Genomic DNA, 72,089 nt, shown 5'->3' on the forward strand with positions numbered 1-72,089 from the left:
CCCATTGGCAGTGGTCATTTTCAGGAACTCTGGTGTGGCAAGCTTTCCTCCCACTGGGGCAGGCTTTGGCAATTATATATATATATATATATATATATATATATATATATATATATATATATTTTTTTTTTCTGCATATAATGTTACTTGTGCTTTTTTGAAATGTTGTACTTATTTAAATTCTTCTTGTATTTTTGTACAGTCTTACGCATTTCCTGACTGATTCGTATATATATGCCCTGATGAAGCTATTAGGCGAAACATGTCGGGCCAATATACGAATATGAAATCTCTGCCTAAACTGATTATTCGCTTTATGACCACCTTCATTATGAAATGTTCAATATCCTTGAACAAGCCAGCCCTGTTGTATTTTTTTAACGTAGTCTCATTTAAATTATATATTTTTAATATATGGTTTCCATTACTATCTGTAAGCACCATGATAATCCCCTTCTTCTTTCCCATTTTACATAGGAGCAACAGGTATTTTATGCGCTTACTGAAAATGTTCTAAGCTTAAAAAAGAAAACGAATGCAACCACCACATACAAGGACTGGTAAGCTGCAATATATTTATTTTTGCGTTTCAATATTCTTTATTGATTGTAACTACTCTAATAACACTTGCAGCAGCTGAAAACGACTATGAAAAAAGTGTGTGATTGTAGCTAATGTTCTGTGTCTTGTTAAGTAACACACAATCGATGATAAGCAGCAGACCTAACTCTGTGACATCCTGTTTCACACTTCACCACATGTTAGATGACTGCCTCAAAATAGGCATGGATATACTAATATGAAGGCAAATCCCAGTGCTCCCCCAATCTTTCTTACCCTTAGTCATGTCACTAGTAACTGATATAATTTTCCCTAATGCCCTAAATAAAACCACAAATCTGTCACAGATGGAAGCTTTCTGTGAACTCTTTAAGAAAATAACCAAGAAACGACTCTTACAAGAACCAGGGATATACAATCAGCATTTCATATGGAGACTGTTACGCTTTTCCTCTAAGGACCCCTGTTTCCTGTTACGTGTTGATTTTTTTTTTTTTTACCCCACGTTTTAAATTAAGTTCATTGAGAAAACTGTGGGAAAGTTTTGTTTAATAAGTTATCTGGCATGCCCAATAAAAATCTTTATAAAAAGGAAATTACACTGACAGAGCCATACATTAAGCTTCTCTAGAATGCAGTGACATATAATTGTATTGGGCTTTCATTAATGATTATGTTGTTTTTCTTTTCAAGCAGTAATACTAATTGTCTACCTGTTTACAAATAGCTTATGTTTTTGATTATTAGTATCTCCAGAAGAAAAAAATCTTGCTAAAGTAGTCATTTTGAAATTCAAATTAACTTACAATGTCCACTTCTACTTTTTACTATAGAAAAACATTTTATAATTGCCATATGTTGTTTTAATCTTGCTTCTAAGACTAGGTTCACACTTGACCTTGGGCTTTTTCAAGAGTTTTTGATGTGTTTTTATGCCTGCTTGTACACATGTTTTTCAGACTTGAACATTTTTGAATTAGCAAGCCAAGCAAAAGAAATCAGAAAGAAAATAGTCAGCTTAACAATGAACTTTTCTTATCTGAGCCTGTTTAAAGGACAGCTAAAAGTGTTTTGTTATATCTGCTTAAAAGCCAAAGAAAAACCTATTAATTCGACTAGAAATTCAATCCTGCCCTGTGCACTCTGCAGTGTTTTCTCAAGAATTATTAATCCTACTCAGGTTACCTATGAGAACTGCAGAAAACCTCCTACGTTTGTTATAGAGATAAAGCAAGGGGTTCTTCACAGATATAGTACAGGGAGTCAGTGTTGTCACCCTAGGACATGTGTATTAATTGTAGGATGACCAGGCAAATAAAACGGATAATAAAAGCCTTGGAAAAAATAAAACAAATGCAGATATCGAATATCAAGTCTAAGGACTGGTAAGCTGCAATAATAGGATTTTTGACTTACCATAAAATCTGTTTCTTGTAGTACATTACTGGACACAGGAGAAGGTAGATTGGGTTATGCTACTGTATTAAGGTGATTGGACACTGGCACACTGTAATGAAAGCCAATGCCTCACCCACTCCCATTAGGGTTGCCACCTGTCCAGGATTCACCAGGACAGTTCGGGTTTGGAATAATGCGTCCGGGTTTCAGACTGCCTAAAACCTGGACACATTATATAGATTGGACTATGGCTTCCCAACAGCGTTGCTGGCTGAAGTTGTCTAAGCTGATAGTGTTTGTTACACTCTTTCACACTGCCCAAAGCCAGCACTAACAACCCCCCCAAACACACACACATGGGAGAGGAGAGAGGGCTCAATCTACACCTCTTCCCCCCACCCTACCCCTCTGTGTCTGCCCACAGTCCAATCTCCGGTGCTGTGCCTCAGAAAAGGAAAGAGGGGGGGAAGAAAATTTTAGTCTAGAAGCCTCAGATAGATCTGGATGAGATGTGCTGACTGCCAAGGGGTGAGTGAGCTCACCATCCATCCCTGTCTGTGACTGAAGTCTCCCCCTTCTCTCTCTCCTGCCTCTGAGTGAGTACACTAAGGCAAATTAGGGTTCTCAGAGCACCCTTTACATCAGAGTTCCCCTTTACACCAGAGGCCACAGTGTTTCCCCTTACATCAGAGTCTTCTTCGTACATCAGAGTTCTCAGTGTTCCCCCTTCGATCAGGGTTTCCAGTGCATCCCTTATGTTAGAGGCCCCAGAGTTCTCCCTTACATCAGAGTCTGCAGAGTCCCCCCTTACATTGGGACGCGGGACGCGTCTTTTTTAGGCCAATCAGGAAATGGGTCTTATACTCACTAGGAACCTTGATTGCTCTTCTTGAGAGCTGTAGTAGGATTTAGTAGGATTTCATATTAACTCATGTTCGCCAAAAGAAGGCTCATTCTGGATATTCGATTAATAGTATCAACAGCCTCTGTTGAATTATTAATCCAATATCGAACATCAACACAAAAGAACAAGGGCATGTTGTTGGACACGACATCTAGGCTCTGGCAGATAGACATGGTGGCAACCATAACAGGGCCTTAGGCCCCTTCAACAATGCCCTACTGCACTTTGACAGTGCAAGTGAAGCACAGTTTTTCATGCGGGTTACCTATGATTTCCATAGGCATCTATCAGATCGAAAATTTTTGATATGTTTTCTGAAAGCGCACCAAAAGTCCTACATGCTACATCTTTGTACATGTACAGCGCTTCAAGGCAGTTTCTTACACTGCTGCTCCAAAAAGCCTCTATCTGTATGCAAAAAGATATTTAGAAGAAAAGAAGGCTGGGCGGCAGCACTCCTGTGCAATTTCTTTATCCAAGCTCCTGAGTAAGCCCCCGACCTTGGTGTGAAACATGTAAGCTGATACCTTTGTATCCGGCACTTGAATAAAGAAATTGCACAGGAGTGCAGACATCCAGACTTATTTTCTTCTATGCTGCATCTTTGGTGTGCTTAAGCAAAGTGACTTTGTCTAAGATGAGATAATGTAATCATTCTACTGCAGACTGTAGGAAACACTTCCTCAGTCTCTAAAGTTGACCCCCCTCTTTACTTCATCATTGTAATTTTGTAGCAGTTAACAAGATGAGAGGCTGTCGTAGGGAGGTGATTTATCGCAGACATTTGTGAACACATCCAAGAATAGTCCAGGCACCAGGATTGACAGGAATATGTCATCACTGAGCCAGCATCTCGATTCAGGAAGTCAATGATGACTCTGGTTAATGGCTAAATAAAGATGGCATTATCCTTAAGTGTAGAAGACAAAAATATTTTTTACAGAGAGTACGGTGATCTCTTATAATAACAATATATTTAATGTTAGGTCTGTTTTACCTACATTATTCTTATGACATGGTAATTACGCTGTAAAGGGTTTAATACAACTTTAGCATAGAGCACATGCAACATCATTTTTGTCCTGCTGATGTGTGGTCTTGTGCTGACATGCAATCCACACTGTAGTTACCTCCTTCAAATACATGACCAGAAGTGTGCTTAATCAGAGTAGTTCATTGGGCAGAAGAATCTCAGATCTTCACTTGTGTAGGGAAACAGCTATTCAATACGTAAAGTGTAGTGATACAGTGTAAAATGCAGCAACCGACTTTCAGCTCAGCATGTGTAGGGAGCTGCTTCCCTCTACTGTCGGTATTTGTAAATAGGTGTAGCTTGTTAATTACCACAGAGTTCATTGGTTATAGACAGATACTTCCTGTCCCTGCTAGCTGGGTCAGAAACCCGATTGGAGGACTGTGACCTCATATAAAAGTAAGTTACCAGGAACTAGAGATAGAATTGGACCACATGACATGCATGCAGGGGCTATTACTGCTGCTGTATTTTATGCAGACCAGAACCAGAGAGCAACGTTTCCATGGTCTAATAGTTTAACTGTAGATGCCCATAAATTCCTGTACATGTATCTGTATCCTTGTGACATAAGTACTTCTGTCCTTGTGTTATTATTTCCTATGCACTGCACTACTGTATGTGTGTAGTGACTACCTTGCATCCTATTAGGTGAACCTCTTTATTAAAATTGGGATTATATTCAGCTAAATTGCATTAGTTAACTTTCTGTGAGAAATCAGCGGTAAGGATGGCCAGATCTGCATGGCTACACTTAGAAACTGAGATCAGGCTATACATAGTAAACTAAATTTGTTAATACTAACAGGAAGCCTAACTACAAACTACAATATACAATATGTACAATATATACAAGATGAAGAACACAGGTCACAGGGAATACTAGAGATGCAAGGACGGGGGGAACCAGGAACAAGGAGAGCAGATATATGGCAACAGGTGCCGGGTACACGATGCAGGAGAAAAGCAAGTTAAATGGCAGCAACATCTGACTTAGAATAACAAAGCAAAACACGGACACGTGTATAAGCAGAAGAGGGACTTAAAGTGGAGTTCCACCCAGGAATTTTTTTTTAGCCCAAAAAAAAGAAAAAAATAGAAAAAAAAAAAGAAAAAAAAATTTATACTCACCCGAAATACCTGTTGCTATGCGGAAGTCCATTATCTGCCTCTTCCGTAGCCGCGGTCCGTCTTCTTCATCTTCTCCTAGTGAATGGGGAGCGCTGCTTTCTGGGAACTGTGTTTGGTCCCAGAGAGCAGCCGCCCATTCATAAGTCAGCGCGAGACTCGCACATGCGCAGTAAGAAAAGCCTGTTTCCTTTAGTGTGAATGGCGGCGCGGGAACTGCACCGATCGAGGGATCGGCATCGAGGGGGCCATCAGCGCGGGCAAGTAGGACAGGTAAGTGTCCTTATTAAAAGTCAGCAGCTACACTGTTAGTAGCTGCTGACTTTAAAAAAATATAAAAAATTGCGGGCGGAATCCCGCTTTAAGTGCCCTCTTAGAAACCAGCATCAGGAGGGCATTGACTACTAGAAACTGCTGACTGCTGGTAGACACCATCTGTGGAAACTGGTATTACAACCATCAAGGAACCACAGTGCCACCAGCAGATAAACCAGGTCCTCACACTGCTGGCCCTTTTGGTCTGGGATTCACTAGCTCACAGGTGTAAAACACAAGGCCCGTGGGCCAAATCCGGCCCTTCAGCCGATGTGGCCCTCACACCTTTCCTGCAGCTGCAGGAGAGCTTCAGCCCTCTTCTAGTCCTCCTCCAGACCCTTACTTTCTGCTTTCAATCAATGCATCCAGCTTCTTCCCAGCAGCAACATAAGGTAAGGGGGTGCACTGTGATGTAAGGGAGAGTGAGGGGACTCAATTTCTGATGGTGGGGTGACTCTTGACATCTAATGTCAGGGGGAGGGGATGCGCTGGACATCTAATCTTACAGATACACCTGGCCCTTTTGAGGGCAATCATAATGCTGATGTGGCCCACGATGAAATTAAGTTTGACACCCCCATGGAGAGTCGATTTCCATGGGGCGCTGTGCGGGCGGGCTCCCGGGTCCTGCTGCTGCATCCATGAACACAGACAGCAGGACTCGGTCCCAGCTCCCGTGTCACTGGATTTGATTGCTGGTATCAATCTATCCTATGAGGACCTGAGACATCGGCTGGGGCTGCTGGGCTTGTCCTTGGCGCTGGAACGATCAGGTTCAGGTAAGAAAAAGGGGGGCTCTGGGGGGCAGCTGCAGCACAGAAGGTTTTTCACCTTAATGCATATAATGCATTAGGGTGAAAAACCCTGAGACTTTACAACTCCTTTAAGTAGAATAGGAGAAACCCCTGGGTGGTACTGTGGGTACCAATTGATAGTAGACATACACCAGGTGCCGTGTCCTAATTACCAAAAAACTGAAATTTGGGTTTTGGACTGCAGTCCATGGACTTTATGGGCACACAACATTCATAAAAATAAAAAAATATCACGTTTATTAATGCACGTTAAAATGCATGGTGTATAGTAAATTAGCAATTATTAGGGACTGAGAAACAAAGTAGATAAACTGACACTGAGTTCCAGTGTCAAACCACTGATTTTGTCAGTAAAAAAATGATTCTCAGGCTGATCAAGTGAAAATTGAAGGATCCCCTTAACACTATTGATCAAGTATTCTGCTCTTCGGAAACAGGACAGATGCCATACCTACAATGTTCCCCAGGGACCTCTGCAACTGGACCTCGTTGGCACTTTAATTTGGAGCTATCTTTGCTAAATAACTGTATACCCGGGTATGTGTGCATAATCCCACCAGTATGCCTGTTGGGCTCATTTGCCGACGTTATATGATTAAATAATGGATGCACTTCAAGTGCTATTACTAATATTTTATCATATAAAGTTTGCATTATCTCTCTACAGGTGTGTACAGTATCTATACATGTATGATTATTGTTATATGATGAGTGCAGTAGTTCCTCTTCTCCCAATTGCTTTGATTAGAATACTGATTACTTTCCTGTGAAGATAATCCCCTCTGTTCACAGAGGCCTTGTCCACGATGAAGACAATGTCAAGTTTATTATCAAACCCATTCTTCCACTTGGAGGAAGGTTCTGGTTCTCCAAATTTTTAATGCATGTATAGTGTCACAACCTGTTTGAGGAGGGCCATTTCCCATAACCTCTCCCAAAAGAATGCTACACATATATGTATAGTAACAGGCACTATGAATGGGTCGCTACAAGTTGCACATTACCACTGCACATAGTGGGATTTATGGCATAAACCTGACATTGCTGGGTATTGCACTATACAAATTAAAATACCATTGTTCAATCATTCTTTCTGTCACAAACCAGACTTCTGAGCTTGAAAAAAATAAACATTTTCAGTCACTGGAAAACTGGGACATGTGGGAACCTTAGCAGTGATAGATCATGCAACATACAACACAAATACTCTGGAAAGCTAAGAAAATAAATCATTTTTTTTTCATAAACACACTAAATCAGTTCATAGGCTTAAAAAAGCTCAGCAGACTGAATAGAAGTGGCGGTATCAGCAATATAGCTGCTAGAATATTATGTAAGCCATAATTTTTAACCTTTCTTGTATTGTTCCTTATAGGTCAAGCCATGGCTTAATCAAGTATACCTAATTCATCAACATTATTACTCTGGTTGGGATATGTTACTATTCTTGGTATTTCCCAGTTCATCAGTATAAGAAGAAAATCATACTGGTAGGGTGAAGGCAGCTGAAGTAGGTAAGCTACTGAGGTAATACTGAGGAAGGGTGTAGCTTAACTCTTCTTCCCTATCTGCACCAATGGAACTGTAAATATGTGTTTATATGTTTGTAGGCACTTTTCTGTTAAATTTTTGTAAGCCAGTAATAGATATGGGAAGTCCTGTTATTGGTCAGGATACTTTGTTGGCGCTCACCTACATAAGGGCCACTGGCTTGCCTCAGATTCCTTTCCCAGATTAGTACAACAGCAGCCATGCACACAGCAACAATCACTCTTCTAGCTCAATGAAAAGTCTAGGGGTTGCCTTTTTTAAATGTATTTATAAATAACTGGGATAGGGTGTAGGGAGCCATGGGATACTCCATAAACCCTGAACAGTATCAGAGGACAAATTCCACTCTGTCACTACTTTTTAGGATAATCCCTCCAGCAACAGACCATTAAAGTGAACAGCAATGGGACGCCATCAGAAATATCCCAGGCAAGCACTAGTTTTGATGCGCAAGGGATAGCAGCAGTATCCTACAGTCAAGTCTGCACTCACAATGTCCCTGGATATTTGGATGCCTCCTTCCAATATCAGGCAGACATGTCTCCATTGAACTCTCCAGACCAGAACCTCAGTGAAATCCCTTGATTTGTTTGAGAGAGTTTCAGCAAACAGAACTCCCAGCTAAAGGATATCTGGGACCTTGATGAGCACAGGGAGAAGATTGGCTGTCTAGAAGGGCAGCAGCCCTTCAGGCTGGGAACTTCTATTCCTAGTCAAGAACCTGGCTGCTCCAGACCATATACTCTTTATGCACTCCCCGGCCACCTACTGTGCGTCCTCCACCAAGGATTGGCTGAAATATTTAAGCTTCTGATTTGCCCCCTCCCAACCCATTTGATTCTGGAATCCTCCAGAAGACAGGACAACGCAGTCACACCTGCAGCTAGTGAAGTCTAGAACAGCCCAAAACAATCACAAACTTCTCCACTGCTTACAGAGGGGACAAAAAGAACTACATTTACCTAGCTTTATTAGCAAACTGTCTAGAAGGGTGCTACATCTGTATTGAGTCTAGAAGAATTTAAATAATCTTGACACATACTGTAAAGTTTAATCTCTACTTCTAAACATTAGACTGAATAGCATATAATTTAGCTCAAGTCTGGAAGTGCTGTGTATTAAAGTTTATCTGAAACCAAAGCAAAATGTGATACTGCAGCATACCGGTCCTTAGATGTGGTATTTGCATCCATTTTCTTTTTGCAGCCTTGTTCTCCTTTATTTTCACCTGGTGATCCTGCCAGTAACACAATCTGTGAGGTGACAAGGCTCTGTACTGTTTATCTGGATGTTGTCACCCCATGACAGGAAGTGTGTTAGGACTACAGTACACTGAAGTAATGTTTAGCTAGATTTACAAGCTATATTACATTTATATTAAGAAAAAATTATTTCAGGGTTCTGATTATATGATCAGCAGTGGCAGCCAGTCCATAAGGGGCGCAGGGGGAACCGCCCCCCTAATTCAATTTTTTTTTGGAAGCACACAATTAAAATCTAAATGGCTTCAAATAGGGTGGGTTAGGGGTGCACTTTGTCACCCACTTGTGTGACAATAGCAAATTAATATTTGCTATTGTCTTCCAGCTTCTCCTCCTGGCCAATCAGAAAGCAGGTCTTAAGATCTGATTGCCTGTAAGGAGAAGCAACTGTCTGGTCTCTTCCAGAACATCCTCTGCTCCGGTGACTGGTCAGCTCGGTATTCCCCCATCACCTGGCCCGAACCGGCTTCTTCTATCTGGGCACCGGGTCCAATGCTTCTCCTGGGAGCCCAGGGACCGGCCTGATACGGGCACCGCAAATACTTCCCTACCCATCGCTTGCTCCGGAGAACCGAGCCCAGCAATGTCCCCATTCCCAAGCAACGGAACCTACCGGATGGAAAACGAACACTGCACATCACACTAAACACACCATCCCCACCGTGAAACATTTTGTGGGGATGCTTTTCTTCAGCAGGGACAGGGAAGCCAGTCAGAGTTGATGGGAAGATGAATGGAGCCAAATACAGGGCAATCTTAGAAGAAAACCTAAGTCTGCAAAAGACTTAAGAATTGGTTGAAGGTCCATCTTCCAGCGGAACATCGACCCTAAACATACAGCCAGAGCTACAATGTAACGGTTTAGATCAAAGCATATTCATGTTTTAGAATGGCTCAGTCAAAGTCCAGACCTAAATCCAATTGAGAATCTGTGGCAAGACTTGAAAATTGCTGTTCACAGATGCTCTCCATCCAATCTAACAGAGCTTGAGCTGTTTTGCAAAGAAGAATGGGCAAAAATGTCACTCTCTAGATGTGCAAATCTGGTAAAGACATACCCAAAAAGACTTGCAGTTGTAATTGCAATAAAAGGTGATTCTACAACGTCAGGGGGGCTGAAAAAAAAATCCATGCCACACTTTTCAGATATTTATTTGTTAAAAATGTTGAAAACCAATTATCATTTTCCTCCCATTTCACAATTATGTGCCACTTTGTGTTAGTCTAGCACAAAAAAATCACAATAAAATACATTTACGTTTTTGGTTCTAATATGACAAAATGTGGGAAATTTCAAGGGGTATGAATACTTTCAAGGCACTGTACTACAGGTACAAACAACAACTAACATACACATATGTGGTATTGCTGCGATCATCAGGAGAAGAAGAATTTAATTTGAATTGTTCTTTGGTGGAAGGTTATGGTAATAGCAAGAAATATACAGCTAAATGTAAAAAAATATGTTTTTATTTTTATTTTTACTATTTTTGACTAGTTTTCCTATAATAAAAAAACTGGAGCTATCCACTACTATTTATCACCAAATGAAAGCCAAATTTGTCCTGAAAAAACATGGCATAAGCCACCTGGATGCACAAAGTAGTAGTGATGATATGTACAGTTTTACTAACACATGTCTGTGACGCGATCCTTTCTCGCCCAGGTCTTGCTCTCCCGACACTCCTCTACTACCAGTGAGTCAGCTTGCAGATTGCAATGTCTGATGGTCCAGTCATCCAAGGTTCCGGGATCCGAATTACAGCTATGTGCCATTCGGACCCATTAAGAACAAACACCAGGCAGGCTGTATGTAAGTTCCAACAGGACTCTTTATTTTCAAGTACACAGCACACTTTAATACAGAATTTGGTACATCCCACCCCCAACAACCGCTTTCCCATTGGTCAATTGTAAAGTATGCAGTCTTCACTCAAGTCCTCCTTGACCATGCAAATGAGGACTTGAAATTGTCAACAGGGATTGGTCCAATAGCTTGGATAGAAAGACTTGTGTATTGAGACAGAAGCCCCAGGGGGTAATCAATGTACACAGTAACCCGGTCTACTTAATTACTACCTCTGAGAGGTTACATTGCTTTAGACAATAGAATGCTAATTCAATACAGCTGACAGGCTTCTGACCTTTAGAACAATACAAAGTCCCTTAGCGTAAACACATACATCTTCAAACATACATAATAGATTCAATTAACCTTCAATCCCAATTCTAGCCAGACGGACTGGCTCCGACACCCGCTCTTAACCTGCAGAACACAATAAAAGGTATTTCAAAAGCCTTGCATTGAATGTCCCTCTCCTGTGTAACAGATGTCAAGTAGAAACACTTTAATATCTCAAGGTCCATGACAATGTCAAAGTTGCAGAATTGTGCTTAGGCATTTAGATTTATTTTACCCTTAGGCGCAAAGGGGTTAATGTTGTCCCTGAGTTTTGTTACTCTAACACAGGGGTCTCCAAACTTTCTAAACAAAGGGCCAGTTTACGGTCCTTCAGACTTTAGGGGGGCCAGACTAGGGCCATTGGGAGTAAAAAATGTCCAGGTGTCCAGTGGGAGTAAATAACACCATATCTTTGGTGACAGTGGGAGGACTAGTGCCCCATCATTGGTGTTGATGGAAAGAATTGATGGTGTCAGTTGGAAGAATAGTGCCCCATTGGTGTCAGCAACAAGAATTATTCCCAATTTAAATTGGATGGATTAATGCCCCTAAGGGCCCCATAAGGCAAGAAAAGGGCCACATCCGACCCCAGGGCCGCAGTTTGGAGACCCCTGCTCTAACAAACACCCCTGTACCTGAATACAGGTTTTATTTAAAGTAAAGTCTGCCTGTCAGATTATTTGATAAAACAATTGGTTAAACAGTTCGAAAAATGTGTAAACAAGCTGTATTTACGTGGCATTTTAAAGACTGTTATGTTAGCTGTCAACTTTTCATTTGTTTCCAGACCAGCATTATCCAAACATCTTTTCTCCATAGTCTTGGAGTGAAATTAAAGCCTGTATCATTTCTTATTTGCTTATATAACAATAAGATTGATTTATTGAGGGCATTAGTATATTTTCTTACAAATGGCAGTTACCTTACTGTAAAGAAACGTATAATTAATCTGCTACTACGGCACCACTCCGTACATTTATTGTATATACAAGCTGGTGGACATACATTCCCTGGAATTCATAAAGATAATTGTAGACACTCATTAGAAATCTGTCTCCTGTCTGTGTGAAAAATGCCATTTGCAATAGATCCATGTACATGTCTGTACGGTGTATGAATCTGTCTTAGAATTGGGTAAGAAAAAAATTGTCACAGAATTGTCTCAAAGATGCAACCCAATACTTAAAACGGGGCTCCACCCAAAAGGGAAAGCTCCGCTTGTCTGCCTCCTCCTCCCTCCACTGCCACATTTGGCACCTTTTGGGGAAGCAGGTACCTGGTTTTGACAGGTACCCGCTCCCATTTCCAGATCAAATCTCATGCCGAAGTGAGCCAGAAATTTGGCCTCTTCCCCTTCTCCCCACAGCTGGCCCATTCAGATAGCAGAGCACGATTCACACATGCGCACTTTCAGTCACCTTTTGTGATGTTTTTGTCCACTCGCATGCCATTTAAAAAAAAAAATGTATGTATAATTTAATCCCACAACATTTTTCATAATACTAGGGTTAGTCACCTGGCTGCAAAAAATCTACAACCACAAAAAGTTTTTGATACAGAATGAGATTCTAGAGCTAACGATGACAATGACAAAGCATACATGGAACGAAGGCTTCTTGGATCCCTCAGAATTATAAAGCATGATCAGCAGCTGGTGAAATCTGAGAATTACTCACTGATATTTGGATTCAGCTCTCTAGATCAATTAACATTAATTTATGAAGTGTGTGTCACCGATGGGAGTGGGTTTGTTGCAAAAGTAATGCTGGGAAGAGTTCATTACTAAAAAGAGATTTCCAAAGACAAAAATCCCCTATTTGACTGGGGATTGGAATCCTACCTTCCAGAGCCCCTAATTTACCAGTATATAGACTTGCTTCCGTGAAATCCCCTTTTAGCAACACACACATGAAAAACAGCAGCGCATGACCCAAATGTAATTGATTTTTAACTACTAGAAGTGTGCCAATCTGTGCAAAGAAATGTGAGAAAAAGGTCATTATAAAACCCACAAGTTAAAGCAGAACTCAACTGTCAGACTAAATAAAAAAAAATGGGCCCCCAGAAGGTTTTTGCCATACTGTGTATGTTTTTTTCCATACTGTGTATGTGTATGTACAGTATGTTGTTTCGCAGGTTATGGCAGACTAGCCCAGCAAGTGGATCAGCACTGAAATGTCAGTGCTCCCCTCCATTGCTGCTGCTTCCACCCTCTCCCAGTCTTCTTCTTGGCTCATATTCTTCAGCCTTTAAGTTGGCTAAGCCCAGATAATGTAACTCCTGATCATGCACACGGGAGTTACTATGTCCCAACATAAACCAAATCTTGACTTTACCAGGGATGGACTGGCCATCAGGACTACCGGGAGTTTACCGGTGGGCCGATGGCTCAGTGGGCCGGCTTCAGTGACAGCAGACCGCCGCCTCCCTCTGCTCCTCTGTCTCTTCCTCCCCTGCAGAGTTCACCTCCTCTCCCTCCCCGCAGCGATCACCTCTTTTCCCTCCCCTCAGCGCTCACCTCCTCTCAAATTTAGTGTGACTGAATACAGACATGCTCTTCGAGAGTCACACTGAGAAGCTCATCATATGATCGGGAAGGACGGCGGCCACACACAGCTGTGCCATAAGTTTCCTCGGCACTCGTTCCCCTGGTCTTTCCTTCTCCCGCTCTCCAACCTGTCCGCTGCTGCGGAGAATCTATATGTAGAGTGTGGGAAGGAAAGACCAGGAGAATGACAGCCGAGGAAGCTTATGTCACAGCTGTGTGTAGCCACCGTCCTTCCGGATCGTATGATGAGCTTCTCAGTGCGACTCCCGAGGAGCATGTCTGTATTCAGTCATGCTGAAGTTAACTAGCCAGGGAGAGGAGGTGAGCGCTGCAGGGGACCAGAGCATCATGGAGGGGATAGAGGCGCATGGGGGACCAGAGCATCATGGGGGGGATAGAGGTGCATGGGGGACCAGAGCATCATGGGCGGGATAGAGATGCATGGGGGACCATAGCAGCACATGAGGGACCAGCGCAGCACATCGGGGACCAGCACAGCATGGGGGGAAAATAGAGGAGCAAGGGGAACCAGAGCAGCATGGGGGGGATAGAGGAGCATGGGGGGGCAGCAAAGCATGGGGGGACCAGAGAAGCACGGGGGCCAGAGGAGCATGAGGGTACAGATGAGCAGGGGGGGCCAGATGAGCAGGGGGGAACAGAAGATCAGGCGAGGAATGCAGAAGCATGTGGGGGGCCAGAGAAGCAGATGGGCTACCAGTGAGGGACCAGAGAAGCACGAGGGTACAGAGGAGCAGGAGAGGAACAAAGAAGCACGTGGGAGAACAGAGAAGCATGTGGGGGAACAGAGAAGCATGTGGGGGAGCAAAAAAGCTGAGGGGGTACCAGTGGAGCACAGGATGAGGACCAGAGAAGCAAGAGGGTACAGAGGAGCATGGGGGGAAAGAGGAGCAGGAGAGGAACAGAGAAGCATGTGGAGGGACAGAGAAGAATGTGGGGGACCAGAGAAGCATGTGGGGGACCAGAGAAGCATGTGGGGGACCAGTGGAACACAGGGGGGGCAGAGAAGCACAAGGGTACAGAGGAGCAGGGGGGGCAACAGAGGAGCATGGGGGGGACCAGAAGGAGCATGTGGGCAGGGCCATCTTAATAGCCTCATGGGCCCCTGGGCAAAGTAATGCTATGGGTCCCTACAAGGTTGCCCCAATTTACGCACCAACTATCAAGAATGGAAGTACAATATTTCTACTTTACAGTGTGTCACTTGCCACCGTCCCCTGTCACCAGATTCAGCGTGTCACTTGCCACCAAATTCAGCGTGTCACTTGCCACAAAATTCAGCGTGTCACTTGCCACCAAATTCAGTGTGTCACTTGCCACCAAATTCAGCGTGTCACTTGCCACTGTCACCTGCCACAAAATTCAGCGTGTCACTGTCACCTGCCACAAAATTCAGCGTGTCACTTGCCACTGCCACCTGCCACACAATTCAGTGTGTCAATTGCCACTGTCACCAGATTCAGCGTGTCTGGAAGGGGGGGAGAAGGAAGGGAGAGAAGGATGGAGGGGAGGGTGAAGGGAAGCAGGAAAAAAAAGAGCGAGGAGTAGGGAGGAGAGAGAGGAGGTGGGGGGAGAGAAGGACGAGGGGGGGAAGTGGGGGAGAGAAGGAAGGCGAGAGAGAAGGAAGGGGAGAGAAAGAAGGGGAGGGGGAGAGAAGCAAAGGCGGGGGAAAAAAAGAGGAGCGAGGAGAAGGGAGGAGAGAGAGGAGGAGGAGTGGAAGAGAGAAGGAGGGGGGAGAGAAGGAGGGGGAGAGAGAAGGAGGGCGAGGGAGAAGGAAGAGGGAGGTGGGGAGAAGGAGGGCGAGGGAGAAGGAAGAGGGAGGTGGGGAGAAGGAGGGCAAGGAAGAAGGAAGAGGGAGGTGGGGAGAAGGAGGGGGGAGAAAAGGAAGGGGGGAGAAAAGGAAGGGGGTAGAGAGAGAGAGAGAGAGAGAGAGAGAGAAGGAAGGGGGGGAGAGAGAGAGAGAGAGAGAGAAGGAAGGGGGAGAGAAGAAGGGGGGAGAGAAAAGGAAGGGGGAGAGAGAAGGAAGGGGGAGAGAGAAGGGGGTCTGGTCACAGTGCTCACTTACTTGAATGGTTCCCGGGGGCTCTTAGTGACTTCTCTCATTCTTGTGGTCTTTGACTTTTTATTCTTCCCGCCCACTCATCCCCTTCACAGACGTAGCTAGCAGCACACATGCAGAGAGAGAGGGGCGGGAGAAGGGATGTGGAAGGGTACAGGACGGAGCAGCGTGTCACTGCACATTGAGCAGTGAGGGTGGACCAGCTCAGCAGCCATCAAGGGAGGGGGATGAGAGGAGAAGCTACGGGTTTCCTGGCCATTCCTGGGTGTTCCACGGGCGACGGAAGGTGTTTCTGAACTTTCTGGTGCTGTGGAGAGTCTTAGCTGGTATCTTCGGCGGTGATGTGGAGCTGTACACCGCCGAAGATACCAGCTAACTAAGGCTCTCCACAGCACCAGAAACACCTTCCTCCGCTCGCGGAACATCCGCAGCACACACAGGAATGGCCAGGAAGAAATGCACCCTACCAAGCTCCCTCCCTCACTTCTTTCCTCCTATAGAGCGCCGCCGCCGACTACTCATTCAGCGCACCTCGAGCACACACACCAACTGACACTCCTCCGGGGCCCCGGCTAGTTGTCCAGCTCTAAAGGGGAGCTTTTTGTTCAGCTCTGATGGGGCCCCAGGTGAACATGGGGCCCCCGGGCTGTGCCCAGGGGTGCCCGCTCAGTAAGAAGGCCCTGCACGGGGGAGGGGACAGACATCTGATTCAACAGCTATGACCTAGGAGTTTCTCACTTCTGCCTGATCTTGTCCCATTAGGGGGGGGGCACCAAACTGATTCTTTGCCCCGGATGAAATGATGTCTAGCTTCCCCACTGGTACTGCCTATAAGAGTACCAGTACCAGCTGTTATACTCTAATAAAGTAGAATGGCTAATGGCTAGTGAAGGGGGAGGGGTGGCAGCTATTTCCAGCCGCCATGGGAGAGACCTGTCAAAGTGGGCCAGTCTGGATGAAGTCCAGGGCCAAATTTTTGTCCCAGTCCAGCCCTGGACTTTACACTAAGCTGTACATATGCATCAGAGTAAAGAAACCGAATAGGCAGGGAAAACTTTTATGACAGAAGAGATAAACACAGTCACTTCTGTCATACAAAAATGCTTCCTATCAGCACTTTTTACAAAAGCAACTTTAGTTCCACTTTAAACTTCTAATAGAATCCACAGAACACAGAATATTCATCCACTAAAACATAAAGAAGACATGCAGATATTGTGCTACTCATTTATGACTCCTAGATGTTTATAATTGAGTTATTTCATGTTATTATATAATGCAGTATCCTTTAAAATGTAGCTTGCCTTAATGAGTATGTGATTATTGTTATTATTATTATTATTATATACATACATTTTATTTATGTAGCACCCTCTAGTGTGCTAGAAGGTTGGTGCTAGTTTTGTGAGAGTAGGTACATTTGGCTGGCAGCCAAGCCTGGGTGTGTTTTGATCTGGGTTGGGAGTGACTCAGAGTAGAGCTAGGTGACTCAGAGGCAGCATCACCAAGACCTCCCACTTCTTTTCAGACTGTTCTAGTGTTTTCTGGAAGGGAAGGAGGAGAGGGGAGGTCGTGCTGTCTGGGGTGTTCAAAGGATCCCTGACCAATCCCCAATCTGGATTGGCAAGGGGCAGGCCTCCTTAAATACCCAGGGTCAGCCCAGCTTGAGAGGAGTTGTTCGGGTGGAAGCTGGAGATTGAGTGCTAGGCTGTCAAGGCCTTTGAGGAAGCTCCCCAGCCTGGGGTTTGAGTGAGGACAGGACCCTTCTCACGACACACAAGGGTGTCCTGGACAGGTGGCATGGGAGCAAGAGAAGACAGTCGGAGATCACAGCCAGGCAAAGTCTCCAGGTTAGGAACAACAGGTCACAGTCAAGAGGGCAGGTGAGTGACACACAGTTGGGAGAGGACTGGGGAGTCACGCCTGAGAGGACTGGGAGATTGCAGTCTGGGATGGGTGTTAGAGCCAGTAGGATGGACTGTGGTGTTATGGGCAGTGGAGAGAGAGGCAGCTGCAGCCAGGAGGGCTGGTAGGGCCTGAAGGTGTGGTACTGAGCTCAGTAACCATATGGACAGCTAGCACTAAGGACTACCAATTTTTTTGCTACACTAAAGGGGCCCGCGGTCCCTGCCTGCAAAGGGTTTTACCCTAGTCCTAGCTGAGCCAGTAACAGGCCTACAAATCAGTGCTAGCTGGTCTGGGAAGTTCAAGCAAGTGTTGTGCTGGAGGTGTTGAGGAGAGATAGTCTACAAACAAGTGCTGGAGTTTAACATTTGAGGTGTATATAGTTGGTACAGGGCCTGTTTTAACCACTTAAGGACCGGACCAATATGCTGCTAAATGACCCAAGGGGTTTTTACAATTCGGCACTGCGTCGCTTTAACAGACAATTGCACGGTTGTGCGACGTGGCTCCCAAACAAAATTGGCGTCCTTTTTTCCCCACAAATAGAGCTTTCTTTTGGTGGTATTTGATGACCTCTGCGGTTTTTATTTTTTGCGCTATAAACAAAAATAGAGCGACAATTTTGAAAAAAATTCAATATTTTTTACTTTTTGCTATAATAAATATCCCCCAAAAACATATATAACATTTTTTTTCCTCAGTTTAGGCCGATGCGTTTTTTTTTTACCAAAAATAGGTAGAAGAATACGTAATAAGCGTTTATCGATTGGTTTGCGCAAAATTATAGCGTTTACAAAATAGGGGATAGTTTTTATTGCATTTTTATTAATTTTATTTTTTTTACTACTAATGGCGGCGATCAGCGTTTTTTTTCGTAACTGCGACATTAGGGCGGACACTTCGGACAATTTTTACACATTTTTGGGACTATTGTCATTTTCACAGCAAAAAATGCATTTAAATGGCATTGTTTATTGTGAAAATGACAGTTGCAGTTTGGGAGTTAACCACAGGGGGCACTGTAGGAGTTAGGGTTCACCTAGTGTGTGTTTACAACTGTAGGGGGGTGTGGCTGTAGGACTGACGTCATCGATCGAGTCTCCCTATAAAAGGGATCACTCGATCGATGTGCCGCCACAGTGAAGCACGGGGAAGCCGTGTTTACATACGGCTCTCCCCGTTCTTCAGCTCCGGGGAGCGATCGCGACGGAGCGGCTATAAACGAATAGCCGCGCCGTCGTCCCGGATCGCTCCCCGCGGGAATCCGAACGCCGCATGTAGCGGGGGGGTCCCGATCGGACCCACGTCTAGGCAGGGACGTACAGGTACGCCAATGTGCCTGTACGTGCCATTCTGCCGACGTATATGTACATGCGGCGGTCTGGAAGCGGTTAATGCATACTGTTAGATTGATTTGGTTGTCAGCGGGCTGGCCGGTGAGTAAAGCTGCTTGGATCTTTCCTTGGATTTATCCTTGGTCTCGTTTATATCATATGTTGCCTTCCTATGCTACTTGCTCCAATGGCCAGTTATAGGTGGGGGTAGTGGACACTGTTATATTGGGGGGGATATGTGCTGGAGGGATTTTGGGTGGCCGAAAAAGATACGGACGTCACTCTGCGGGGTTTCGCCCAGGTGAGCCATTATGCCATTATGCCACAGTATATCTGCGCGAACCAGTCGGGAACCGATTAAGAGCATTGGGCAGAAGTGACATTTGACGTTGCTTCCGCCAGTCAATGCTATGGAGCCGAGTGGGGGCCATCTTCCCCTCACTCGGCAGCCAGCCAAGCAGAAGAGAGGACCTGATCGCCTCCCCCGCTCCAGTAAGCGTCAGAGACCACCAGAGCGCGGCAGGGGAGGGGTCCCTCTCCCGCCCCCCCGGTAAAAGTGATCTTGCGGCGAATCCGTCACTGAGACCACTTTCATCTGAAAGCAGACCGCCGGCTAAAAAAGAGAATACCGGGATTATGTCAGCTATCTGCTGTCATAACAACTGTATTCCTCTTCAAACAACCAACGTATATCGTTGTGAGCAAAATTGAGTTTGCAAAACCGCTGCTCAAATACTGTGTGGCATAAAAAATTGCAGCAATCGCCATTTTATTCCCTAGGGTCTCTGCTACAAAATGTATAATGCGTAGGGGTTATACATAATTTTCTAGCAAAAAATATTGATTTAAACAGAAAGTGTCCGAAAATTTCAGCAATAAATTGAACCAGTTTCTTTGCCATGCATATACGCCACAGAGGTTCACTTTAAGATACTTACTAAATTTAGCAAATAAAAAATGCCACCTTAAAAAGAAATGCAAAGGTTTGCTTTGGTAAAAGTAAAACCACAAATGACATGGATGTGATTATCTATTATGGGTAGTTTTGCATTGTAAATGAACTGTAAGTCCAACCTAAAATGTTATTGGTAACTTAGGTACTTTTGGTGTTACTTTTCACTTCTCCTTTTGAGAGCTCAACAAAGGAGCTGTTCTTATTTAATGAAACATTTGGCATATTATTTTTTATCAAGTTGTGTAATGGGTGAATGAGTAAAGTTCTGCTTTAAGTATAACTAAAGGCAAAACTTTTTTATTTTTAGGTTTTGATAGAGTGGAGAGGGAATTAAAATACCTGTCAAATTTGTATAGCTGTCTGTGTCCCTATTAGGAAGATTCACCCCCTCTATTTATCCTGTTTACCATTATTACCTAAAGCGAAAGTAAAAGAAAATCCCACATTTTGGATTGTCCACAGTACAAAAATAGAGGGGATATCTTCCAATAGGGTTCTGTTGACCCTCGTGACAGCCAGGGTCCCTTAACTTTAGAGTGATTTTCTCTCATGTACTGTTTTGATCATAAGACAGAACGTAAAGTGTAATCTCCGTCAATGGGACACAGATGACAAAAATAAACCTTATAGGAGTTATAACCTTCCCTTACTCTACCCAAGCTAAAAAAAGTTTTGCCTTTAGTTTAACTTTGGTAAATAAGGTAAAACAAATTGTACCCAGTTTAGTGAATGAAGGGAAGGTTGTGATTACTTGAATCATCCAATCGTGTGTAAGAAAATGTGCAAGCAAAAATCATGTTTTTTTTTTTTAAAGCGGGAGTTCACCCGAAAAAACTTTTTTTAACAGTAGATTGATGCTCATTTTGTCAAGGGGAATCGGGTATTTTTTTTTAAAATCGAAGCAGTACTTACTGTTTTAGAGAGCGATCTTCTCCGCCGCTTCAGGGTATGGTCTTCGGGACTGGGCTTTCCGATTTGATTGACAGGCTTCCGACAGGCTTCCGACGGTCGCATACATCCACGTCACGAGTAGCCGAAAGAAGCCGAACGTCGGTGCAGCTCTATACGGCGCCTGCGCACCGACGTTCGGCTAATTTCGGAAAATCATGATGCGATGTATGCGACCGTCGGAAGCCTGTCAATCAAGTAGGAATGCCCAGTCCCGCAGCCCATACCCGGAAGCGGCGGAGAAGATGCATCTCTAAAACGGTAAGTACTGCTTCGATTGTAAAAAAAACACCCGATTCCCCTTGACAAAACGAGCCTAAATCTAATGTTAAAAAAAAAAAAGGTTTTTGGGTGAACCTCCACTTTAAGTTTTCCTTGCTTATAATTTATCCTTTGCAAGGTAAATCTATAAATTGTTTTACTCCAGTCACTAAGATAAGTAAAAAATGAATGAGCGTGTTCTGCTTTTTTAGTAAATTAGTGTCAGTGTATTTGAATTGTATGTGGAGTTCATATGAGGAAGTTTGGGCAATTTCCCAGTCAGTTCAAAGAACCGTTACATCAAATGTGACTTGCCATAATAACCTGAATAATTGCATAAACACTGCAATTGGGGATTTACAGAAGTATTCACCCATCTTGGCTTTTTACCTATTTTGTTACATTACAGCTTTTAGTTCAATGTTTTTTTAATCTGAATTATATGTGATGGATCAGAACACAATAGTCTAAGTTGGTGAAGTAAAATTAGAACAATATATACTTAAAACTATTTTTCGGAAATAAAAAACTGGTAATTGGCATGTGCATATGTAGTCACCCCCTTTGTTATGAAGCCCCTAAAAAGCTCTGGCGCAACCAATAACCTTCAGAAGTCACTGAAATAGTGAAATGATGCCCACCTGTGTGCAATCTATGTGTCACATGATCTATCATTACATATACACACCTTTTTGAAAGGCCCCAGAGGCTGCAACATCTAAGCAAGAGTCACCACTAACCAAACACTGCCATGAAGACCAAGGAACTCTCCAAACAAGTAAGGGACAATGTTGTTGAGAAGTACAAGTCAGGGTTAGGTTATAAAAAAATATCCAAATCTTTGATGATCCCTAGGAGCACCATCAAATCTATCATAAACAAATGGAAAGAACATGGCACAAAAGCAAACCTGCCAAGAGACGGCTGCACACCAAAACTTACCGACCGGGCAAGGAGGGCATTAATCAGAGAGGCAGCACAGACAACTAAGGTGACTCTGGAGGAGATGCAGAGTTCCACAGCAGAGAGTGACGTATCTGTACATAGGACAACAATAAGCCGTACGCTCCATAGAGTTGGGCTTTATGGCAGTGGCCAGAAGAAAACCAAACCACCTTCAGCAAAAAACAAAATGGCGCATTTTCAGTTTGCGAAAAGGCATGTGGGAGACTCCCAAAATGGATGGAGGAAGGTGCTCTGGTCTGATGAGACTAAAATTGAACTTTTTGGCCATGAAAGAAAATGCTATGTCTGGCACAAACCCAACACATCACATCACCCAAAGACCACCATCCCCACAGTGAAGCATGGTGGTGGCAGCATCATGCTTTGGGGAAGTTTTTCAGCAGTCAGGACTGGAAAACTGGTCAGAGTTGAGGTAAAAATGGATGGTGCTAAATACAGGGATATTCTTGAGCAAAACCTGTACCACTCTGTGTGTGTGATTTGAGTCTAGGACGGAGGTTCACCTTCCAGTAGGACAATGACCCCAAACACACTGCTAAAGCAACACTTGAGTGGTTTAAGGGGAAACATGTAAATGTGTTGGAATGGCCTAGTCAAAGCCCAGACCTCAATCCAATAGAAAATCTGTGGTCAGACGTAAAGATTGCTGTTCACAAGTGCAAACCATCCAACTTGAAGGAGCTGGAGCAGTTTTGCAAGGAGGAATGGCCAAAAATTCAGAAGTAAGATGTGGGAAGCTCATAGAGACTTATTCAAATAAACTTGGAGCTGTGATAGCCGCAAAAGGTGTCTCTACAAAGTATTGACTTTAGGGGGGTGAATAGCTATGCACATTGACTTTTTCTGTTATTTTGTTGTTTGCTTCACAATAAAAAAAAAACATCTTCAAAGTTGTGGACATGTTCTGTAAATTAAATGATGCAAATCCTCAAACAATCCATGTTAATTCTAGGTTGTGAGGCAACAAAACACGAAAAATGCCAAGGGGGGTGAATACTTTTGCAAGGCGCTGTATAGGCATTTTATTTGCCTAGCATAAATTTCATGCTCCCCGGGCACTGCAGGTGTTGCGTAGAGCCATCCGTACAAGTGGAGGTCTGTGTGCGTCTGTACCATAAATACAAGTGTTTCTTTGTATCAGTGTTTACCCGCATATGTACATCAACATATTTCCTGAATGAGCAAGTGCTATATTTGCCAAACATGCAAAAAACATCAGCATTTACAAGAGCACTCTTTACTTGAACCAACAAAGGTTAATTAGTGTTCATATATTATGGGGCATTTATTCACATTGCATTTTGAGAACTACTTAGCTTAAAGCGGGGGTTCACCCTTAGAGGGCACTTTTCCCCCTTAGATTCCTGCTCGTTATTACTAGGGGAATCGGCTATTTATTTAAAAATAGGTGCAGTACTTACCCGTTTACGAGACGCATCCTCTCCGTCGCTTCCGGGTATGGGCTTCGGGAATGGGCGTTCCTTCTTGATTGACAGGTTTCCGAGAGGCTTCCGACGGTCGCATCCATCGCGTCACGATTTTCCGAAAGAAGCCGAACGTCGGTGCGCAGGCGCAGTATAGAGCCGCACCGACGTTCGGCTTCTTTCGGCTACGAGTGACGCGATGGATGCGACCGTCGGAAGCCTCTCGGAAGAATGTCAATCAAGAAGGAACGCCCGCTCCCGAAGACCATACCCGGAAGCGACGGAAGAAGATGCAGCTCGAAAACGGGTAAGTACTGCACCTATTTTAATACAAATAGCCGATTCCCCTAGACCGAACGAGCAGGAATCTAGGGGAAGAAAAAAAAATTTTTTAGAAATGGGTGAACTCCCGCTTTAAGGGAACATAGCAATATTTTTAATGACATCTATTTAAAGTGTTACTAAACTCACAACAGTAAAATCAGTCTGTATATGCAGTAAAGTATGCTTGTTATACTCATTGTGGAACCTAAGGGGTCAATCCTGTGCACAGTGTAAAAAGGCTGTTTGATTCTGTCTTCTCTGATCCTCCCCTTCTACAGTCCCCAATCAATCTCCTGATAGAACATAGATTTGGGGGAACTCTGCACATGTTCATTTTGGTGTGTATTGCTAAAGAGTGTTTTTTATTCTTGGGATGGTGCATGTGATCAGCACAGGGCCAATTAGAACTGTCCAGACAAAGGGCCAGGGGTCCTGCAGCCTCATAGAACAGTCAGAGTAGAATGAAAACTCCTCTCACAAGTTTTTCCCAGACACTGATAGAAGTCACAAGACTGTTATATACTGCTGATGAGAAAGGGTATTTAGCAGAATATATATATATATATATATATATATATATATATATATATATATATACTCAAATATGTTCTGTGTACTATGGGAGACCAAATATAGTGAATGCAGGGTCCTGGGTTTAGTAGCACTTTAATGTTTCCTAGAAATACATGACAGATGCATTAAGAAAAACATTTATTCCAGTCATGTAATCATAAAACGTCAGTTATTGTATTTGATATACAACTAGGGTAAATACATGTACGAAAGTGTAAAAAAAACATACTGTATATTTTCTAATTGAAAAACTAAAATACACTTTCTTTAAAGTAGACATTTCAGTAACTTTGCAACTTATATTTATAGTGTAATTGTTGTCCCTTCTGATCTGGGATTATCTAGCTAGCTTTACCTCAGGGCTCAGATAGCATTATCGGGTAGAGTAATAGTCCCAATGCTCTTGACAGAGCATTTGGACAAAACACATTTGGACGGAGCTTGGTAATGCATGCTGCAGGTAGAACCACTGCCAGTCCAGAGCGACAGTGGGATCACAGCATAACATTGGGATTGAGGCAAAGGCAAGTCATGGAGAACTAGCAGTCGAGACAATACTTGCTTATTCAGGCTCGTTAACATAGTGCTAATATGCACTATAACCAAACAAGTGTGATTTTTTTTTGAAGAGTTTATTAAATGTATTGAAAATGTATACTATATGAAATTCCTTTACTTCTTCTCATGTGATGGCTATACAGTAAAACCTTGGTTTGAGAGTAACTTGTCTGAGAGCGTTTTGCAAGACAAGCTAATTTTTTTTCATAAATTTTAACTTAATAAACAAGCAACGTCTTGATATACAAGTAGCGTCATGTCACAACTGAGTGTAAAAGAGAAAAGAGGCGCCTCTAAGTGTAGCAATATGGTTACATTTAATGAAGGTACAACATTTAGCAACATATTGCTACACTTAAGCCCTGTACACACGATCGGTTCGTCTGATGAAAACAAACCGATGGACCGTTTTCATCGGACGAACCGATCGTGTGTGGGCCCCATCCGTTTTTTATCCATCAGTGAAAAAAAATAGAACCTGTTTTAAATTTTTCTTATGGATAAAAAAACGATAGAAAAAAACGATCGTCTGTGGGGAAATCCATCGGTCAAAAATCCACGCATGCTCAGAATCAAGTCGACGCATGCTCGGAAGCATTAAACTTAATTTTTCTCAGCACGTTGTAGTGTTTTACATCAGCACGTTGGACACAATCGGATTTTTAACCAATGGTGTGTAGGAAAGACTGATGAAAGTCAGCTTCATCGGATAACCAATGAAAAAATCCATCGGATTAGATTCCATCAGAAATCCGATCGTGTGTACAGGCATACCCCGCTTTAAGTACACTCACTTTACATACACTCGCGAGTAAGGACATACCCGCGAGTGTATGTAAAGTGCCTTACAAGTACTGTACAGACATTTTGCAGCCGTAGCAGAAGGAGCTGAAGCTCTGAGAGCATAACCCGTCCTTTTCCAGTGTGCCCCTGAGACCTCAACTACAGCTCCTGAGACCCCTACTACAGTCCCTGACCCCTCACTACACCCTAGATGTGAAACAAAGTATTGTTTCACTTTAAGTACATTTTCGTTTTACATACATGCTCTGGTCCCATTGTGTACTTAAATGTGGGGTATGCCTGTATAGGGCTTTAGAGGCGCCTCTCTTCTCTTTTATACTCTGTAGCTCCTGCTGGATTTTGTTTCTAATTCCCTTATGGAGGCTGCCATTTGTGGATGGACATTTTATGGTTACACAACCTGGTCACATTGTTATAATCTTTTTATATGGACTATAAACTGAAGGACCTATAACTAAATGGTTGTGGAACGAATCATTTGAGTTTTCATTATTTCTTGTGGGGAAATTTGCTTTGATATACAAGTGCTTTGGATTACAAGCATGTTTCTGGAACGAATTATGCTCGCAATCCAAGGTTTTACTGTATATGTTACTAGAAGATATACTGTACCAATAGTAGTAAATACTATTTGAGTGCACAGAACACCTGAAAACAGTAAGGAGGGGAGAGTGTATGCAACCTGAAAGATCTAGATATAAATGTTATAGCCTTTCTCTAACAGATGAGTGCTGTTTCAAATTGTGGTGGCATAAATAACGTAAATAAAGGAGAAAAAATAAAAGTTGGAACACTTTGCGAGAGGACATTTCTGGTGGTTGAAGAAGATTGGATCACATCCTGTCTAATATGAGACTTTGGGATCAATGCACTAATGCCGCGTACACACGATCAGACATTTTTTCCAACGGAATGTTTGCTCAAACTTGTCTTGCATACACACGGTCACACAAATGTTGTCGGAAATTCCGATCACTAAGAACGCGGTCACGTACAACACTACGACGAGCTGAGAAAAATGAAGTTCAATGATTCCGAGCATACGTCGAATTGATTCCGAGCATGCGTAGGATTTTTGTATGTTGGAATTCCATACAGACGATCGGAATTTCCGACAAGAACTTTTGTTCTCGCAAAAATTGAGAGCCAGCTCTCAAACATTTGTTGTTGTAAATTCCGACAGCAAATGTTCGATGGAGCATATACGCGGTCGGATTTTTTGACAACAATCTCACATCGAACATTTGTTGTTGGAAATTACGACCGTGTGTACGTGGCATAAAAGTTAAATACTGCATTCATTTTTGAGTCAAAAACAAATTTGTCAGGTTCCGGTTCCTTAACAACCAGGTAGTATTAAAATAGCGTGTGGCTAGACCACAACAAATGTTTTGTTTACTTTTGTTTTGTTTTTGTGCATTGACTTTTAGACACATGCAGTATTTATTCTTGCGGTAAATACCACTTAAACCTGAAGTGAATTGACATTTTTCATATCACATGCAATATTTGGGTTGAATGTGCTCCAAATATCTCATGCGATATCCTTTGCTGCATAGTTTATATACTATATAAATAGGCTAGAGTCGGGTTAGGCACCTGAGGGCCCATAGGTAGCTAGAGGTCTGGTTGCATGCAGATGAGAAATTGTTAGAGGCTAAGAAGCAGAGTAGATAGGCTGCCAATGAGTTCCAGTGTCACACCACAGACTTTGTTGGTAAAAAATCCCAGGCTGGTAAAGCACTGATTGGAGGATCTCCACACCACCACTAAAATTCCTGGAGGCACGGGTGCAAGGAGAGAGGACAGCAGGAGCAGGTCAGAATGTCTGGGAGATCTCCTGGAGTCAGCTGGGTGGCCTAGTGAGTGTCAGTCTGAAGAGGTGGAGCTGGGATCAGTAGTCACAGGTGTGATACAAGTTGAACACTGTTTCCTTGCTACACACACACACACAAGGGGCCTCAGTGTGGTGACCACATTTCCAAACTACCATTCAGGGACACCCCCCCTCTTCCCAAAAATCAGCTTGTGCTGTAACAAATCACAGCACGGTGATTGGACACAAGCAGGCGGAGGGGATTGTGCTTTTCCAGGCATTCCCGGCCAGGACAAGTACTGTCAGTGAGTAAAGCGGTGATGTGGCGGCCTTATTTGGGGGCATCAGATTGGACCCGGGGGTGGCTGTGTCAGTTTCATTCCGGGACACTGTATTGTCCTGGCATAAAGGTACCTGGACAGACCTGCAAAATGCGGGACTGTCCCGGGCAATCCGGGACACGTGGTCACCCTAGGCCTCAGATTCTTGCCTGTATTGGGCCAACGCTTAAAATCTGACAGATCTACGCAGTGATCCAGCTGAGTTCTGCAAGCAAGTGAGTGTTGGAGGAAGAAGTGGAGCTGTATATTGAGACTGTATATAGGAAGAGTTGTACAATTTAACGAGGGGGAAAAAACGTGCATGCTCAGAAGCAAGTTATGAGACGGGGAAATTAGCAAAAGCAGCCAAAAGGGTGGCGCCATTCGAGTGGAACTTCCCCTTTATAGTGCCGTTGTACGTGTTGTACGTCACCGCGCTTTGCTTGTGCATTTTTTTTTCACGAACGTGTGTATGCAAGGCAGGCTTGAGAGGAATCACGACAAATCACGTTGAGAAAAACATTGTTTTTCATGACATGAATAACGGTCGTGTTCACGCAGCATAAGATCAGCAAATACTCGAGGGCTCCATGCTATGACAATTGCCAAAATGGAAAATTGTATCAAATACTTACCGTAATTTTCCTTTCCTGACGCCAAACCATGGCAGCATACTAGTGATAGAGCTCCGCCTCTTGACCACTCCCTCAGGACCAGTGAATAGCATAAATTAAGGCATGGTTAGCCACCACCCCATTCTTTGTAACAAGCCACATACCGAACGCACATGGGTGGGCTCATATGCTGCCACGGTTTGGCGTCAGGAAAGGAAAATTACGGTAAGTATTTGATTAAATTTTCCATTTTCCTGACGCCAACATGGCAGAATACTAGTGATAAATAACTAGCTGATAGGGTGGGATCTACTTGTCCAACCAATCCTCTAATTAGGATGAGACAGAGGACTGAATAGTCCTTCCTACAAAAGTTCCCTGATGACAGGACCCCCGGGTCTATTCTGTCAAGTTTGAGTAGGAATGTTGGGAAGACCACGATACCCCTCTACAGATGGGTACCATAGATTCTTTTGAATGTGTTGCCTATGAGGCTTCTAAACTCTGTGAATCAATCTTACATGTATACCAGAGCTAGATTAACTCTGAGTGCTAATATTATACCTGTGTGGCATAAAAGAGCATACAAAAGAAAATTCTTATGTAATAGGTGATTATAAGTGTGAATAAACACAAAAACAAATAAAATAAAAGTTCTGAAAAGTGGGAAGGGGGGGGGGGCACTTCCAGAGCTTCCCCAGAGCTGACTGTTCGTCACTTCAGTTGGAAAACACCTCTTCCACATCAATGGAGAATCCTTTCCCTCAGAAAATGCACATCTTCAATTCCTTGGCATATAAAAGTTAAGGTACTCTTACCAGCTTTAGTTGACCCACAGCTCACCGTATGGTGGGTAGGTCCTCAAGGCTTATATATGCTGGCCGTCCTTCAGTTGCACCAATGGGTAGATGGATATCCCGATTCCGATATTCCGGATGGATCCCAGAAGGAAAGTTGGTAACACCAGCCACAGGAACGTCACGTGAGATGATAAGGAGGGGAAACTCAAGAAGAGGGAACTAGATCAGTGGTCTCTAAACTGCAGTCCAGGGGCAAGATGCGGCCCTTTGCTTGGCTTTATCTGGCCCTTTTGGCATCAATACATCCACGGAGTCCAGTGATGGGACAGAATTCCTCCCAACGACACCAACGATGGAGCACTATGCCTCCCACGGACACTTTTGGTGGAACACGATTCCTCCCAATTACACCAATGATGGGGCACTATTCCTCCCACTGACACCAATATTGGGGCGTATGAAAAGAAGAAAAATATTGCGCTTATCAGAACCAATGGATCTACCTGTCAGCGATTAGCAGATCATGTAGGCATGGGAAATCTCAAAGCGAATCAGCTCAACTTGACTGGAGACTCTGCGCAGTTAAAACCACGAACTTGACCGTTGGGAGGATAGCTCTGATGACAGTCCTAGGGATGAGACTCTTCAGAAGTATTTCTGTTCACTGCTCTCCTTCACTCAGAAAGCATCAGGATGCAGCAATCAGTAGTAATCCTCAGAGGATTACTACTGATTGCTGCATCCTGATGCTTTCTGAGTGAAGGAGAGCAGTGAACAGAAATACTTCTGAAGAGTCTCATCCCTAGGACTGTCATCAGAGCTATCCTCCCAACGGTCAAGTTCGTGGTTTTAACTGCGCAGAGTCTCCAGTCAAGTTGAGCTGATTCGCTTTGAGATTTCCCATGCCTACATGATCTGCTAATCGCTGACAGGTAGATCCATTGGTTCTGATAAGCGCAATATTTTTCTTCTTTTCATACGCCCCAATATTGGTGTCAGTGGGAGGAATAGTGCCCCATCATTGGTGTAATTGGGAGGAATCGTGTTCCACCAAAAGTGTCCGTGGGAGGCATAGTGCTCCATCGTTGGTGTCGTTGGGAGGAATTCTGTCCCATCACTGGACTCCGTGGATGTATTGATGCCAAAAGGGCCAGATAAAGCCAAGCAAAGGGCCGCATCTTGCCCCTGGACTGCAGTTTAGAGACCACTGATCTAGTTCCCTCTTCTTGAGTTTCCCCTCCTTATCATCTCACGTGACGTTCCTGTGGCTGGTGTTACCAACTTTCCTTCTGGGATCCATCCGGAATATCGGAATCGGGATATCCATCTACCCATTGGTGCAACTGAAGGACGGCCAGCATATATAAGCCTTGAGGACCTACCCACCATACGGTGAGCTGTGGGTCAACTAAAGCTGGTAAGAGTACCTTAACTTTTATATGCCAAGGAATTGAAGATGTGCATTTTCTGAGGGAAAGGATTCTCCATTGATGTGGAAGAGGTGTTTTCCAACTGAAGTGACGAACAGTCAGCTCTGGGGAAGCTCTGGAAGTGCCCCCCCCCCTTCCCACTTTTCAGAACTTTTATTTTATTTGTTTTTGTGTTTATTCACACTTATAATCACCTATTACATAAGAATTTTCTTTTGTATGCTCTTTTATGCCACACAGGTATAATATTAGCACTCAGAGTTAATCTAGCTCTGGTATACATGTAAGATTGATTCACAGAGTTTGGTTTTTTCCTTAATATAACTCTCACCACAGAGGTCACATCCTCACAACCATTCAGTGGTTACCCCTTTCTTTATAGTTTTGGCGCTACATTTATTTTCTTTTTTCTGCTTACACTTATCCACTGGTATGTTGGCTGCCTATTTACACTATATACACACTTAGATTTGTTTAGCGCAATATATTCTTTTATATATGCCTATGAGGCTTCAACTTCTCTGGTAGAGTGCTCCGCCACCGCTGACAGAGGCTCGCAACCCCTAGTCCTATATGTACAACCAAGCCTGCTAGGGTCCAGGCAGTAACCCATTTCCCTTGATTCCCAGCTGGAATGACAAAAGGTTTATTTAGATGACCTGAAAGGGACAATTGTGGACAGATACTGCTTTAAAGTTATGAAAATTATCAGTTTGTGAGACTTTCCTGTGTGATGTTCTGGAAAGTTAGGCAATGTCCAGCTGTCTGTTAAATAGCAGTCTGTTGTCATGTTTGTGGCAAGATGATCTACAAGACCAACTCTACTCCTTTTGGAAAGAAAATAATAATTATATATATATATATATATATATATATATATATATATATATTTACTTTGAAGCTCCAAGAGCTTGAATCTCTGATAACCTTTTCCCTAAAGTTCTTGCAATTGATACTGCCTTATAAGTGATGGCCTGAACCGAACACTGCTCTGTTGGAATGAACAGTTGAATTGATATGAGAACCAGCAACTCCAATATATCTTTTCCTTGGTGACCTACTCTCCAAAAACTCAAAACTTCTGCAAACTGAAGGATTCTTGTCCCATTTAAATGTGTTATTGCCAATATAGCCGATGCTCGTGAGCTATGTGAGGATAGGCTAAGGCCTGGAGGAAGTATAGAACAACTGGCACTGAAAAGGTAGTAGGATGAATGTCTTGCTCTACCAAGAAAAAGCAAACTTGTTCCAGAATTAGGCCTAGATGTTGTAAGTAGAATGTCTTCTCGCACACAACAAAGTAGAGATCACTCTGTAGTGAAACTGGAGCAACCAAGTTGCCCACCCTCCCACTTTAGTACCCCTGCTTGCAGCCCCAGTCTGCATAGGTTATGGAGGGGCAATGTCTTCTGTATCCTGAAATGAATGGTCAGGGAAAACCGAGGGCCTCCTGGTCAATATGGAGGACTGGCTATGACAACTATGTTCTCTGTTGACAGCCTCAAGAGGAATCTCATTTACAGGAAATGTTGGGGAAAAATATATAGGTTAGATTAGAGTCCAAGGACCACGGCTATGGAACGCTCTGCCAACGGACATCCGCATGGAAGAAAACCATCGGGCCTTCAGGAAGAAACTTAAGACCCACCTCTTCTGAAGGATAAGGAAGACAACGGATGGAAAAAGCGCCTTGAGGCGATTTAGTCCGCAGGTGTAGCGCTATACAAGTTTTTCACTCACTCGCTCACTCATTGCAGTCCCATGGAGAGATCAGAGCATCTACCCCCTGCGCCTTGGGGTGCGGAAACAAAGACAGACATACCCAAAGTTTGCCATTACTGTGAGAAACAAGGAGGTCTGTTTGTGGTAGGCCCCACCTGTGGACCAGGTCAGAGAAGACCTGGGACATAGACCCTTGTTGTGCTCTGGGAAGCTTGTGCTTGTTCAAAAAATCCACTGGGAGGTAAACTGCTTCCGGAATTTTGCTGGTGATGTTCCGTCCCAGGCGTTATGGGTTTTATTTCTCTCACTAGCATATTGCCGTGAGTTTCACCCTGGAGCTGAATATAGGCAACTATTGCCCTGTTGCTCAACTGCAAGGAGACTGGTCTTCCTGGACGCTGTGTAGTAAGGCCAAAGTGCTAAAAGGGGCTGTATGAACCCCAGCGCGTTCAAGATTACCCTCCTTGGCTGGGAACCTCTGCTTGCCTTGACCGAAAGTCCCTCACAGTGCATCCTCCCGAGTGTCTTGTAGACATGATTCGTAGCAATTCTCCAGTGTAGAGGTCCTACCGGACCGAGACTTCAAGGACTTTCCATCAATACGGACTGCTACTCATACTGAGTAACACTGTTATTAATGGTGTTCGATCCTGTTTCCTCCCTTGCAGAATTCTTGAAATTGAACTTGAAATTTGCGCAGGTGCCCATGCACCCCAGGAATCATCTGTATGCATGATGACGTTGTGCCTAGATGACTGAGGCACTGAGAAACCCTCAAACAAGCGGAAGTATACTTCCTCAGAATTCTGTTCCTGACTGTCACCACTTCCTCTGATGGAAATAAGAGGAACTAGAGCACCCCCAGGGTACACTAACGGTTAGGATGGAGACAGTAGGCTTTGCTTTCCCTCTAAGGTGTGAGAATAGGATAGGCATCCTGACAATCCAGCAACAGCATCCAGCCATGTGGTTGTACCGTTTAATGGACTTCATCTTAAAGATCTCAAAGAGGGCCCAGAAGGGTTCAACCTCTTCTGATCTGCTACTGAACACTAGCCAACATCCCCTGCAAACTCCAAACAGGATTGTATAGAAAACCTGCAATCCCTCGAGTCTGAAGTGTATTGTAGCATTGTAAGCATTATAGCAACACACCTGTACTGGTGGACTTAGCATATCCGTGGGAGAGAAATGGTCTGGAGGAGGAGCAGTGAGGAATTTCCCGAAGTGACCATGAGTGCCTGATACCTTCATCCAAGGACCTGTACCACATGCTGTCCAGAAACACGTAAAGTGTGCCCTCTAGGTCTTACCTTAAGGCTCCATTTCCACTATTGCAACCCCAAAGCCGCGTGATTTTTCACATTTTTTTTTGCGATTTTGATGCGACTGGAAACAATGCCTGTGTAAGTCGCATCAAAGTGGGACCAAAGTAGTGCAGGGACTATTTTGAAGTCGCTGCCACTTGAAGTCGCACAGATATAAACGATACTCATTGAAAATCATGGGGAACGACCTGTCATGCGACTTTCCAGACTCAAGTCGCACTAAAGGAAACTGAGCCCTAGAGTCTGGGCATGCACTTGTGTGACTGATTTTTTTCCCAGAAGTCTGCACTAAGATACAAGTCAGACTTTTTTTGCACCCACTGCTACAAAAATGTCATTTTTGGCAAGATACTCCCAAAAGGAAATCATGTCTAGGGGATGCAGACCCTGTCACACTCCTCAGAATACTGCAGGTGCAGCATCTGGTTGATAATTATTAAACCATTCCCATTAGACTCACCCAACACATGGGCTGGTTATTGCTGGTCTGCTGGCACCCGCAGAAGCTACCGTATGTAGGAGCAGGTTGACCCTTAGCTTGTTCAGGGTATACAGTTTTGACAGCCTGTTTATATGGGCATTTTTCTCTAACTCCTTCCATTCTTTCCCACTTTTGTTTCTAGGAAGCAATACTCAGCCCAGGGTCTCAACCGTATGGCCTCCCTAGCCACCAAAGTGCCAGGATGCTCTTCCAGTGGTTTAAAAACGAGTACCACCAGAGCCACGAGTTGCTGACATCCCTTCACATACAGTGGGTCGTAAGGTATAATGCGTGCAGTGCAAAGTAGATTCATGGGCGCCAGACACCTAGGGTGTGTCACCTGTCCAGGATTCACCAGGACAATTTGGGCTTTGAATCATGTGTCAGGGCCTCAGTCTGCAAAGCGATTCCATCTCTCTTCAACAGAACTCTGGGAGAGAGGATTAGGGCCAGGACACCCCAGGCAGCCGCAACACCAACCCGGCAGACTCCAAGACTTCTACAGAAGGACAGCCATGCAGGTAGAAGCATCCAGCAAGATGCCACATCTGCACTGATAGGAACGCTGTCTCCTATGGCAACAGTCTACAACAGTTTACAATACAAGTGTAACAGTAGCTTCAGGTAATTAAGGCGAGTTCAAAACAGAATCTTGTGCCACCTTTATCAATAATAAAGACATTTGGCATTACCTGTTAGCTGCATACTTCTCCAGGCAGTGTCTAATCACCAGCTTCCTGGGCATAGGTACTGCACCATATGGCCCTGCAGGACTCTTGCTGGGGCACCGGCTCTGGGGAAGAGGAGCGAAGACGTCTTCCTTGGAAATTTTCTCCTGAGTGGGGGCGCCATCCAGGCTATGCTCCCCTGAAGAACGTCCGCGTTGCCTTGGCCCGGCTCTTTTGAGAGCATGGGCATGCGGGGCTGAAGCAAATCAAAGCAATCCGCACAAGAGGGCACACTTTTCCTGAAAACTTACCTATACGGTGGTCCCCACCCTAGTTGTTGAGGGTCTTTGTATTATGAGCAGTAACTGACTCTTGATCTGTGGAGAAATGGGACGGCCAGCTGAGGCGAGGATAGCTGAAAAGCGACAGAAGGAGCAGGAGTAGACATAGGAGAAAGGATTCCACTTTCCTTCCTGATTTATCTACATATACCTACATCTGTATATACACCCACACACACACATATATATATATATATACATACCCACCTGCAGAGGGTCAGTCTGGGGCGGGTTAAGAAGGGGTTAATTGAATAGGGTAGGAACTTCCCTTTCAGACCTGATTGTCAGCTGAGCTGAACATGTCAGAGATGAGTTGTGTGTCTGGAGAGAGAGAGAGAGAGAGAGAGAGAGACACAGACAGACAGACAGACAGACAGACAGCAGCAGCATGCTGTGTGAGAGGATCCATTGTTGGATTGTGTACCTGCTGGGGTGAGCAAAACCATATGAGAGACTGTAGCTCTGGCTATAGTGTGTACTTTGTCTATATATCAATCTGTTGGCTAAAGAGACTGAACCTTTCCTATCTCTGTACCTGTGTTAGAAGACAAGCCTGTAGTTTCTTCTGTTTGTTTTGCTGAAGCAGTGAATAAGAAAGGTAATGAAAGAGAAAAGAGGGAGATATAGGTAAAAGGTACATGTGACCCTGTATGGCACAAGGGGCCAAGAGAGATAAAGCATAGCTGGCCCCTCCATATTCCACAAGCGCTGCAGTTATCAATTTTAAAAGCAGATTTCGTTCCTAAAGAGGAAACACTGCAGGGGCCCCAATAAGACCCACAGAAGGGGCTCCCAGACTACAGCGCTTTTAGCAGCCTGAGCGCTCGGACTTCGCACTGGGAGAGGCTCAACCCAGGCGGCTACTGCACTGAGGCAGAGGGGGGACATAGTACTGCTTACTCTTCACTGGTGCGTGAGGTATGAGGAAAAAAAGAAGAATTTATGCTATTCACTGGTCCTGAGGGAGTGGTCAAGAGGCGGAGCTCTATCACTAGTATGCTGCCATGCTGGCGTCAGGAAAGGGTCTTTAAAGAGGATTGCTTTTAGAAGAAACAATTGTGACACTTCAAACACAACAAAATAATCATATATGAACTATGATTTTTTTGCCCAAGTGCTTTGTGCAGAACCAAGTATGAAACCACACAATTTTTTTGTCACAACCTGATGAATTAAAAATAGTAATAAAATGTGGAAGTGTTACCCATAGCAGTCAGTCAGATTTCACTTGTCATTATTTAAATGCAGGTTAGAATAAAGGCCCATCCACACTAGTAGATTTTCTGCAGTTTTTTGTCTTCAGATTTACCAAAACCATGTAGTGCAAGGGCGATCATTTTTCAACATGAAAAAAAACAACGTTTTTAAAAAATGTAATTTAAAATGATCGTGTGTGGGCTTCACATAATTTTTCGGGTACTGAAAAACGACAACATTTTTTTCGAACATGCTGCGTTTTTCGGGTTGTAAAAAATGATCGTGTGTGGGCTAAAACGACGTTAAAAACCTGCGCATGCTCAGAAGCAAGTTATGAGACAGGATCGCTCGTTCTGGTAAAGCTACCATTCGTAATGGAGTAAGCACATTCATCATGCTGTAACAGACAGAAAAGCGCGAATCGTCTTTTACTAACAGAAAATCAGCTAAAACAGCCCCAAGGGTGGCGTCATCCGCATGGAACTTCCCCTTTATAGTGCCGTCGTACCTGTTGTACGTCAACGCGCTTTGCTAGAGCATTTTTTTAAAACATGTGTTACGGCAACGTCGTTTTGATGATGAAGTTGGAAACATAGATTTTTTAATGCCGAAAAATGATCGTGTGTACGCGGCATTAAGGTTTGATCTCATATTATAAGGTTTTTGGTAAATCTGCAAAAAATCTAATAGTGTGTATGGGGTCTAAAGCCTCGTACACGCGATATAATTGTTGGCAGGGGATTGTCTGTTCTAAAATCTTACCGTTCGTACGCTCCTTTTGACAATTGTTTTCCAACTTTCGGCCAACAAATGTTGGATGACAGGCTAATAAATTTATGGCGGACAACAGCTGCACGTCAGATGGTCAGTACACAAACACGCATGCTTTGAATCAATGCTCACCAAACACGAAATTAGCAAAAGGGGGCCAAAGGGTGGCACTCAAGAGCTGAAATTCCTTGTAGTACGTTACTACATTCCTGTTTGTGGCATGACAATTGTGTACTGTTAGTATGCAAGACAAGATCCTGGCACACGCTCTTTTGACCAAAAATCAGACTCTTGGTTCGCCAACAATCGTACCGTGTGTACGAGGCTTTAGTCTGCACTTATATAGGAGATCAGCACAACCTGTGATATCCAGCATCAAGAATCAGCAAATTCCTGCAGATGGAATCACAGGTATGTGAGAATAGCCGTTGTCACTCAGCTTATATAATGCAATGACAGGCATTGTATAGGTTAAGGCACGGGCAGTGATTAAATGCGGTGATTATGGCTGGACGCATACAGCAGTTAATGCAGCTACTTGTATTTGCACGCACCTGTCATTCCAGAAATCCCCAGAATTTTGGAAATTGGTTGGTGTACTAATCACCTAAAGCCCAATACACACTATAAGATTTTCTGCAGATTTTTGTCTTCAGATTTACCAAAACTATGTAGTGCAATGGCCTGCCTGATTGCATACAAATTGAAAATCTTAAAGTTTGACCTCATATTACATGGTTTTGGTAAATCTGAAGCCAAAAATCTGCAGAAAATCTAATAGTGTTTATGGGACTTAAGGCCCCATTGGCATCTTCGTATTTTGGGTGCCTTAAGAATGCAGTGCAATAAAAAACTGCAAATTATGAGTACCCTTTCAGGATTTCTTGAACTCAGATTTGTGCTAGGACATTTATCAATTGCAAGGTGCAACTCTCAGACAGGAAGATGCTTCCACCTTGTGGTGAAAATCTAACACAGCAAACCAGAAGTGGTATTACTGCTACTAAACTGAAAACATATCACTTTGTGTTGCTATTGACAAGCCTTACATATGTAGACAAGAGGTCACTGTATCTGTCGATATCTTGCAAATGAATTTACATATTTGCAGGTACATATTGTCAGCAGTTCATAGCACAGTAAATATTGGAAGAGGGTGGTAATCCATAACAGTTGTTAAGATTTCACTTTGCTGATGTCGTCTTGAATATGTGTTTAGTATCTATATAAGAAATACGTAGAATGAAGTCTAAACCAATTGGGAGGGAGGGGCATTTGAATGATGCAAATTGCTTAATTGTGTGGGTTAACAGAACCTGAATAGATATTGCAGTTACATTGTATAAGTACTGTATGTATATCTAAGCTGCAAATGATAGCTGCGCTGCAGCCTTCTGGGTCCTGTGCCAAGCAGCTGCTATTTTGCACAGTAATTCAAGGGGGGTTCGTCTGCTCAGCACTGTCGCCATTGAGAGAAAGCATAGTATTTTATTCAATGAATGGACAAGATGCTGATCGTGACGCCACCACTCTGCTTTGCCAGTGTGGCTTGCTCATAATCAGGGCCGGACTTACCATTGGCCTTGACTGGGCTCAAGCCCAGGGGCCCCACCCAATAGGGGGCCCCCTTTAAAAAAAAAAAAAAATTTTTTTTTTTTTTTTTTTTTTTTTTAGGGGTCCGGAGGTCCCCAGGGGCCCGGAGGCCCCCAGGGCCCCGGACGGCAACCCCCCTTTTTTTTATTTATTTTTTGTAAAAAAATGTTTTTTTTAATATATTTTTTATTTTTATATATATATAATATATATATATATATATATATATATATATATATATATATATTTTTTTTTTTTATTATTATTATTAAAGGGCCCAGGGGTCTCCAGGGCCCCGGATGGCAACCCCCCTTTTTTTTATTTATTTTTTGTAAAAAAATGTTTTTTTTTATATATTTTTTATTTTTATATATATAATATATATATATGTATATATATATATATATATTTTATTATTATTATTAAAGGGCCCAGGGGTCTCCAGGGCCCCCGGATGGCAACCCACCTTTTTTATTTTTTTATAAAAAAAAATAATTTTTTTTATATATATATATATATATATATATATATATTTTTATTAAAGGACTCAGAGGTCCCCAGGGCCCCATGTGGCAACCCCCCCTTTTTTATTTTTTTTATAAATGTTTATTTTTTTATTTTTGTTTATTTTTTTATTTTTTATTAAAAGGCCCAGAGGTTCCCAGGGGCCCAGAGGTCCCCAGGGCCCCCGGGTTTGGCAACCTCCCTTTTTTTATGTATTTTTTATAAATGTTTTTTTTTTTTATTATTAAAGGGCCCAGAGGTTTATTTTTTCTTTTTATTAAAAGGCCCAGAGGTCCCCAGGGCCCCAGATGGCTACATATATTTATATATATTTGTTTTCTTCTTTATATCTTCTTTTTTTTGTAAAGGCCCCCCCGCTTCTCAATTTGCGGCAGCCCCCACGCTTCTCAATTTCAGGCGGCAGCACCCCCACCCCCCCTAGGTTCTCTGCTTCAGGGGGCCCATGCCTTAAGCTGTGCAAGGGGCCCCAAAATTCCTGATGGCGGCCCTGCGCATACCTCCCAACACGCACGGATTCTGTGGGACTTTCCCGCACAGACAGCTTCTTCCCGCAGTCCCGCAAAAGGGTTAATTTTCCCGCACTGCAAGAGGAGGCAGCACGGAAGCAGGAGGAACCGGAGTGGTGTGTGGAGGACTGTGGCTGCTGAAGGGAAGAAAGCCGAGAGCCGGGCTAATGACAGTCTGTGGCCCCGGCTGTTGGCACAGGTGAGAGGCACTCCCCCCCTCAACAACTGCAAAATCCCCCCCCCCTCAACAACTTTAATGCGCCCCCCCCCCCCCAACAACTTCAATTCCCCCCCCCCCCCCCCCCGCTCAACAACTTCGATCCCCCCCAATTCTCGGCTCCAGGGGGCCCCTTCAACACTCAAGCCCAGGGGCCCCCACCACCCTAAGTCCTGCCCTGCTCATAATGAAAAAGTATGGGCTAGGTTGGGAGAAAAAACTCTTATTATTAAAAACAAAACAAAAAAACAGGTGTAAACTAACATTTCGGTGACACTATAATACAGAGTATGTGCATTGGAGAACTGTACTCTACAGCATAGCTGTCCCTGATTCAGAACAAAGTCCCTCTGTCCCTCTTTCTTCCTCATTTGTATCTCATTTTGGTATGATCTATATAGTTGTTTATAAAATGCACTTTTTATCTGTTGAAAAGGTGTTTTCCAGTGCTAAACCTTTCATTCAATTTCTAAATTGCTGCATTTGTAATTTTCAAAAGCCAGTATAAATAAATAGTAGTGGTATAAAAAAAACACTTGTGGGTTTAACTAATCTTTATTTTTTTGTATAATTGTGGTAGGGGTGTGACCTATGCCTACATACTTTTGCTAATAGGTGTCAATCGTTCCCAACTCAAAAAGTTGTGAAGTAATGCTCTACAGTCATGCCACAGGACAGACCTGGGGGGTTGCTGAAGATGTTGAGATGATGCTTAACTGCAAAAGCAATTGTGGGTAACCATGGGACATATATAAATAATGTGTTAGATCAGCTTCTATTGAGAATATGCAGGTATAAGTAACCTATTATTCTATGACCTATCCTCTCCAAGCATGCAGGCACAGCTTTACATATTGGAGAGAAACTTTTCATAAATTATTTTTTTTCCCTTGCAATTTCCACAACAGAATCATAAAATGTGTCCACTATGTAAAAATACTAAGGGCCAGATTCACAAAAGGGTTACGACGGCGTATCTGCTGATACGCCGTCGTATCCCTGTTTCTATCTATGCGGCTGATTCATAGAATCAGTTACGCATAGATATCCCTAAGATCCGGCAGGTGTAATAGTTTTACACTGTCGGATCTTAGGATGCAGTACCGCGGCCACCGCTGGGGGCATTTCTCGTCGTAAACCAGCGTCGGGTATGCAAATTAGCACTTACGGAGATCCACGAAGGTTTTTCCCTTCGTGAAGTCGCCGTAAGTGTTAGTTTGCCGTCGCAAAGATAGGGTACCTTTTACAAAGTGTAAAGTTAGTACACCATGTAAAAGTATACCCGTCTTTCCCGCGTCGCTGTCAATTTTTTTTTAAATTTTTTATTTTTCCCGCCGCAACTCTTTTTTACCCGTCGCGACTCACAAAACCTCGGCGCAACGTAACTTCGCGCAAAGCACGTCGGGAAAATAGCGTCGGGAGCATGCGCAGTACGTCCAGGTCCCAACAAATGCAGGAATGTCCCCTCATCCATGACAAATTAGGTATAGTCCCTAATGAAGATTAAGCTATTTTTTTGGCATTTTATAGTGGTATTTAAAGTGTATGTAAACCCTGGCAATTAACTTCTGTCCTTTGATCCTTTCAAATAAAGAATTGGGAAAAAGCATTGGGAAAAAGCATTATATTTGTTCGATGAGTGTAAATGCTGATCTTACCAGAAATCAAGCAAGCTGATAACTTCCTGTGTGCTCTTTCTGTTTGGCACACCTTCCTCTTATGTTATTAAAAATCGGAGAGTGGTAATAGGTAAGTGTTCTTTAGTCCTGCCCCAGGATGAAAGTGCTGTACCTTCATAGATATAGTACACTAAGTGCCCATTGTCACCCTAGGACAGAAAAAGGGGTTGCTAGGAGGATCACCAGGACACTCTGTGCAATAATTACTCCTGACATCTGTACATTTTTTGTCACTTCCCGCTCTATGCAGGACCTCTGCTCTCTGTGCAGGACCTCTGCACTCTGTTAATTTTGACCTTTTCTCTCCATCCCTAACTTACTCCTGGCAACTGCACTCTGTATGCTAAGTAGTGCTGACCTCTTCTCTCTGTGTGTTACACATGCCTTACCCTTGCACTTTGTGCATCATGCCCTCCTTTCCTTTAAACACTCCTGACCTTTTCACTGCAAATGCGAACTAAAGGTGCTTATTCCCATCCAGTGTCATCCTGATCCTTCAGAAGAGGTGGGTCTTAATTTCTTTTAGCACACCTACAGCTCATTGTGACTTGATAACGTGCCATATTATATCTCTACCCATGGTGTCTAAGGCATTTTGTCTTTGTACCTTGAATGTCCGACTCTTGTTTCAAAAATCTGTGACTAATAGATATAAGGTATGTTAAAAATAGGAGAGTGATTTGGTGGGTGTTACTACAAATGGGATGTGGTTTTGTTGGGGGTTGTTAAAAGTAGGCGTGGCCACTAACTCTGATTTAATTTTTTTAAAGCCTGGTAACTTTACTGTTAGTTCTGTTGATTTCTGCAGAGCCTTTTGAACCTATTAAGGATATTCTCCTTTCCATTCCTTATCACCATCACTTCTGCAAGACAGGTGCCCGAGCTGGCAGTCTTATCTTGTATAGAAACTTTTTTTGTCTTACACAAAGATATGGTGTATTGAGACCTAAAACCTTCTTTCTTCAGTTTTAGACTTTCACGTCAACCAGGACATTGTTCATCTATCTCTCCAGTACATCAGAAGGAAATGTATTTATACTGCCTGGATGTATTTTGTGCTGTTTGCCATTGCTTATTCTTCGTCACTCCTGACAGTCCCCGTAAAGGGGAACCAGCTTTTCATTCCATTATTTCTTTGTGGCTCAGACAGATCATTATAAAAGCTTATGGTCTCCAGGACTGTGTTTCTCCCTTTCCTGTCCAGGCCCAATCTACCAGGTCATGAGTGCCTTTGGGCTTTTAGGCATTTCCCGGTGTAGCCCTCTTTGGGGGGGGGGGGCATAAGAAAGGGCTAGAGGGAATTACCTTCCTGGAAAATTAATTACTAATCTAGGCAGAGAAAAAAATGTGAGCAGAGGAACTGCTGCAACCATAATATAACATTAACCATAAGTATATAGATGCACCCCAGTATAGAAATAATACATGTTTATATACAAAGAGATTAATAACAGTACATACATCCAAAATAAAAACAGAGCCCAATAGGAGTCCTGGTGGAATTGTGTACCTATACCCGGGTAAATATAGTTATTAATAGAGATACCTCCAGATGAATGTTGCGCCAAAATCAAGTTGCGGGGGCCCCTAAGGATGATGCACCATCTGTCTTTGTGCCTTTGGTCTTTGAGACCTGAAGACAAGATCTGTGGTCATGGGGAGATACTCCAACTATTGTCCAAGCACCCTGGAACAGAGCTCCTCACCAGCAGAAACTGTGATGTGGCGCTGGAACTGTGGCACTGAACTCAGAGTCAGACTATATACTCAGCAGTTTAGTCCCTCCCTAATAGTTTCTAATCTGACATGCAACTGGAGCTCTAAGCCTATGATCCCGACGTGACCACCAGAAGCCTAACCTGGCTCCAGTCTATGCTGGTTATGGAGCCCTAAGCTAAAACTAGCCATAGAATTCCAGACCAGAAGGGACAGGGTTAACTAGAATAACAAGGGCTGCATATAAACTATATTGCAATAAAGAGGTTCGACTATCAATATACTGGAAGGTGACCATTACACGTACAGTTATGCAGACCTAACTTTCTGGCACTGTGCATGTGAAATAATAACAAGGACAGGGAAGAGATACTCTGCCTTACACAAGGATCTAGATATACACTCGGCAGCTGCAGTTAAATTAATAAATCAGAGGAATACTTGCATAATATTCACTTCTGGCTTGGAGATTAGCAGCAATGACAGGACATGTGGCTGATATATTCACTCTCTGCCCACTTTCTGTCAGGAACCATGAATCAGACAGAGACAGAAAATGCAGTTAAAATCACACTTTTTAATATAATGGTAAAAATGGTACAAATAGAAAACATAGTCAAAACATGGGTAAGTTAGCCTAAGTGGGTGGTCAGAACAAGCCAGTAAATCAGGAAGCCATAGATCAGTGTAGTTGGAGGCAGAAGACAGGATCAGGAACCAGAAGGGATGCCAGAAAGGCAAGTCTTCAACAGGAACACAGCAGGGAGTCTTTTTAATATGTTTGACCAAGGCAAAGGCACAAGAGAAATGAACCAGGCAGTTTAAATAGCTAGAAGGGGCTGGCTGCAGGCTGGAGTAACAAGCAGGAAATGATCACCAGGTGAGCCACAATGGAACGATGAGTACTGGCAATTAACCGACAGCTGAGAGCTAAGAAGGTAGGGCTGAGAGCCCAGCCCAGACTTCCAGGTGACAGGCCATCTGAGTCCAGGTGACAGATGCACCCAATTGGGGTCTGGAGTGCACCACAAGGTACTGGACCCTAGGACTGACTGCTGTGGATGGAGCTCTAGGTGATACAGTAGAGCAGGTACTCTGCAGTACCAACACAGATGACACTGAGAGCTAGAGCATGTGATTTCCTAGGGCTTGGAATCTAAGAGCCAGCGGGTGTTCACCAGAAGCCCCTAGTTGGGGGGATGGATTCAGCTGCAGTCTGGCTCCAGGTCGCGATCCCTAGGGCCTCCCAGCTCATGCTCACAGTAGACTACAGGGAGGTAGAGTGGAAGCAACAGACTGTGACAGCAAAGGATAGTCAGGAGATAGCCAAAGGTCGGGGCAACCAGCAGGTAAGGATAGTCAAGCGATAGCCAAGGGTCGGGGTAACAAGCAGGTAAGGATAGTCAGGAGATAGCCAAAGGGCGGGGTAGCAAGCAGGTAAGGATAGTCAAGAACAAGCCAAGATCGGTAAATGGAATCAGATGTAGAAGACACAGCAAGTCGTTGTCACGTACCTGATGGTGATGAGCCCGAATTGCAGAGGTCGGCCTCCCTTACAGCTCCCACTCGTGGCCCCCTGATAGGATAACAGAAGGCACAGGAGTAAGGAGGGGCACGGGTGCCTGGCAGGATCAACAGGAAGAGGCAGTGGGTCAGTCTAGTAGAAGCTTTCTTGCAGGAACTGGAATACCGGAACTGGATCAGCTCAGCAGACAGGAAACCCACACCAGACAGGATCAGCTCAGCAGAGAGGATAGGTCCAATAGACTGGATCAGCTTAGCAGACCGGATCAGCTCAGCAACTGGACTGGAACTAGGACAAACTGGAATCGTTCAGCTGGACTGGAACTAGGACAAACTGGAATCGTTCAGCTGGACTGGAACTAGGACAAACTGGAATCGTTCAGCTGGACTGGAACTAGGACAAACTGGAATCGTTCAGCTGGACTGGAACTAGGACAACTGGAATCTTTCAGCAGACTGGAGCTGACTGGATCAGCACAGAAGGTCAGACAAGCCGGGTCAGATATCGGGGCGGACAGCGAGGTACAGAGGTGCAGGCAGAAGGGTAGTCAGAACAGGCCAAGGATCAGGTGCAGGCGGATGGCTGGAATAGTCACAGGTAAGCCGGGGTCTTTCACAGGTAAGTCTCAGATCAGGTTTCAGGTACTCAACGCTGTAGAGCAGACAGCAGGGATGGTGTGTGAGGGGCCGGCTTAAATACCCCGCCTGGCTCCAATAGGCGTGTGCACCCGTGCATGCACACGCATGCGTGATCGCAGCCGCGATCGGGAACCGCAAAATCTAAGTCGCCTGTTTCTGGCAGGATCTTCATGACATTGCCCCCCCCCAAGGGGCAGCCTCCGGATGCCCATTCTGGCAAACTTCTCAGGGTGAGATCTCTTAAAGGATTGTACCAGACTCTTAGCGTGGATGTTCCTCTCGGGCTCCCACGAATTTTCTTCAGGTCCGTACCCCTTCCATTTTATCAAAAACTGATTCTGGTTCCTTCTCCTTCTGTAGTCCAGGATAGCCTCCACTTCGAATTCCTCTTCTCCATCTACAATGACAGGATCAGGGGGGGAAGTACTCCGATTTGGAAAAGGGTTGGGAATAGAAGGTTTTAACAGCGATACGTGAAATACAGGATGGACCCTTAATGAATCTGGGAGTTCTAATTCGTAAGCTACTTCGTTGATTCTCCTCCTAACCGGAAATGGCCCTAAAAATTTGGGGCCCAGCTTCTTCGAAGGACATGCCATCCTCAAATTCGTTGTGGATAACCACACCAGGTCACCAGGAGACAATATTAATTCACCTCGTCTCTTCCTGTCAAAGGTTGTTTTGTTGTGTTCCTGAGTCTTGGTCATAGTTTCCTGCAAAAGCTGGTTATTGGTAGAGAAGAAATTAATTTTCTCCTGGACCGCTGGTACTGTACATTCAGGAAGTGAATTGGGCAGAAATGAGGGATGGAAGCCAAAATTGGCGAAAAAGGGGGTTTGTTTGGTAGCGGAGTGGATGGAGTTATTGTAGGCGAATTCGGCCAATGGAAGCAGAGAAATCCAATCATCTTGTGCAAAAGAGGAAAAGCAGCGTAGATACTGTTCGAGAGTCTGATTCGTCCTCTCAGTTTGCCCATTGGTCTGGGGATGATAAGCGGAGGAAAAGGACAGTTCAATGTCCAGGGCCTTACAGAGGGACCTCCAGAATCGGGAGGTAAATTGCACCCCCCGATCTGAGACGATGTTAGCGGGTACCCCATGGAGTCTGATGATTTCCTTAATGAATGCCTGCGCTGTTTCAGAAGCTGAGGGAGTGCCTTTCATTGGAATAAAATGTGCCATCTTTGACAGACGATCAACTACCACGAAGATAGTGGTATGATCTTCTGCCGGAGGTAATTCAACGATAAAGTCTATGGATAACATTCTCCATGGTCTATCTGGGACAGACAAGGGCTTTAGAAGACCCCAAGCCTTGGTTCTATGGGTCTTGTTTCTGATACAAGTAGTGCAGGATTCAACATACTTTTTACAATCTACCCGTAACTGAGGCCACCAAAAGGTACGCTGTACCAAATCGGTGGTTTTGGTTACGCCAAAATGCCCGGCTAATGCATGGTCATGGCAAAGTTCCAAGACAGATACTCGTAGGCTTTCGGGAGTGTAGATCTTGTCTTCGTGCCAAAATACCCCATCCTTGAACTGCAGTCCTGATTCAGAAGGAGGTGTCTGTCCTGTGGAGGCTTGCTTAATTCGGGAAAGCAGATCTTCCTGAAGAAGAAGAAAGTTGCCAGGGGCAAGGATGGTATCCGGGGTAGCAATTTCTTTTGACTTGTGAAACATCCGGGACAGGGCATCAGGTTTAGTATTTTTGGAACCTGGCCGATACGTGACATGGAAGGAAAATCTGGAGAAAAAGAGCGCCCATCTGGCTTGGCGTGGCCTCAACCGCTTTGCAGATCTCAGATATTCCAGGTTCTTGTGGTCGGTAAATATTAGGATTGGATGGGCAGCTCCCTCCAGCAGGTAGCGCCACTCCTCCAGTGCAGATTTTATTGCCAATAATTCCCGATCCCCTACATCATAGTTCTTCTCTGCTGTTGAGAGTTTACGTGAGAAAAAGGCTACTGGATGAAGTTGGGCCTTGGTTCCTTGTCTTTGGGAAAGTATTGCTCCTACGGCAATTTCAGACGCGTCTACCTCAAGAACAAATGGTAGAGAGGAATCTGGGTGTCCCAAAACAGGAGCAGAGGTAAAGAGTTCCTTAAGGGCCTCAAAGGCTCCTTGGGCCTCAGGGGACCAATGGAAGCGGGTTCCCTGTTTGGTCAATTGGGTGATTGGTGCAATGATGGCCGAGAAGCCTTTGATAAACTTGCGGTAGAAGTTGGCGAAACCAACAAAACGTTGGATTCCCTTCTTGTCTGCTGGGACTGGCCAGTCCAGGATTGCAGAAATCTTCTGGGGGTCCATCTTGATGCCTTCACTGGAGATGATTAACCCCAGAAATGGTATACTTTCCTGTTCAAATTCGCACTTTTCAGCTTTTGCATATAAACCATGTTGACGAAGACGGCCCAGTACGCTTCTGACATGCCTGCGGTGGAATTCAAGGGAAGAAGAAAAGATTAGAATATCGTCCAGGTAGACGATAACAAATAAGTCCAAAAAGTCTCGGAGGACATCGTTGATAAAATACTGAAAAGTAGCAGGTGCATTGCACAATCCGAAGGGCATCACCAAGTACTCAAAGTGCCCGAATCGAGAACGGAAGGCCGTCTTCCACTCGTCCCCATCCCTGATGCGGACTAGATTATAGGCGCCACGGATGTCAAGTTTGGTGAAAACCGTGGCGGCCCCCAGCCTCTGGAATAACTCTGGCACCAGGGGAAGAGGATAACGGTTCTTCACAGTGATTTTGTTTAATTCCCTGTAGTCGACACAAGGTCGAAGGGTATGGTCTTTTTTCTCGACAAAGAAGATGCCTGCGCCTGCTGGAGATGTGGACGGGCGAATAAACCCCTTCTTTAGGTTTTCATCTATGTATTCCTTCAATGCCCCTTGTTCTACCTCTGTCAAGGGGAAAATCCTACCAAAAGGGATTTCGGCCCCAGGAAGCAGCTCAATAGGACAGTCGTAGGCTCGATGGGGTGGTAGAGCCTCTGCCCTTTGTTTACTGAATACGTCCAGAAAATCATGGTAGGCTTCGGGAATAGACTGGCGTATTTCGGCTTCAGATTCCAGGCATAGTAAGGTAGATGGCCCATGAGGATCTTGGGGTCCACAGAATTGCTGGCAGTACGGTGAAGAAAAGGTAACCTCCCCTGTGGCCCAGTTGATGGCAGGGTTGTGGACTTGTAGCCAGGGCATGCCAAGGATTACAGGAAATATTGGGGAGGAGATTATGTCCATACGTAAAAGTTCATGGTGGGAACTGGAGATAACGGCAAGTATCGGAGCAGTCTCTAGAACTACAGGGCCTGATTTGATAGCAGACCCGTCAGCCAAATGAACAGAAAGTCCATGGGTCTTGGGAAGGAGAGGAATTTGGTGTTTAGCAGCAAAAGATGAGTCCATGAAGCAGCTACAGGCCCCGGAGTCAATAATGGCAGGTGTTAGCAGAGTCTTTCCTGGAAGCTGGAACGACACAGAAAGGGCAAGGTGAGATGCAGGCTGGGTAATAAAGTCTGTATGGCTAGGAGACATGGAGAGACACTTACGGAGCTTTAGAGGACAGTTCCTGACAAAGTGGCTGGGTCCACCGCAGTACAGACACAGATTATTTACACGACGTCGTTGACGCTCTTCAGGAGTAAGGGAAGGGCGAAGGACGCCCAGCTGCATGGGCTCAGGTGTGTCAGCTGTAGGGGCTGGTGATGCAATGGGTACTGGGTGTAGATGACTTGGGGCCTTGGGAAGCATCCAGGTTGGACGAGAAAACCCCGTAGCTCTCTCAGCCCTTCGCTCTCTTAGGCGTCGATCGATTTGTATGGCTAAATCGATCAGCGCATTCAAAGTCTGTGGAACCCCAACTCTAGCCAGTTCATCTTTCAGAGGATCTGATAGTCCCATGCGGAACTGGTAACGAAGAGCAGCGTCGTTCCAGTCTGTATCTGCGCTCCACCGCCTAAACTCAGCGACATAGTCCTCTGCTGCCCTGCGACCCTGCTGAAGGGTACGTAAAGCAGCTTCTGCAGTTGCTGAAAGCTGGGGGTCTTCGTAAAGCTGTGCCATAGCGTCAAAGAAGGTGGTAAGGTTGGTCACGGACTCATCCTTTCGTTCTAGGAGGCGGTGGGCCCAGGTTTGGGGTTCTCCAGTAAGTAGTGAGATCACAAAGCCCACTTTGGTGACTTCCAGAGAGAAGGTTCGTGGCTGAAGGGCAAAATACAGCTCACAGGAATTACGAAAGGCCCTGAAGTTACTTCGATTTCCAGAGAACTTTTCAGGTGTGGGGACCCTGGGTTCCGGAGGAAGCATCACCACAGTTGGTGTCGATCCTGTCCCAGCAGAAGAGGTGGATGCGTGGGAAGATCCCTGGGCTCCAGTGGGGTTGGATAGAACCATCACCCGTTCTTCTAGCTGGGTGTAGCCGTGCTGAAGATTCTTAACTGCTTCAGTTAAACCAGCCAGGTGCTGACACAGTTCTTCCATAGGGGAGACTCTCTGCTCGGGCTCAGACATGGCTGTCTGCTACTGTCACGTACCTGATGGTGATGAGCCCGAATTGCAGAGGTCGGCCTCCCTTACAGCTCCCACTCGTGGCCCCCTGATAGGATAACAGAAGGCACAGGAGTAAGGAGGGGCACGGGTGCCTGGCAGGATCAACAGGAAGAGGCAGTGGGTCAGTCTAGTAGAAGCTTTCTTGCAGGAACTGGAATACCGGAACTGGATCAGCTCAGCAGACAGGAAACCCACACCAGACAGGATCAGCTCAGCAGAGAGGATAGGTCCAATAGACTGGATCAGCTTAGCAGACCGGATCAGCTCAGCAACTGGACTGGAACTAGGACAAACTGGAATCGTTCAGCTGGACTGGAACTAGGACAAACTGGAATCGTTCAGCTGGACTGGAACTAGGACAAACTGGAATCGTTCAGCTGGACTGGAACTAGGACAAACTGGAATCGTTCAGCTGGACTGGAACTAGGACAACTGGAATCTTTCAGCAGACTGGAGCTGACTGGATCAGCACAGAAGGTCAGACAAGCCGGGTCAGATATCGGGGCGGACAGCGAGGTACAGAGGTGCAGGCAGAAGGGTAGTCAGAACAGGCCAAGGATCAGGTGCAGGCGGATGGCTGGAATAGTCACAGGTAAGCCGGGGTCTTTCACAGGTAAGTCTCAGATCAGGTTTCAGGTACTCAACGCTGTAGAGCAGACAGCAGGGATGGTGTGTGAGGGGCCGGCTTAAATACCCCGCCTGGCTCCAATAGGCGTGTGCACCCGTGCATGCACACGCATGCGTGATCGCAGCCGCGATCGGGAACCGCAAAATCTAAGTCGCCTGTTTCTGGCAGGATCTTCATGACAGTCGTACACAAAAGCCAAACACACAATATTGATCAGCAAAGCTGGCTTGCAGTGCACAGGTTAATATAGAGTTCCCTGATAGGGGCTGGGGTGAAGCCATGCTTTGGGGAGAGACTACTTAAGCAGCCAGGTGAGAGTGTCTGTCCTCTTAAGCAGAACATATGGAGAGGTAAGCTGACAGATAAACATTACTACATATCCATGACGGTACCCCCCTTTTACAAGGTCTCCCTCTCCCCCGCCTGGGCCCAGGCTTAGAGGAAAACTTCTGATGAAACCTCCTCAACAGACAAGGCGCAAAGACCTCAGATGCAGTGATCCATGACCTCTCCTCAGGACCAATGCACAAGGTACTGAAGAATGCCTCTACAGAGCCGGGAATCCAGAATTTGACTAACCTCGTACTCCTGATTATCCTCAGAGACCGGGGCCACGGTAGGGAGAGAACGAGAGAACTTATTGAGGACTAAAGGCTTGAGAAGGGCAACATGAAAGGAGTTAAAGATTTTGAGGCTTTTAGGAATCTGGAGTTTGAAACAAACTGGATTCAGTTTAGAGGTTATAGTGTACAGACTAATGAATCTTGGGGCATACTTCAGAGAAAGAACTCGGAGCTTGATGTTCCTGGTGGAGAGCCAGACTTTGTCCCCTGGCTGGTTTACGCCTGCGGCGGTCAGCAAAGCCTTTGAATTTGTCAGCAGCTGCCCACAGGGAATAATGAACTTCACCCCAAATGGAATTGAACGATTTCTGAGCCGTAGCCAAAGCTGGAATATCTGGAGAACAGGTCATGAGAAGAGGGTGTTGAGGGTGTTTTACATAAACTGCGAAAAAGGGTGTTTTCTGAGAACTGGTATTTACATGATTGTCGTGAGAGAATTCTGCCCATGGGAGTAGAGAGGACCAATCGTCATGATGAGTAGAGACTAAGGTGCGAAGAAATACCTCTAACTCCTGATTAACCCTTTCAGTCTGTCCCATGGATTGCGGGTGGTAAGAAGAGGAAAAATCCAAGACAATATTGAGGGATTTTGCAAAAGACTCTCCAAAAAACGAGACATAAATTGAACGCCCCTGACGGAAACAATATGAGAAGGAACCCCATGGAGGCAGAAAATGTCTCAAACAAAAATTGGAACCAAGACAGGAGCAGAAGGAAGACAAGGAAGAGGAACAAAATGAGCCATCTTGGAGAACCATTCATTGCAATGTGAGACCAGGGCTCCTTAGGAATGGGCAAGGGCATGAGAAGACCAGCAGGGGCTTGTGTGGAGGATTTAGACTGAGCACAGACATGACAAGCCTTAATGTAGTTTTTGACATCTGAGTGTAGATTAGGCAACCAGTAGTGACGACTGATGAGCAGGAAGGATCAGAGGAACCCAGCATGACCTGTCACCTTGGAATCATGTCCCCAACAAAGGATCTTAGCTCAGTGGGGCTGAAGGTCTTGCCAGGAGGAATTTTTTACTCCAGGGTGGTAGAATGGGCAACAATGCATGAGGTCCGATTGATCAGCTCAGATTCAGGGGTGGACGCCTCGTCCAAAGTGTCAAATGACCTAGAGAGTGCATCAGCCTGACCGTTGCAGGAACCATGTTTGTATGTAATCGTGAAATTAAAACGGGAAAAGAAAAGACTCCACCTGGTCTGTCTGGGATTCAGACGTTTAGCATTCTGTAGGTACTGTAAATTTTTGTGATCAGTAAAAAAAATAATCATTATGGAGTGAGGAGAACCATCCAAGAGATGACGCCACTCCTCTAATGCTAAGTTATTTGCAAGAAGTTTCCGATCACCGATAGCATCATTTCTCTCTGCCTGAGAATTTTTTTTGAGAAGAACGCACATGGTTGATGTCTCTTCTCAAAGGATTGAAGAAGCACAGCTCCCACCTCCTTTGAAGAAGCGTCCACTTCAATAAAAAATCCATACGAAGACCCAAACTCGAGACAAAGCATCCCAGAAACAGGACCTTAGAACATTCAAAAGAACATTTCTCCAACTTGGCATACAGATTATTCTCTTGCGCTGAAGTACTGGAAGTACTGTGCGGATATGGTTTCTGTGGACAAGCAGATTTTACGAAAAGATGAGAATGTCATCCAGATAAATGACAACAAACTGGTACAGCAGGTCCCTGAAGATTTTAATCAAAAGGCATAACCAGGTATTCGTAATGCCCGTCTCTAGTGTTAAACGTGGTTTTTCATTCGTCACCTTCCAATATCTGAATCAGATTGTATGCACCTCTGAGATACAACTTGGTGAACATGGAGGCACTCTTCAACCTGTCGAATAGCTCAGATATTAAGCGTAAGGTGTATCGATTTTTGATATTCACTAGGTTTAAACCTTCATAGTTGATGCAGGGTCTCAAGGTACCATCCTTTTTGGCAACAAAAAAGAACCCTGCTCCTGAAGGCGATGAGGATTTCCAGATGAAACCTCTCTTTGTGACATACTCTAACATGGCCTGGGTCTCTGAGATGGACAGAGGGTAGGTATGACCCCTGGGCAGAGTTGCTCCAGGGACAAGGTCAATGGCACAGTCAAAAGACCTGTGGGGAGGAAGCAGCTCAGCTGATTTATTACAGAACACATCCCGATAATCGCTGTATGCAGCGGGAAGATCAGAAGATACAGATGTGGTAGAAATCTGAAGTCTCTCCTTGAGAAGGCAGGATGAGAAACATAAGGGGCTTGGAGCCCAGAGACCAGGGTCTTTCCAGAGACCCAGTCCACATGTGGAGAGTGGAGCTGTAGTCAAGGAAGGCCCAATACAATGGGGGTAGAGGCTTTGGGTAGAATGAGGAAGGATATCCACTCCTGGTGGAGTATCCCTACAGACATCCTAATAGGTAGAGTCTGGAAGCAGATAGGGCACCCTGGGAGAACAGTGCCATCAATTGCTGAGACTACATGTGACATAGTGAGGGGTGAAAGGGTAAGCTTCTTGGAAGCAGTTCTCCAATCCATAAAATTGCCAGCAGCCTCAGAATCCAGATATGCAAAGATCGATTGAGGAGAAGTGCCTACATGAAGGAACACCCGGAGAAGGTGATGTTTCTGGGTCCGATACTCCACCTTCCAGATGTATTAGATCCAAGCGTTTCCTGGACGAAAATTACCCTTGCCCCCACAATAGAGGCAAAAGCCCAGAGTTCTGTGCTTAGCATGTTCTTTGGGGGGTTAGTCTGGTCCAGCCCAGCTGCATAGGTTCCTCAGCAGGCAAAAGATGCTCCACAGGACAAAGGTAGGAGAGCACAAGCCAAAATCGGTAAATGGAATCAGACGTAGAAGACACAGCAAGTCGCACATGAAAGCCAAACACACAATATTGATCAGCAGGCTTGCAGTGCACAGGTTAATATAGAGTTCCCTGATAACGGCTGGGGTGGAGCCATGCTTTGAGAAGAGATAACTTAAGCAGCCAGGTGAGAGTGGCTGGCCTCTTAAGCAGAACACATGGAGAGGTAAGCTGACAGATAAACATTACTGTATATCCATGACACCAGGGTTTAAAAGACAACAACCAAGGGACACAAAGTGAACACATTATTTACAGGAATGCGCAGGCATGTTCAAATTCAGACAATAGAGGGCAGCAGATCCTTACACTAGATTTGCAAAGCTGCCACCTGACCTTCTGTTTAGGTCTCATCTGATTCCATGTAAAGCCATTTAGGCAGCTTTTTGACAGGTAAGCTGCCCTTAGTTTTTTTTCTAGGTAAGCCTGTTGACCTTTGTTTTCTGTCCTGACTCTCCTGCTCGCCCCCTCCCCCCTCAAGAGACACATAGACAGAAGAACAGGAAGTGAGGATTTCTCAGAAGAAATAAGGACATTTAAAAGCAAAATGGAAGGATGAGGTAAGTGAAGGAGGACTGCACGAAGGTAAAGGAAGCTATTTAGGGAATCTTTTTTTACCTTTACAACCCCTTTAAGTACAAAGGGCCAGATCCACAAAAGGGATACGCCGGCGTATCTACTGATACGCCGTCGTATCCCTGTTTCTATCTATGCGACTGATTCACAGAATCAGTTACGCATAGATATTCCTAAGATCCAGGAGGTGTAATAGTTTTACACTGTCGGATCTTAGGATGCAGTACCGCGGCCGCCGCTGGGGGCATTTTTCGTCGAAATTCCGCGTCGGGTATGCAAATTAGCACTTACGGAGATCCACTAAGCGGTTTCCCTTTGTGAAGTCTCCGTAAGTTGTTAGTTTGCAAACGCAAAATTAGGGCTGCTTTTACAAAGTGTAAAGTTAGTACACCTTGTAAAAGTATACCCTTCTTTCCCGAGGCGATGTCAAATTTTTTTGAATTTTTTTTTTTTTTCCCGCCGCATCTTTTTTTTTCCCCCGACGCAACTTTTTTTACCCGGCGCGATTCACAAAACTCGGCGCAACGTAATTTCGCGCAATGCACGTCGGGAAAATTGCGTCGGGAGCATGCGCAGTACGTCCGGCGCGGGACTCGCCCGATTAGATTGGGCATGCCTTGCGCCGGACAGATTTAAGTTACACAGCCGAAAATTTCTAGGTAAGTGCTTAAATAGGAAGATTTAAGTTAAGCCCGCTGGCTGTGGATCTGGCCCAAAAATCCTGTTATTGACCATAACAAGCAATCTGTTTCCAAATGTAATTTCTACAGACAGATTGAAAATTAAACAAGGATTCTTACTGTTTGCGTTTGATTTTTAAAAGTTACCTTAATGATAACACACTTCTTGTAAATATGCCACTACATGAAATCCCTAATACATGGGTGCTCAACCCGTGGCACTCCAGCTGTTGCAGAACTACAAATTCCATGAGGCGTTACAAGCATGACTCCCAAAGGTAGGGGCACGATAGGACTTGTAGTTCCGCAACAGCTGGAGGGCTACAGGTTGACCACCCATGCCCTAATAGTAGTCAGGTAGACCAAAAAATATAAAAAAAAATGTTTTTGATTGTAATTCTTTAATCAGTAATACTGTATTCTTTCCATGGATGTTCCTTAATATGGAAGATATATGTACAAGATGTGTCAAAATGTTTCTCTTATTCCTACTTGTGAATAATCTCTGATCTCTGACTCTTTGAAGTCATATTTTTTTGTGTAAAAATTTCAATACAAATTTCATGTGTTAAAAAATATATATTTTTGTTTTAGGCATGCCACTGCCTAGCTGCATTCCATTCAGATGCTGGAGTGTACACTTCAAAGTACAGCACACACCCTAGTAAATTGACCATAGGTATTTTACGGTGTGTAGATACCATTTGGGTGCCTGTGATGTGCGGACGTACAATATGCACACACAGGGGTAGATTCACAAAGGAGTTACGACGGCGTATCTCTGGATACGCCGTCGGAACTCTGAGTTGCGGGGTCGTATCTATGCGACTGATTCATAGAATCAGTTACGCATAGATTTCCCTAAGATCCGACCGGTGTAAGTCTCTTACGCCGTCGTATCTTAGGCTGCATATTTACGCTGGCTGCTAGGTGGCGCTTCCGTATATTTCCGCGAAGAATATGCAAATTATGTAGTTACGCCGATTCACAAACGTACGTCCGGCCGGCGCATTTTTTTACGTCGTTTCCGTAAGGCTTTTTTCGGCATATAGTTACCCCTGCTATATGAGGCGTATCCTATGTTAAGTATGGACGTCGTTCCCGCCTCGAATTTTGAAAATTTTACGTAGTTTGCGTAAGTTGTTCGCGAAAGCAATGACGATTTGCGGCGGAATTACGAGAATGCGCACTGGGATTTTTTCACGAAGGGCGCATGCGCCGTTCGTAAAATACGTCAAATACGTGGGGTCACAGTAAATTTAAATAAATCATGCCCACACCATCCACATTTGAATTACGCGGGCTTACGCCGGACCACATATGTTACGCCGCCTTAACATAGGGCGCAAGTTCTTTCTGAATACGGAACTTGCGCCCTAAATTACGGCGGCGTAACGTATCTGAGATACGTTACGCTGCGCGGATAGATACTCCAATGTATCTGAATCTACCCCACAGTTTCGTAAATCTGGTCCGACCTTTTTAAAAATAAATGTAACCTTCTAAATGCTCCCACTAGGTGGCACTTGACTACCTTCTAGAATGTATTCTTTACAAAATGGTTTTAGAGTGGAGTTCAGAGCTTCTGAAAAGCAATTTGTTTAGAAATTATCTTCCAGACAACTGTTGTGTCAACTGGGAAGTGTTGCATGGTTGCCATTGCCAAGGCCACAGAGGGACATTGTTTTGATGTCACTCCATATAGTCTTAAATCTCCAGTGAATAAATTATAAATAAACCGTCACATCTAACATCTGCATTAATGAGAGGTTTGTACTGCTTACAAGCATATACATGCTAGTGGGCTCACTAGACTGGTGAAGAAAATTCCAAAAATGTTTTGTAACTTGTTGAGATTGCATCCTTTGCACTGTTCCTACTGCACTGTAAGATGTTCTTTTACATGTTTACTCTGCTTAGCTCAGATGTGCTATAGTCTTTGAAAGTAAATCCAGTAAGAGGATTCTTGTTCATCTTAATAAGATTGCAGATAGAAGATTGACAAAAATATCTACTAACATTTTTGGCAGGCTCTGATGCTTGCAGCCTTTGGATTAAGCTACGGAGCTTGGTGGAATAATTTATGGTAAAGGGGAGTTACCATAAAGTCGACATAAACCCTGACTGGATGACATTTCATTTGCAAACTGTGTATCATAAACAATTGCCATTTTATTTTTCACATTTATTGTAGAAATTCGTTTCTTGCATTTCAATGCCGCTGATGCCTTGCAGTTTATTTTAGCCGCTTTCAGTCTAAGTGAACTTGCTCTAGTGTCAGCTGCTCATCAGTTTATTTATAATGACCATGCCCATTTAATGTGTCAGCTTTAAGCCTCATACACACGATACTTCCATCGGACAAATCCGTGGATTTTTGTCCAAAGGACGTTGTCTGTGAACTTGTTCTGCATACAGACGTTAGAACATTTTCAGCCAACATTCACCAAACTACGTGTTTTTTCAGCTTTTTACCGTCACCCTTCGGGTAAATTCTGCTATTGTTGTCTGATGTTTAGCCTTGGTTTGGAGCATGCGTGTTTGTACTTTGGATTTTAGTCCGACGGATTTGTTTACACACGATCGGATAATCCAGAACACATCTGTTGTCGGACAATTTGAGAGCATGCACAGCCAACATTTCTTGTCGGAAATTCCGATGGAGCATACAGATGGTTTGGATTATCCGACAAAACACGTCCATCGGATAATTGTTGTCAGAATATCTGATCGTGTGTACGGGCCTTTATATGTATATGTATATGCATTGTTACAAATCCAAATTCGGACCAAATTTCTGTATGTATCTGAATCTCTGAATCACAATAATGATACATTTCAATCAATACAAAATAAATTATAATACAAAAACTAATTTATTTGTATTCATTTATTTCATTTGGATGACATGATGTGAAAATTTGGGCCTTTTGTTAATGTTTGAAGTATCCAAAATTACGTCATGACAAATTGATTTGGATCCATTAGTTTTATCCCAGTGAGCATAGCGTTAATTTTCAAAAAGAGATTATTTTTGTATTGGGGTTGAAACCATTTGTTTAACCACTTCCAGACCGCCCACCGCACATATACTGTGTCAAGGTGGTCCAGCTGCATGAACCGTGTATGAGATACAGCGGGCACACGCCGCAGGAGCATGCTTGTGGGTCTGGCGGACTCGATGTCTGTCAGCCACTCGCAATTACGGTAAAGAGAGGCAGAACGGGGATGTAAACAAATCGGATCCCCATTCTGATGGAACAACTCAGAGATCTGCTGTTCCTAGTGATCAGGAAAAGCCCATCCCCCAGACAATTAGAATACACCCAGGGAACACAGTTTACCCATTGATCGCCCCTAGTGTTAACCCCTTCCCTACCAGTGTCGTTTTTATATTGATCAGTACATTTTTTAGCACTGATCACTGTAATAATGTCACTGGTCCCCAAAAAGTGTCACTTGGGGTCAGATTTGTCACCCACAATGTCGCAGTCCCACTAAACATTGCAGATAAAAATGCTAAAAATATATTTTTTCAAAACTGTCAGACTTTTTGGTTTATAGCACAAAAAATCAAATCCGAAGAGGTGTCAAATACCACCAAAAGAAAGCTCTATTTGTGGGAAAAAAAGGACATCAATTTTGTTTTTGTACAACATCACACGACCGCGCAGTTTTCAGTTAAAGCGACGCAGTGCGTATTGCAAAAAATGGCCTGGTCATTAAGGGGGTAAATCCTTCCGGGGCTGAAGTGGTTTATTTGTATGTGTGTGTGTGGCCCACAAAACAAAGTCGGTTGGAAATGGGGAAAGGAATTCAACTTAATAACATAACGAATGAATATGTATTAATTCCAAATCATTCGTTTTATCCAGATGAGATTGGAGTGGTAGTCTTTGACACTTGGATAATCAGCCAATTCTTTTTGCATTAACATTTTTCATTATTATTAAAAAATTAACTACATATAAAATGGAAATATATTGCAATAAATACAGTAGGATAAAAAAGTGAAATAAAATGATGAATTTCCTACTTATTATAAACGCATTAAAACGCATATAGACAATCTTTCAGAAATAACAAAATAATAACAGAACTTCCAAAACACGAATGGATTTGGAACAACAAATATATACTCTCCTGAAATAATGAATAGTTTAAAAAAAAAATCATTCTAACATAACCATTATGACGAAACAAAATTATTTACTTGTATGTGAGGGAATTTATTAGAAAGACACCCTAAACCTGCACAAATGGCAAAAATAATCAATAATAGTGACAATAGGAGCAGCTTGTTGTAAGTGAAAATAAGTGAAAAAATAAATCAATTAAAACTTAATGTGTTTGTGATCACCTGTAACGGGTGCCCCGGGAACCTGATTGGTTACTCGTTCGGACCGGTGTCATGGCCGTGAAAATCCCCTTTGGCATTATCCATAAGCGTTTATGACTACATGTAATTGGGGTCATGAAATTCTGGTGAGTAGGATGTGTGGCAGGTGATGGTGGTGGAAGACCTACAGTCACTTCTTATTGTTCATCAAGAATTGGAAGACGTCACGTATGACGAAATGCATAGGCGTGGCCTGCATTCTGACATTTTTCGCGCTAACCTGAACTGACCCAGGAAGGGGAAGCCATAGAGGACGCCGAGATCCAGCTTTTGAAACCGCACTTTGTGCACCTTATTGGGCTTATGATTCTCCACCTATCTGTAAGTGCAATATTTTACTTTGATCATTAAATTGTTTTGCAAAGTTGCACTATGGGCCCTTTTCTTTTCTTTTTGCATCTGAGCCATTCATCCGTTCTGACCGATGGGAAACAGCTTGAAGCAGATCCAGTGTGCTACATACAGTCATTTGGGTGACTCTAATTATACCCCGGTCCAGTCTGACCACCGTTGTGGTCTCCACATCTGGTAAGGGCATTGTTTTGTCACTCAGGTGTGCCTTGGTGGAAGGTTGTGTCAGCCTTGTACTATCCTTTTCTCTGAAGACATTCGCTGTGAAGTTCACTCTTTTAAAGAAGTTTTCTTTAACCACTTGCTGACGGCCGTACGACTTTGTACAGCCTCAGCGCGGCTCCCAATCTCTAACAGGCCTTCTTTTTACAGCCGCCCCTTTGCACGTTCCCCGCGCGGGCTCCCGAGCGCGCAGCGGGGAACTGCTGTGCTGGCCGTGTCCCTTGGACACAGCCAGTCACAGATCGCCGTGAACGGCCAATCGGAGCGGCCGTTTCCTAGGCGATCTGTACGGCCAATGAGAGATGATCTCATATGTTTACATATGAGATCATCTCTCATTCCCGGCTCTCGCAGACAGCGGTGCTGTCAGGGGAGAGAGGAGACGGATCTGTGTCTCTTGTACATAGAGACACAGATCGGTCACCCCCCCCAGTCACCCCCCTTCCCCCACAGTTAGAACACTAATTAGGGTACACATTTAACCCCTTCCTCACCCCCTAGTGTTAACCCCTTCCCTGCCAGTCACATTTATACAGTAATTAGTGCATATTTATAGCACTGATTGCAGTATAAATGTGAATGGCGCCAAAAATGTGTCAAAAGTGTCCGATGTGTCCACCATAACGTCGCAGTCCCAATAAAAATCGCAGATCGCCGCCATTACTAGTAAAAAAAAAAAAAAAATAATAATAATTCTGTCCCTTATTTTGTAGGCGCTATAACTTTTGCGCAAACCAGTCGCTTATTGCGATTTTTTTTTTTTTTTTTTACTAAAAATATGTAGAATACGTATCGCCCTAGACTGAGAATAAAAAAAATGTGTAAAAAAAATGGAGCTATTTATTATAGCAACAAGTAAAAAAAATGTTTTTTTTTCAAAATTGTCGCTCTATTTTTGTTTATAGCGCAAAAAATAAAAACCGCAGAGGTGATCAAATACCACCAAAAGAAAGCTCTATTTGTGGGGAAAAAAAGGACGTTAATTTTGTTTGGGAGCCACGTCGCACGACCGCGCAATTGTCAGTTAAAGCGACGCAGTGCCGAATCGCAAAAAGTCCTCTGGTCAGGAAGGGGTTTAAGTGCCCAGTAAGGAAGTGGTTAAGATATCTGGGAGCATATGGACTAATACCTCACCCGTAGTCTTTTTTGCTTGCACAATCTCATTCATTCACAGACTTTATACACATTCATATATTGTTTTCATTTACAAGTTATTTTTGTTTTTCACGTGCATTTTTATTTATAGTCAATTGTTTAGTTTCAGTGATGCATAGCAATTGACCTTACGATTTTGTGTCACCTTCACTTATTTGTGTCACGCCAGGAATTTTTTGATATCACATCAGAATTTCTATACACTAGAATTTGCGCTGTACCTCTTCTTTTCTTTACTATAAAGGGGAAGTTTGATTCCACTGGCGCCACCCTTCTGAGCATGTGCGGGTTTCTAATCATACACACGAACGTGTTTCTCGTCGAAAAACAGCCCGACGAGGAACACGACAAGGAAATTGAGACTCCCGACGAGGAAAAAGAGATCTTGTTTTCTCATCGAGTTCCACAACAGTTTTCTCGATGGAAAACATACACACAACCGTTTTCCTCTGCAAAAAAGCTCTGCCACCAAGTTTCTTGATGGATTCTGTCGAGGAAAATGGTCGTGTGTACGAGGCCTCACACTAACAATCGTGGCAATACCTCACATGTGTGGTTTGAACACTGTTTTCATGTGCAGGCATTACTCACGTATGTGATTGCTTCTGCACGCAAGCTCGGTTGGATAAGGAACGTTAAAAAAATATATATTTTTTTTTTGTTATTTCACTTTTTTCTTTTTTACACTGTTGTTTTCAAAATGAGAATGGGCCTATTTCCTAGTACAGAGCTAAAATGTTGGAGTGTTACCATTTCAAACAATGCAGATTAAATAGCTATTTATACTGCATAGGTTACTAGATTTTGTTTTGCTTAGTGTTTAGTGTTATAGAACTGTGTAAAATGATCTCACGGTGATTAATAGCAGGTATTAGGTTACACAAAAGGGAAAAGAAGAAAACAGCAGAAAGCATTCCCTGCACAGTTATGATTGTACTCTAATTAAGTTAAACATAACACCTGTCAAAAAGGTATTTTTTATTTTTATTTTGTGTTGTTTTACCTATTGTGCGTAAATGTCTATATATATATATATATATATATATATATATATATATAAAATATATATATATATATATATATATATATATATATATATATATATATATATATATATATATATATATATATATATATATATATATATATAAAGAGTAATGCTTAGAAAATAAAAATGGTCATCTAGGTTTAAACTATTTGGGGTCAGGTTTGTTTCTTTAAATGCCCCAAAGACTGGGCTCAGACTTTTCAGACAATACATCTCACAAATAATTTTTACCCCTGGCAATTTATCCCTGGAATATTTTTTTTGTTTTGTCTCTGACTTTTAAAATGCAAATAACTTAATTGCTTGCAATTGGTAAAACCCAGGAGAGACAATTAATGTACTGGTTTGGTTATTAACTTGCATAACACTGTACAGACAGAACATATTCTCTTTTCTTCATTCTGTCAGTGGAATATATACAGCATATTTTATATTATTTTCAGAAACAAAATCATGAAATCACGTGAAAATTATCCTTGCATCTTATTTTTTGGGGGGGTAAGTATGGGTGTTTGGGTAGGTTATTTTAATAAAAGTTATTTCATTTAATTTTCATATACATTCGTAAATTAAAAATAAAAATAAATATATTCGGATAAGCACTGTTTGATGGTCAACAAAGGATTAGCTCTGGGTGTGAAAATGTGATAACAGGATTGAGCTTTTTGTCATATATTGAATTGAATGTTAATAGTCCTCTGCACTACTATGTATTAAAAGAGTGAAATAAATATGGTGAATATCACAAGGTGACTTCAGGAGAATTGCTGCAATACCTAATGTGTACACAACAACACGTGCATACACGTGGTCTTGCACTATTCCTTCGTGAATAATAATCAGTGAATAAATATACAATATAAACGTGTCCAATAATGTATAGTGTAAATGAACAAACAATCCAAAAAGCAAAAGTGATTGCTGCCCAAACAAAATATTAGCTGATGAAAATCAAATTATCAGGTTACAACCGATAATCAGTTATTTTATAGAATACTCCCACAAATTCTTTGTACTTCCACCAACACCTCAGTGCTCACAGAACTCTCACCTCATAGCCACATATCAAGAGCCCTTGATCAAATTCCAATATGGGGTCCGTGATCCTTCCTCCCGGGACCTCCTATGTATCTCCTCTGTCTACAGTTAAGGATCCAGGCTCCGGTTCCATATGTGGGGGATAAATAGACAATATGCCTCCAATAGTGTAATATGCTTAAAATAAATAGGCTAAAATAAATAGGCCAAAAACATTTAAGAAGCTGTGCGCAGTTGCCGTTAAACTATTGGAACATAGGAACATTTGCATAATGGTCTCTTCTTATCTGGATTCAGCAGCCTGGATAGGACACGTGGCTGAGACTTCCTCTCTCTTCCCACTTCCTCCTGTGTTTTTTTTAAAGTGAGCGTACCTAAGACAGGAAGTGCTAACTCATAATTATGCACTATAAAAATCCTCACTTGATGCAACGTAACGCATAGGGCGTGGCCAGAGCGGACAGCCGACCGGAAGTAACGCGAGAGGCAGAAAAAGCTGTTGTTTTTACTATTCCATGAGCTTTTAATCTTGGTTTGATGTAAGCATGTTATCCTCTTTTAAATAAATGTATTTATTTTAAATACATTTAAATAAATCTTTTAAATAGATTTATTTTAAACATATCACACTATTGGAGGCATATTGACTATTTCACCCCCACATATGGAACTGGAGCCTGGATATTTGACTGTAGACAAAGGAGATAAGGAGGAGGTCCTGGCAAGAAAGATCACTGACCCCCATATTGGAATTTGATCAAGGGCTCTTGATATGTGGCCTTGAAATGAGAGTTCTGTGAGCACTGAGGTATTGGTGGAAGTACAAAGAATTTGTGGAAGTATTCTATAAAAGAACTGATCATCGGTTGTAACCTGAACATTTGATTTTCATCAGCTTATTGGAGATTATTGTAACAAGTGAAATATTTGCGCTGTAAAGTGTTATACAAATTAATGTGTGTGTGCATATAACCACATACATATACAAGTACAAAAAATGGGTGGGGAAAGTCCAAAAAAGGGGGAGTGACACTAATATACCAGTAAACAATATTGTTGAATAGTCATTAATCGAGGGCACAGTGCTGAAGAGGTCCAGGTACAACGAAAATCCAACCATGTAGGGGTGCAGTTCATCAATACTTTATCCAATCAATAACGTTGTGAAGTGAAAAATGTTGAAAAACACAACAACAAAAAAAAAAAAAAAAAAAAAAAAAATAGAAATAAAAATAAGTATAAAAATAAAAATAAAAATAAGAATAAGGGTCAAAGTATTTCAGAAGAAGGAGGCCTTGTATCCAAAAAGGGTGAAAGATAGAGAGTGAGCCGTAACCAAGATCTCATATATGCACCTCTAGTGATCCCAGCAGCTCACCTCTAATCTGGCAAGCTGGATTAAATCAGCCTGATCCTGATGGGTGTGGTCCGTTGTTGAATATCACATACGGGTCTCCATAAAGTGTATTACATGAAAAAGTAAAAGGAGTAGAAACCAAATGGTGTGATAACGTCACAGAGAGGGATAGCAATGTCTTCTGATTTAAACCAGTAGAGATGCACTCACATGTGGGTGAAAAAACTGGGGCTCTTATCCACGAACGCCGAGCTCGTCAGTCCCTCCTTCCTCTCCCTTACTGCTTCTCCAGGGTTAGGAGTCCCGTGTCCCCAATGGTTCACGAGTCGGCTCTTGTTATGTATGAGGATCTCGGTGGTGTATGTGGGGTAAGAGAGAAGGACAAGCCTGATCGTGTGATATCATCAACAATAAACAAAAACCCCCCAAGAATGCCCAGGTAGTAATGCACTCACATGAACAATATAACATAAAAGACCTTCCTCCACGAGTGCGGACTCGCAATAAATCTGTGCCTCCAACACTTCCCCTCTATCTGTGGCTCAGTCCGGACACTCAGATGTGGCAGTCATACATGGGGGGAAGTGGAATGGACAACCACAGCGTAGCCCAGTCAGACGTGAAAAGTTTATTATAAAAGCACTTAAAAACTCACATTTAAAATCGAAATTGCTGCATCAATCCGACGAGTGGCGAACTCGTATATCCAGTGGTCGGATGCTGGAGTGTGTCAAGCCCTCCAATCCCGACGCGTATCGTCAACATGTGACTTCATCAGGGGATCATCCCCTGATGAAGTCACATGTTGACGATACGCGTCGGGATTGGAGGGCTTGACACACTCCAGCATCCGACCACTGGATATACGAGTTCGCCACTCGTCGGATTGATGCAGCAATTTCGATTTTAAATGTGAGTTTTTAAGTGCTTTTATAATAAACTTTTCACGTCTGACTGGGCTACGCTGTGGTTGTCCATTCCACTTCCCCCCATGTATGACTGCCACATCTGAGTGTCCGGACTGAGCCACAGATAGAGGGGAAGTGTTGGAGGCACAGATTTATTGCGAGTCCGCACTCGTGGAGGAAGGTCTTTTATGTTATATTGTTCATGTGAGTGCATTACTACCTGGGCATTCTTGGGGGGTTTTTGTTTATTGTTGATGATATCAGACGATCAGGCTTGTCCTTCTCTCTTACCCCACATACACCACCGAGATCCTCATACATAACAAGAGCCGACTCGTGAACCATTGGGGACACGGGACTCCTAACCCTGGAGAAGCAGTAAGGGAGAGGAAGGAGGGACTGACGAGCTCGGCGTTCGTGGATAAGAGCCCCAGTTTTTTCACCCACATGTGAGTGCATCTCTACTGGTTTAAATCAGAAGACATTGCTATCCCTCTCTGTGACGTTATCACACCATTTGGTTTCTACTCCTTTTACTTTTTCATGTAATACACTTTATGGAGACCCGTATGTGATATTCAACAACGGACCACACCCATCAGGATCAGGCTGATTTAATCCAGCTTGCCAGATTAGAGGTGAGCTGCTGGGATCACTAGAGGTGCATATATGAGATCTTGGTTACGGCTCACTCTCTATCTTTCACCCTTTTTGGATACAAGGCCTCCTTCTTCTGAAATACTTTGACCCTTATTCTTATTTTTATTTTTATTTTTATACTTATTTTTATTTCTATTTTTTTTTTTTTTTTTTTTATTGTTGTTGTGTTTTTCAACATTTTTCACTTCACAACGTTATTGATTGGATAAAGTATTGATGAACTGCACCCCTACATGGTTGGATTTTCGTTGTACCTGGACCTCTTCAGCACTGTGCCCTCGATTAATGACTATTCAACAATATTGTTTACTGGTATATTAGTGTCACTCCCCCTTTTTTGGACTTTCCCCACCCATTTTTTGTACTTGTATATGTATGTGGTTATATGCACACACACATTAATTTGTATAACACTTTACAGCGCAAATATTTCACTTGTTACAATTATCACTTTTTGTCTATCGAGGTAGACCTCTTTTTTATTTGCAGCAGTATCCCCACTTTTCACTTGTCCCCTCACTCTAGACAGCGCAGGAGTTCACTTCACCTTTATTGGAGATTATATTTTGTTAGGGAATCGGGATAGCAATCACTTTTGCTTTTTGGATTGTTTGTTTATTTACATTATACATTATTGGTCAAGTTTATATTGTATGTTTATTTACTAATTATTATTATTTAAAAAGAAATAGAGCAAGACCACTTGTACATATTTTAATTGTCATATATCATATAAATTGACAATCTATTTTGTGGCATTTAACAGATGACTTAACAGAAGGCGTAACTTTTCACATAAGTGAAGGAGATTACTTCTAATTATCCTACCACACTACAAATTTTAATGCATTAAGTGTAAATGCTGTGGAATAAATTTACACAAGCAGTATGATTTTGATAAACCAGCCTATACCAATGACCATGTGGTTTCCATCATCCCTTGGAAAATGTGAAAATGAAAACCTCTAAGGTTGGGATTATGTAGGCAACAATAATAATCAAAAAAATATATAAAAAGGATGAGCCACTTTTTCCGATTACCCCCCCCAAGGGGGAGTTTGTACTGTGGCATTGTGTCTTTTTGTTATTTATATGTCTGTTTTTCTGCTTTTATGTAAAATTGTATTGTCATGAATTTTTTCTACCATTTTGTAAAATAAATATATTTTTTATATATTTTTTTGATTATTATTGTTGCCTACATAATCCCAACCTTAGAGGTTTTAATTTTCACCCTTTAACAATGGGACCCTTAGATCCCCCCCCCCTATGTGAATGGGTATCGGGTACATTGTGCCCTTTATTTATGTAATGTTAACCTACAAGGGGGCAGAAGCATCAGGAGTAACATGTGGAGAGTACGAACCATGGAAGACAGAGTGGACAGCAGCAGGAGTTAAGAGGAGGATGAACACCAAACTGACCCCTTTACACCCAACTGTACCCCAGATGAATGAATCCATTGCAGGTATACGATTAAACAGAAGCGGAACATAATGTAATTGACAAAATAAGAAAAACATATGGAAATGTTTTATATTCAGGATGTGCAATGCATAGATCAGATGTAAATCTCACTCAACCACAATATCCAAATATCAAGAAAGCATAGGAAAGAACATTATAGTCAAATCACTTAAAGCCAGTCTGGGTCTCATACGCTATGTGGAAGGAATCTTTATTATAAAACAATGATACATGATTCTGCCTCTAACACACAAAAGTCTTGATATTAAAAAAAAATTCAGTTTAGATAAGCTTCCCACACCCACCAATCAAATACATACCTGCCTTGGAAGTCTGAATGTACTGTAATTGGTGATTCAAAAGTAGAAAGGGAGGAATTTTCACAGCGTAGATTTTATGGATTTTATGGAGCTGTGTGCTTTTTTAAGCAGAGGATTACACAAAACTCAGATTAGGGAAAAATCTGACTTTCGCATTGTTGCTGTATTTACTTGATATAATTACGAACACTATAAATTATTTTACAGTATCTTGCCCATACTTGTATGCAAAAACGCACAGTCAAGGGGAAAATGCACACAGAAAGAGTGTGTACAGCAGATCTCTGGCAACAGCCTTTGTGGAAGAACAGCGGCAATTAGCTCGAAAATATGCACCAGCAGCTAAGCTGCTGGAAAGCTTGAGGACTTGAGCAAGGGAATGCCTGCATTGGTTGGGCAGAGTCTATGGACGAACACATGTGAAGGATCAAGTAGTTGCTCTTTGAGATATACATGTATCTTTAGAAAGATTTTATCAAGATTCTGTATTATGAGAGGATTGGTAGCCAACAGTATTTACATCATATGGGGCACTTGGACCTGTAGAGCATCCGGTACATTCCATAAAGGTAAATACAACTATGCAGAAATCAATCACTGGACCTAATGATTCTCATTATATGACTGCCCATACTATTACATTTACAGTACATTTAACACATGGCAACAGACATTGAAAGTTACAATTAATGTAAATCCTCAGGCCCCGTACACACGGTCGTTCCAAACTGATGAGAATGGTCCGACGGACCGTTTTCATCGGTTCACCGCTGAAGTGGCCTGATGGTCTGATTTGCGTACACACCATCGTTCCAAAAAACTTTTGGGTCAGAACGCGGTGACGTCAAACACACGACGTGCTGAATAAAATGAAGTTCAATGCTTCCAAGCATGCGTTGACTTGATTCTGAGCATGCGTTGGTTTTGAGCCGATGCTTTTCTGTACTAACCATCGGTTTGGACCGATCGGGCAGCGGTCCATTGGTTCGGTTTTGAAGCATATTTTAAAATTTTGGACCGAAGGAAAACAGACCGATGGGCTATACACACGGTCGGTTTGGACCGATGAAACTGAACCTCGGTCCATTCTCATCGGTTTTGTCCGACCGTGTGTACGGGGCCTAACACTGAACTTCCCATATTTGCTTTCTTTTTTGTTTGTTAAACATACAATTGGAAGTGTTTTGTTAAATATTTTTTGATTGGTGTACAAAAACTTGTTAATCTCTGAAATTCAGAGCTGTCCTGAGACCTGTGCACATTTCTAGATATTATTTTGGACTAAGGAAGGATTCGCTTTTGTGTTCTAAAGATCTTAAAGTTGAATGGTTCAGCAAAAGACAACTGAGAGGATTGACCCCTCAGTCCACAACTGAACTTAGTAGCTGAGCGCATTTATGTCTGATCAATTGGTATTTTTTTGTACTTACAGGGTCTTCAAACAGATAAAAGGCGAGGAAGTGTGCATGCATTGCAGAGATGCACTGCATATTTTATTCTTGCTATATGCTTTAAAGTATTTCTGCTATTTAAGCTGCTATTGCTAACCTTCTTTTGAAAATGCTGTTTCCCTGCTTAAATTTATACTATACTAATAATATATTTTATATTATTTAATACTTTGGAACAGGCTTGGAAAAAGCATGCAGAACCTGATGTCAAAACTCTAAACACAAACTCGCTTAGGTCTAAGCAAAAGGGTTGTGGTTTCAAAGGTTTTCCACTATTCAGGTCAAGGTTGTGAACAGGCCAGTTAGTTGGTACCCAATATGGAAGAATGGCACACAGGGACCAAGTAAAGTGGCAGAATTCTTATTTGCTGGATGAAGATAACACATAACACGTGGAGAAAAGCAACAAGGTACTTGGCCTAATAGTTCCAAACACTATGGTGTCAGTATCTCAGAAACACCATCAACACAGGTGCAGTAATGCTCAATGTAATCAGCACATTGAAGTAGTTCCAGCACTAAGGTTGTCACTCTGTTAAGGTTTACGTAGTGACAGCAAAATCTGAGTAGACGGGTGGATGTTAAGCAGAGTGGCAGTTCTATTTGTTAGTATTGCCCCCACGAAAGCTGGCCATCAAGATTATCCAGTGTTGCATTGTCCATTCGGACTACTGCTCCCCTGGTAACACCTACAGAGACTGCAGATGAAAAATGTTCCTGTCATCCTCCATTCCTCTGTACAGCGGCCAACTGCACCACCTACTGAAGGAGGGGGGAACAGCAACTGCCCACAATGGTATAGCTAGTAGTAGTTAGTAACATTCAACTGGACTTGTTCTTAATTATTGAAGAGGTTTCACCACTGATCCAAATAGATTCATGACACAGGAACGTACCCCTGCCTTTATAACTACCCAGGTAACTCAGCCGCCCTAATCTAATCACTCTGGTGTCATTAACCACTTCAGCCCGAACCGATTTGGCTGGCCAAAGACCAGAGCACTTTTTGCGATTCGGCACTGCATCGCTTTAACTGACAATTGTACGGTCGTGCGACGTGGCTCCCAAACAAAATTGACGTCCTTTTTTTCCCACAAATACAGCTTTCTTTTGGTTGTATTTGATCACCTCTGCTATTTGAATTTTTTGCGCTATAAACAAAAATAGAGCGTCAATTTTAAAAAAAAGCAATATTTTGTACTTTTTGCTATGATAAATATCCCCAATCTTTTTTTAAAAAAAAATAATGTTCCTCAGTTTAGTCCGATGCGTATTCTTCTACATATTTTTGTTAAAAAAATCGCCATAACCGTATATTGATTGGTTTGCGCAAAGGTTGTAGCTTCTACAAAAAAGGAGGTAGTTTTATGGCATTTTTATTATTTTTACTTGTTATGGTGGCGATCTGTAATCTTTTTTTGTGACTGCGACATTATGGTGGACACATCGTACACTTTTGACACTATTTTGGGACCATTCACATTTGTACAGCCATCAGTGCTATAAAAATGATAATTGTATAAATGTGACTGCAGTGAAGGGGTTAACCACTAGAGAACGGGGAGGGGTCGCGGAGACCACGGAGGGAGCGCGCCCGCTGTAGGGCAGGTTTAAAGCAATGTATATATATGTTGCTTTGCCTGCCTGTGCCATTCTGCTGACTTATATCTACGTGAGGCAGTCGGCAAGCGGTTAAATGTGTCACAGCAGATGTTAAAAGGTCAAAAACCTGATGGTTTGTGTGAAACTTTGTGAAGCTACCCTGTTCTAATTGCATAATCAAGTCACCATGGTGCCATACCGTATGTGTGTCAAGTGTTAACTGTTTTGATAATATGGACATGGGTGTGAATTATTGTCAAATTAATGGAGATATATGTATAAAAATTCTAACCTGATATAGTTGCCAGCGACAATTGTCGCTGGCAGCTATATCAGGTTAGACTTTTTATACATATAATTGCTCTATTGTTGAATACCATTGGTTCTGAATGTATGTCCCACATTGATATTGTTTTTTGCGTCTCTCTTCTTTCAACGATGCTCATCTGTTTCCTGTATGCTTGTCA

Source organism: Rana temporaria, chromosome 1, assembly GCF_905171775.1.
Source record: "Rana temporaria chromosome 1, aRanTem1.1, whole genome shotgun sequence".
Lineage (NCBI taxonomy): Eukaryota > Metazoa > Chordata > Amphibia > Anura > Ranidae > Rana > Rana temporaria.